General features: G+C 57.6%; 3 long non-coding RNA genes across 4 annotated transcripts in view; all 3 read left to right on the forward strand.

The window, feature by feature from the left end:
• Positions 1–3,735, forward strand: part of LOC135310933 (uncharacterized) — a 6,398-nt gene extending 2,663 nt beyond the window's left edge. The window contains exons 2-3 of one of the 2 annotated variants that reach the window (XR_010370878.1): positions 2,722–2,781; positions 3,606–3,735. This is a non-coding gene — a long non-coding RNA (uncharacterized LOC135310933). Of the gene's footprint in view, positions 1–2,721; positions 2,787–3,605 lie in introns of those variants that run through there. The other variant, XR_010370877.1, reaches the window with a different exon arrangement.
• Positions 3,736–17,838: 14,103 nt separating this feature from the next.
• On the forward strand, positions 17,839–20,232 carry LOC135310931 (uncharacterized). The gene is made up of 3 exons (XR_010370872.1): positions 17,839–17,959; positions 19,351–19,580; positions 19,781–20,232. It is a non-coding gene; the product is annotated as an uncharacterized LOC135310931 (long non-coding RNA).
• Positions 20,233–36,999: 16,767 nt separating this feature from the next.
• On the forward strand, positions 37,000–48,207 carry LOC135310930 (uncharacterized). The gene is made up of 3 exons (XR_010370871.1): positions 37,000–37,113; positions 47,654–47,845; positions 48,104–48,207. It is a non-coding gene; the product is annotated as an uncharacterized LOC135310930 (long non-coding RNA).
• Positions 48,208–68,152: the final 19,945 nt, after the last annotated feature.

Below are 68,152 nucleotides of genomic sequence, written 5' to 3' on the forward strand. Positions count from 1 at the left end.
GCCCGGAGCGTCCGGGGGGGCGGCGGATGGTCCGGTGGCCGGGTTCGGCTCCGTGCCGGGCCGTGGGGCAGCCGGAGCCGCGCCGGGGGGCAGGTGAGGAGCCGCGTGCGTGGCTGGGCGCGCTGTGGGTCGGCGGGTTTCGGCTGTGGGGTCTCCCGGTCCGCGGAGTCCCCGGGGGGGGGGGGTTGCGGGCAGCAGCGGCCCCGGGCCGAGCGCTGTCGTGGGTCGGTGGTTGGGTTTTGGGGCCGAGCCCGTGCCCGGCCGTGGGGAAGTAGGGGCAGCCCCACCCGGCTCTCGGCTGCTCCTCGTCGGGGTCGGGCGGCGGCGGCGACCCCGGCGGGGGCCCCTGCGGTGCCGGGCGGGTCCCCCCTTGGCCGCGAGGCAGGCAGGGACCCCGGCTGCTGCCGCCGCGGTTTGCTGGAGGCGGGCTGGGCCCGGCCCCCTGTGGGGTTGGGGTGCGGGCCCGGCGGTGCCGGGGAAACGAGGCCTGCGAGAGCAGGAGGAAAGCGCTGCCGGGCCGGCGCTGGGCTGCCCCGCCGGGGTGCGGGGCCGGGCCCGCGCAGTTCAGTTCCCGAGGCCTCCCCGACAGTGCCCGCGTGGGCCGTGGGGGTGCGGGGCTGCGGGGTGGCTGCGCTCTCCGCGGCCCTGAGCGTTGCCCGTGGGGACTGCGGAGGGGGCCGGGACGCAGCCAGGCTCAGCTGGTTTGGTCCCTGAGCGGGGAGAGCGCAGCTCTTCTGTTCCTGGGCCGTGAGAGCAGGCTCCTGTGGCTGACGCCGGGGCCCTGAAACAGATCGAGTCGTGCGTTTTGAGGGCCTGACCGAGGGGACTAAGTCGTGTGGTTTGGGGCTGAGGAGCAGAGGTCGAGTGCTGCATTTTTGGGACTTGAGAACAGGCTCAGCAGCTGGGCTTTTTGGCTCAGAAACGGTCCCAAAGTGAGCTGGTTTGGGGGCCAAAAGCAGAAGCCGGTTTGGCTGCTTGTGCAGGCTGGGGGGTTGGGGTGGGGTGGGGGCACTGGGGGCTGCAGGGGAAAGCAGGGGTTGGGCAGGGTACGCGGACCCTCCCCGGAGGTGGGGGTCCGGTCACATCGGACCCCGAAGTTCGGGAGGCCGGCATGCACCAGAGCGAACTCGCCACCTGAGGTGGGTCTCTGGAGGAAGGGTGCTTTTTGGATCCAGCACAGCACACCCTCTTTGGGTCCAGCTCTTCTTTCTGTGCTGCTTAGGATAGTTATTAACCAATTAATTAATCATACAAACTAAGTCACAGCAGCTCTATCGGCTCCATCGTGGTTCGGAGCTCTGAATCAGTTTCATTTGGTGTCTAACACGTTTTTTTCCCCAAGGAGAGGCTAAGTTTCAAAGTTAGTTCTCACAAGTGTGTCAGTCGACAAAATTGAGTTATGATTATTAAAACCACAAAGGTGACAGGAGTCTCACAGATCTGGTCTATTTCTGAAAATGTATTCATCCCATGCAGATGTCGTCGGGATACAGATCATCTGCATCGTCATGCTCTGACAAGACAAGATGCTGAGACAGGGATGAGCTCCAGAAGGACTGCGGAAAAGAAAAAAAAACCGCACTCCACAAAGTCATGGGGCTTTTTTTTTGCGTTTGGGGGGGTGGGGTGGCTTTAACAAAAGAGTGCAGTGTTGGCTGGCAGCAGCCTGCAGGGCATCTTTGCTGCCTGATCTCTCCTTTTCTTCTCTTCCACTCCTCTTTCAGGGCTGTGATTGTCATTTGGATAGTTTTAGAAGAGCAGTTAAGTTCCTCGCCTGTGTCAATGTGCTGGTAATACCAGGAAGGTGAATGGTTGAACCGGTCGGGCGGGTGGGAATAACTTGGCTGCAGGTAGAACTTCTGAGGGAAGACCAGCAAAACCAGGAAGCAAATAGCAAGTTCCCCAAAAATGTGCGGGTGTCAAGCACGTAAGCGTTTCATTGCCGAATGTTTTTGGGAATATGTTCCAAATGGCTATTTTTGGTAAACATAAATTTTCAGGAGATTCAGGGTTGTGTGTGGCAAAACATGTCCCTCTGTTTTTGTGTCCTGCCGCACAAACGGCGGGCGGCAGGGCTCTTGTTCCCCGCTCTCGATATTGCCCCAGCAGGGCTGCGATATTTAGACCTAAGTGGGGATGGGTTTAGGAGTGGAAGGAGAGAGAACGCCTGTGTTCTGTAAGGGCTGTGAATGCTGACCCTTTGTCTCCGTCTGCTGCTTTTCCTGTGCGGGTGATGAAGCTGTTTTACTTTTCTCTGTTGTTCCTGGTCTAAATAGCTGCAAGGCTGTCGCCGCTGTGGGTGTGCAATTTGTGTTGCTGTGTTTCTGTGGAGTCCTAGCCACGGCTCGCTTCTAGTGTGGCCAAGGGTCAAGGTAGGGCTTTCAGCTTAAAGCTTCAGAAGCGCTGCGCGCTGAGATGGGTGTAGGTGAAACTGCTGTTGCGCCTGCAGCTGTGCTCTCAGGGATGCTGGGCGGCTCCGCATCAGACCGGCGAGGTGCCCGTGGACCTCCGTCGGGCTGCGCCCTGGGTGCGCGAGCGTGCCGTGGGTTTGCTGTTCCGGCTTGTACGTGCGAGGGCTTAACGTTTGATTTAACGCATTTCCTTTAACGGCAGGCTGTAGTTGGGCTCTAGATGGTATTCCTACGGGGGCGCAAGAGCTGTGGAATGGTTAAGCTGTTGCTGTGCCTCCAGGTGACTTGTTCAGTAACACTGTTTTTCCAGGTGCAGATGGATGAGTCGTGCAGGGCAACGGAGGAGAGCCCAGGGGAGCGCTGTAAGAAGGTGAGTCTGTGTGTAGTACTGGAGGGAAGATGTGACTGATGGCTATAGGGCTCCATTATGGGTTTTACTCTTTTTTTTTTTTTTTTGTGATCCGAGGGCACTAAGTGATGAGCCGAGCGTGATCTGGGCCCTGGAGGTGAGTCAGGCAAGGTGACGGGTGCTTGGTGGGCTGGAGTAGGTGTTCTTTTTCAGGTTATTCAGGATTTTTTTTTCCCTTGTCTTCACTTTCCCATCCCAATTTGGGGCCGATTCCCTCAAACGGGGACTTCCCCCTGTGGGGCTGCTTATGCAGCCTGGGAGCTGCTGCCTGGGCACAAAAATACCTCAAACCCCCTGACTCTGGGTCTGCAATGGGGGGTGAAAATACAGGAAGAATTCTGGTGGAAAGAAAACAACTTGGGGCTTCTGGGAAAGCCAACTCCAGCTGGATTTGTGCAGCTGGAAAGGAAAAAAAGGGTGGTGGTGGGGAAGGAACAACCACCTAAAAGCACCCACCAACCATTCTCATGCACAAAACCGAAAGTGAAAATGACCATTTTTTGTAGGGTAAAAGCACAAAAAGTCCCCACAGAACTCAGTAGTTTGGAAAAGCAACCCCAATTAATACATTATGTAAAGAAGGCAGGGGAAAAAAAAGAAAACCAAAACAAAACCCTATCACAACCCTGATGCCACATGCCTACAAGCAGTTCCTGGGGCTTATTCTGCGGGGGTGGGGGACCCAACCTTGTTCCCCAGGTTTGCTGTGCTGCTTCTCCTCCCTCAGGCATGGGCGGGGGGGGCAGTGGCATGGACAGTAGCAAGCACCAGATTTTTTTAAGCAGTCGAGAGGAAAGGACTGAAATGCTCGAGACGCTTTGCTGTTTGGTGCAGAGGCAATGAACGGTGCTGCCGGGGCTGCGAGGGGGAAAGGTGCAGAGGAATAGAAGCTCTGTGGATGCAGCCAAGTTACGGTTTCTGGATGGTATTAATCGAGAAGAGTAATTCAGATAATGCTGCTGCCCAGCGACCAGAGTTGGGTACTGAGCCCGGGAGCCGCGCACGCGCGGTGGCGTCCCTGTGATCCCCATTGCTCTCTCCGCAGGTGACAGCCCTGCGATGCTGCGGTGCCTGCGAGGTGATGCCGCCGTGCTCGTTGCTGCTTCCTGGTAAGGAAAGGCCTCCTCCGCTCCTGCTGCAGCGTGGTGGTGTGTCGGACACGATTCCCTGTGTCGGGTGAGGCCTAGGGCTGCCGGCGAGGTGAGCGAGCCCCTTTGGTGGGTGCAGGGGTGTCTCCTTGTGTGCCTGCACTACTGGGGCTGGTGGGATGGGAAGCTTCAAACGACCTGCCGAGGCAGGCTTCTGGTATGCTAAAGGCGAGCGGGTGAGGGCAGCCCCAGGAGTTACCCAGGAGCTGATAGAAGGGAAGAGGGAAAGGAGGAGGAGGAGGATGACCTTTTCCCCCTGCCCAGGGTGCAGAAGATAGCCGACTCCCCAGCTCACCAGAGCTCCCCCTCAGCCTCCCCTGGCCCCCCTTGCCCCGTGCTCCTGCCCCCAGCTCCGTCACGAGCGAGCTAGGCTACGCTACGTGCCTAGGAAGCCTCATCTCGTAAGAGCGGTAAGACACCCGTGTATCCTCTTTAGGTGGAGGACGGCCTAGAGTCTGGAGCTGCAGAAGAGGCAGGGCGGAGAGGAGGGGAAAGAAGCATCTGAACGGCTAAATTGTGCCAGCAGCGCTGAGAGCGAGAGTCGCGGTGAGTCCTGGGCCACTGGGGCCCCGTTGCCTCTCTTGTGCGTCCTGGGCCCTCCCTGTCTCTCCCCCCGGCCCCCTCTCTTTCCTTACCTGCTGCAAAATTTTTTTTTTTTTTTTTTGGCGCCCCCCCGCCCCTTCTTTCTCCATCTCGCTCTGAGTGGCTCCCTGCCTCCCCGTCTTTTCAGGCCTCCCTCTCTCTGTCCTGTAGCCTGTGGCTACTTGTTCTTTCTCCGCCTCTCTCTGCCTGGCTCTGGCTCCGTTTTTATTTTTTTATTCCTCCTGCTCTGTTCTGTAGCCTGTCGGTATTTTGTCTTTCTCTGGCCCTCTTGGTCTGACTCCGTGTGTTACCGAAAAACGCGGTAAAATCGGAAACAACTCCTCAACGCCGATTTAGTATTAAAGAGCAGGCGTTCTTTATTCACGGCGCCAGATGCACGGGGGATCGCTTCTCCTGGCGTGCGTACCTCACACACCTTTCCCGTAGAATTTGTAGATCAAAATTTTACGTATTCGTACATATTCATTATCGTCCTGTCTACTGATCGGTACAAACTGGCTCGTTCCGTATGTAAATCACTGCGCAGGCTCGGTGGTGGTCCGTGAGTCGGTGGTCGCAATCTCCCCCTGCCAGAATTGCCTTTTACCTTCTTGGCTCTTAATCTTGGCAGTCTTGGCTAGTTTTCTCAGTGTGCTACACGAAACCGCGTTTTGTCATCCTTTTCTGACAGAAGCACGTTGTCTGTTGTTCTGCTGACATTAACGATCGCCTAGGGACTAAAATGCAGATCGACAGATGCGCTGATTCGTACGCTCCGTGTTCCCGTAATGGAACACCGTCTCTGGTTGGTTGATTTCATCGCTTTGGTTACATTTCCCCCCTTTGGAAGTTTTGAAATAATCATTTTCTCAATACTTCCATCCTAGATCAATAATATTCCACTATGTCAGTTCAGTGTTTGGTTCATCTTCTCAAAGTTTTCACTTGATTGTGGTCTCTAGGGCATATGCAGGTTCCATTTTATACCCAAAATTTTATTAATTTGTTGAACTACCTCTGCAAAAAAATGTGGTCCTCTCCCAGAGGACATTCCTGTTGGCACTCTAAATCTTGGTATTATTTCTTTCAGCAACATTTTAACTACTACTCTAGCTTTGTTGGTGCAGCACGAGAAAGCTTCTGGCCAACTAGAAAATTTGTCCATCATCACTAACAAATACTGCTATATCTATTTTGTCTGGGTAACTCAGAGAACTTAATTTGCTAATAATTTCCGGGAGAATTTTTTGTTTTGTTACTCCTAAAGGTGGTTTCCTTTGGTTCAGGGGATTATTTCTAGGACAGATTGGACACTTAGCTACCATGGGTTTAACTGTTCTTGTCATGCCTACACACGCTACAGATGCTTTTAAACTCAAAACCGTAGCATCTACACCCTAATGTGTTTGCTCATGCTTTTCTTTTGCAAGTTCTGTCATAACTTGTGGGGTTGTTATTATTATTACTTGTTTTTCTGGTGTTACCTACCATCTCTCTGTGTTTTGTGATGCTTCCAATTGTTCTGCTAATTGCTCATCCAATTTATTATAATAATCTCGGTTTCAACTTTGGAATTCCGATCTGTTTTACTGGTACTAGTGCAAGGATACCTTGCTCTGCAGTCCTCTTTGCAGCTTTATCTGTCAATCGTTTGCTTATGTTTACAGCCGTCTGGCCGAATCGATGAGCTTTGCAACGCTTTACCGCCACTTCTTTTGGTTTCTGCACGTCTTCCGGAAGTTGGAGAATGTCTTCTTTATGCTGTATCAATGATTCTTGGGCTGATGGCAGTCCTTTTTCCTTCCCAGTAGCTCCATGATCGTGGATCACACCAAATGCATGTTTGGAATCAGTCTAGATATTTATCCTTCGTCCTTCTGCCTTTCGCAGAGCTCGCTTCAACGCTACCAATACTGCTTTCTGTGCTGAGGTGTTCGCAGGCAGCGCCCCTGACTCCATTCCCTCGGCGGTGATAACGACAGCATATCCGGCCATTCTCTTCTCGCCCAGAGCTGCTTCCATCTGTAAACAACTCCAGATCAGGATTTTCCCAGAGGTTTGTGTCTCAGGCCTGGTCTGCTGGAATAGACTTGTTCAATAGTTAGCAAGCGATCGTGTTCGAAATTGTCCGTAAGGTTTTCTGTTGTTAAAAACATAGCAGGATTCAGTATAGCAGTAGTCTTCGATTCCACATGGTCTTGTTCTAACAGAACAACTTGATATTTCAACATTCTGCTAAGGGATAGCCAACGACCCCCCTTTTGTTCTAAAACAGTCACCGCTATGTGCGGGACACATACTGTCATCTTTTGTCCCATTGTTAACTTTGGGGCTTCCTGGATCGGCAGCGCTGCTGTTGCCACTGCCCGTAAACATCCAGGCCATCTTTTACTCACGTGGTCGAGTTGTTTGGAGAAGTAGCCCACGGGTCTCTTCCAGGTTCCCAGTCGCTGTGTCAGCACTCCAAGGGCTAAATGTTGTCTTTCGTGGACAAACAGCTCAAAAGGTTTAGCGAAATCGGGTAGGCCTAATGCAGGGGCCATCACTGAGGCTCTTTTCAGTTCTTTGAATGCCGTTTGGCATCCGGGCGTCCAGGTTAAATATTTATCCTTTGATTCTTTCAGTGCCTCATATAATGGTTTTACATACAGTCTGTAGTTCAGAATCCAGAGCTGACGCTATTTCACTATTTTCAGAAAAGCTCTCAGTTCCTTCGGGCCGCAAGGTTCGGGAATTTGACAAATAGTTTCTTTCTTTTCACTTTCTAATTGTCTTTGTCTTTGAGATATTTCGAATCCTAAATAAATGGCTGTTGCTTCTCCTATTTGGGTTTTGTTTCTGGAAACTCCGCATCTTCCTTGGCCCAGAAAATTTAAAAATTTCAAAACATTATTCTTTACTTTCTGCCACTATCAGAATGTCGTCTGCATTCTGTAACAATATGCCTCTCCCTGGGTTCTGTTTTTTCTAGACATTTCTATATTTCTAATTTTTTTTCTTGCCAGCTGAGTCCCAAATATCGTAGGACTAATTTTAAATCCTTGTGGAAGTACGGTCCATGTTAGCTGTGTCTTTCATTCTGTGGTGGGGCTTTCCCATTCCAAAGCAAATAGGCTTTGACTTTTTATGCCTGGAGGTATGCAAAAGAAGGCATCCTTCAAATCTAGTACAGTAAACCATTTATGCTCCTCCTTTAAAAGAGGTCAGTAAAGTGTATGGATTAGCTACTACCGGATGTAGATCTTGGACCACCTGAGATATAGCCCTTAAATCGTGAACCAGCTAATACTCTTTGCCTCTAGATTTCTTTACTGGCGGCACAGGAGTACTATATTCTGATTCACATTCTATTAAGAGCTCATATTCTGAAAAAAATTTATAATTAACTTCTCTAATCCTTTTCGAGCCTCTCGCTTAATACGGTATTGTTTTTGCCTTACCGGCTTGGCTCCAGGCTTTAAGGTTACTTTTACCGGCTCTGCCCGCTTAGGTTGCTCCGGAGCTCCGCTCGCTCAAACCAAAGGAATTACTACGTTTTCCACTTCTTCGGGAACCTGTTCCTCCCTGGAGGAATCCTGTAACATAAACGCTCTCGCCTCTGTGGCTTTTGATTCTGTTCTGGTATTAGTAATTTAATCTCTCCATCTTTAAAAGTTACTTGAGCATCTAATTTACTTAATAGATCTCATCATAACAGAGGCAGTGGACATTCAGGCATATACAGAAACTGGTGAGTTGCCCATTGCTTCTCCAATTTAAACTTTAATGGCTCTAAGAAAGGCTAATTTTTCTTTGCCCTGTCGCACTAACAACACCTACTGGTTTATGATCAACTTTCTCTTTACGTGTATTCAATACCAAAGAAGTGGCTCCCGTATCTACCAAAAATTCTATTTCTTCATTCCCTAGCTTCAGTGTAACCAGGTGTTCAGCTAGGGTTGATTCCTCTGGTCTCCTTCATGCCAAGCTACTTCAAGCATTTTACCCAGATCTCTGGATTCAGGTTCTTCTAGTTTCTGAAGGTTTTTTTACTCCCCCCCCCCCACCCCCCCCAATCTGGGGCTGATTGTCTTATGAATATAGAGACCAACTGAATTGCTTTTTCTGTTTTTTTCTGGGTTCAAATGAGTATATTTTCTGGTGGTCACCTTCAGTCTTTCCATAAAGGCTGAAGGGGGGGACTCCTTTAATTCTTGTCTCACTTAATAAATGGGTCAAAATTTATGGCTTTTGGCATTGCATGTCTTACTCCAAATAAAATCTGTCTCTGACATCTAGTCAACATTCCCCTGGGTCCTGGCTGATTAGGGTCCCACTCGGGATTTGTAGATGGAAAATTCTTATTCGTTGTTCTCTGTAAATTCCTGTTAGCATGTGCTCCCTGCACCTGCCTTCTGGCTGTATTCAATACTATTTTCTTGTCAGTTCCATCAAGTGAAGTATCCAGTATCACAAGTAGAGCAACACTTCAAGTTCTCACCACATTTTCCTCTTTTCAGAAACATTGCCGTAGAATCCTGTGGACATATCTCACGCTGTTTCTGCCACGCTGGATGATTCCACAGTGTAAAGAACAAATCAACATATGCCACTTCTTCCCATTTGCCTTCCCTTTTTACAAAACAACATTAATTGCAAGATGGTATGATATTGCAATGTCTCCTGTTCTGGCCATTCGTGCCCACCTTCCAATTGATACGTTGGGCACCAATGATTGCAATATTCAATTAATGGTTTCCGAGTTAGTGGGTCATCACCCCCGATGTCTTTCCAGTGCTTCAAAGTACATCCCAAAGGTGTTCTCTGTGGGATAGGTTTCTTACTCAGAAATGCTCCCATCTCCCAGTCGACTAGCAGTTGTGATAGTGCACTATCACAAATAGTAGTCAGAGGGACTCCAACCCCCGTTAGAGGTCTCACTGGGATCTGTAGCCCCCTGCTAGATATCCCTGGAGACTTCAACCCCCTGTTGAAGACCCCCCTACCCTCGGGTCCCGCTCCACAGGCTTTCGCCTAGCAGAGACTTACCAACCGAGGTACCTCTTGGCCCCAACCCTGCGTGGCTTTTGCCGCGCCTTACGGGCAGGCCTGTGGGACTCAAACCCACTATCCTATCCTATGTGGGAAGCTAACGCCACATATTATTCTACCTAAGTTTCTTCGTAAACGAATGCCTTGTTTACTTCAGTCCAGGGGATCTTTCTCAGAATTCTCTGGCCTGGGGATCGGAAGCTCTCCCCAAGAATTCCTTGGGGCTGGCTGCAGGTCCCACGGTCCTGCGGATCCGTCGAGATTCAAAAGCAGGTTCCCATCTGGGGTGCCAAAACTGTTACCAAAAAACACGGTAAAATCGGAAATATCTATTCAACACCAATCTAGTATTAAAGAGCAGGCGTTCTTTATTCACGGCGCCAGATGCACGGGGGATCGCTCCTCCTGGCGTGCGTACCTCACACACCTTTCCCGTAGAATTTGTAGATCAAAATTTTACGTATTCATACATATTCATTATCGTCCTGTCTACTGATCGGTACAAACTGGCTCGTTCCGTATGTAAATCACTGCGCAGGCTCGGTGGTGGTCCGTGAGTCGGTGGTCGCGATCTCCCCCTGCCAGAATTGCCTTTTACCTTCTTGGCTCTTAATCTTGGCAGTCTTGGCTAGTTTTCTCAGTGCGCTACACGAAACCGCGTTTTGTCATCCTTTTCTGACAGAAGCACGTTGTCTGTTGTTCTGCTGACATTAACGATCGCCTAGGGACTAAAATGCAGATCGACAGATGCGCTGATTCGTACGCTCCGTGTTCCCGTAATGGAACACCGTCTCTGGTTGGTTGATTTCATCGCTTTGGTTACACCTGTTCCTGTTGTTCAGTTTCTTCTTTTTTGGCTTTGTGTGATTCTCTCTGTGATTCTGTTTTTCTCTGCCTCGCTTTTCCCAGCTCCCCGTCCCTCACTTTGAATACCCGTTATCCTTCACCAGCTCACTCTCCCTTGGTTGCCATCCCCGTTTCTGAGTTCCTCCTGCTTTGCCACGTAGCCCGTGACTTTTTTCTTAATCTCTCTCTGTCTGCCTCAATGCTCCCGCCGCGCTTTTTAGTTCGTCTGCTCTGCTCTGTACCCTGCTACTGTTACTTGCCTGCCTGAGTTCTTCTCTGTCCAGCTCCCTTTCCCTATTCTTGAATTCCTGTTCTTCCTGCACCCGCCGCTGTTCCCTGTGATCTCCGTCTCCCTCTGTCCAGCTCCCTGTCCCTAGGTTTTAATTCCTGCCTCTGCCCGCCGTAGCCCGTCTAGATTTTTCTCTCGGCCTCTCTCTCTGTCCGGCTCCCCCTCTCTGTGTTCTAATTCCACGTTCTCTGTCACGTAGACCCGTGCTATTTGTTTGTCCTCATCTCTCTCTGTCCAGCTCCTTGCTGCTATGTTTTATTTCTTCCCTCTCTGTCTGTCTTTGTAGCCCATTGCCGTTGTGTGTTTTTTTTTTTTTTTTTTCCTACTTGTTTCTTCATGTGTCTCTGTCTGCCTCCCAGTGCCTGATCTTTAATTCCTCCTTCCCTGTAGGAGAGCGAGAGTCGCGGTGAGTCCTGGGCCACTGGGGCCCCGTTGCCTCTCTTGTGCGTCCTGGGCCCTCCCTGTCTCTCCCCCCTGGCCCCCTCTCTTTCCTTACCTGCTGCAAAATTATTTTTAGGTTTTTTTTTTTGCGTCCCCCCGCCCCTTCTTTCTCCATCTCGCTCTGAGTGGCTCCCTGCCTCCCCGTCTTTTTGGTCCTCCCTCTCTCTGTCCTGTAGCCTGTGGCTACTTGTTCTTTCTCCGCCTCTCTCTGCCTGGCTCTGGCTCAGTTTTTTATTTTATATTTATGGAGAGAGCATCGGGCGTCCTCCTGTCTTTGCAGGGCTGACCCTGAGGAAGTGTGGTCCGTCGGTCGATAGCATGAATATATATATATTTTGTGGGTGCACAAATCCTTTTCAGAGTGTCAGAGGGTAAGGGTTTTGTTCTGTTCAGCGTAAACATTGTTCTGTTTGGTGTATTTGTCGAAGATGAGAGTTTAGTGGGGGAGGTAGTCAGCTCTCTGGCTGGTTTGAGGTGGGCTATACGTGTTTGTCGGTCACCTCTCACCTGCCAGTTGTTTTGAACTAGTTTTATCTGGTTTTCCTTGGGAGTCACAAGGGGTTTGGGGCTCCCCGGTGGCGGGTGCTGTGGCCAAAAGAGAGAGCAGGGTCACAGAGTGCTTCATTTATGGGGCTGGCCTCGGCCATCTCCTGCACAAACTTCTGGTATGTAGCGATCGGGATTTGATTTCCTGAAGGAGAGGATGATGGAGCTCATCATAAGAGCATAATCATTTTCTCTTCCTTTGGCAGTACGGGCACCCGAGGGCCAGCCTGCTTTTGAGGAACAGCATGAGGATGTCGGTGTCGATGCTCAGCAGTGGAAGGAAGCTTCTTTTGGAGGCCAAGAAGATGAAGTGGAGTACTTATTTGTTGTGTTTGATTTTCATTGCGGGGATGGGGAGGGGTGGGACATGGAAAACGCGGTCCCAGGCAGGGGAGGTGTCTATGATGTGGGAGGCCATGAGAGAGATCATGGACGCTGCTGGACAGGCGTTAGAACCCGTTGCTCAGGTTGGACGGACCCGGCAGAACCACTGCACCATCTTAAGTAACGCCTGCTCACATACTGAGATTTTGGTAGTTGCCCCCACATCCCCGTTGGCTTTTCCTCGTCGAGCTTGTATTTTGGCAAGAAGCGTCTCTCGTTAAGCGTTTGGGTCTAAGGGGTGTCCACGAGGCTACGTGGTGCCCATCCCCATGAGATTTTGTGACCATCAAGTGATATTCAGCATCCGTCTTATGCCCGTCTCCTGTAACTACTCTGCAGTTTTCACTTAAGGCTTGATAGCGCAGCGTTAGCTGAGGGCGGCATTTCCCGCGCTGGCCCCGCCACGCCGACGGCGTTTCCCCTGCCGGCCGCTGTCCGTTCCCTGTAACTGTGACTCTTGTCCTGGCAGAACCTTTGCCAAAGCCACCTTTGTGCTCCACAGCAGTCTGTTTTCTGTCTCGAGTATGTTTCTTTTCGGTATCGGCTACCCCAAAGCTGTGTACCGTTGGCTCAGGTCTCTCCGTGAGCTTCTGTGAGTAGAGAGAGCCTTCCTCTGTTTTTATCGATGCGTCTCCTGGGGTGGTTTTTTGTTGTCCTTTACAATTTAGTTTTGTCCCAGCTACTGAGGTGTTAATTTAGCTGCTTCGTACCGTTCCCGATACGCTTGTATATTTCCACGTTTCTTTTCATGTTTTTTGTCCTTTGAGACTGATTCAGTTCTGTTAAGGGACTGAGCGAGAGAGAGCGTTGAGGTGACTCCGAATGGTTGATGGTTTTACAGTAAATGATTTACTTTATAACCAGAGATAATTTTTGAGAAGGGGCTCTTAAAAGATTTCATTCTGCTTTGCCATTCTGCTGGCGTAGATGAGCCCCAGCCTTTCTTCGGGAGGCTCATTCTGCTCCTGGGCTTCTCTGGTACTGTTCCTTGAGTTGGTTGCAGGTTTTGAGCTGTCTAAGCTCTTTGGGTAGGTGTGTTTTGACATTTAGAGAGGGGGAGGTTTCTGGCTGAGGTAAGAGAGCAGTCAAAGTTGAGCAGCAGATATATATTAGGAAGTATACTTGTACGAGCTTTTGTTTTTCCTCGGGTCAGTAAGTTTGTGTTGGATGTTCAGGGGTAGCAAGATGGTCTAATAGTGTGTTTTGGATTGTTTGGTTTTGTGGGGGTGTTATGGTTTTGTCTGGGGTTTTTTTGGTGTTTTGTTTTTGTGTGTGGTAGGTTTTTTGTTTGGTTGGTTTTGCAGGAATTTTATGACTTGGCCGAGGGTAGAGGCGTATATTTTTCCCACCAGTTTTGCCTGTGTGTTGTGCAAGTTGTTGACGTTATCTCTCAATAGGACTGATGCTGAGATGCTGCGGTAGGGGTTAGGGTGAGCGTGTTGTACGCGTCTGTATGTGGAGCTCTAGCCTTCCTTCAGAAAGCAGCAGGGACGTAACGCATAGTGTGTGTCGGGGTACGGAACTGCTCGTCGCCTTTCCCGATCGCCCGCAGAGTACCACGTTGTCCCGAGAACCTTTGCAGCTTGCGGCAGGTCCCTCGTAGATTATAAGCATCGGGGCTTCTGTTATTTTGTGGGCCTGTAGAGAGCACGGAGTCTGCGGGAAGCCGGAAGGTGGGAGGTGCTCGCAGAGCGCGGGGCAGAGGTGGGAAGGGCAGCTCCCGAGGAGCGGCTGACAGAGGGGCTTTAGGGGTGCAAATACAGGGCGGGAGCTGTCGGGAAGGAGTGAGGTTCCTTCCCTGACAGTTCAGGAGGAGAGGAGGGGTTTTTGAAGTCTTGGTACCGGGGGATGGTTGGGAAAGGGGTGTTCAAGTGTTAGCTAATGGTCGCGTTCTGTGTGCAAGCAGCCTCCGGTAGCCCAGTCTCCTTCCCCGTATGTGTCAGCGCGGCCGCTCGAGCGTGCTGTCTGCCGAGAGGTTCTCCACGCGGCTGTTCACGGAGTCGCTCAGGAGTGAGTTACCTACAAAGGGAGAGTGTGTCACTACACCAGCCACGCCCGTTTGCTTCCCGTACTGCTTTTGGTGTTTGCCCTATCGGTGTAATTTTTGTGTGTTGCGTGGTTTGACTTTTTCTTGCACTTTAAGTCATAGGTCTAGGGTTAAGCAGGACAGTCGAGCGAGGCGTGGCAGCAAAGGCGAGCAGATGGCGTCGTGTGCTGTGACGGGGCGGGCTGTGCGGTCACTCGTCTGGGATTTCTGCCTTTGGGGTCTCTGTGTTGCCAAACAAGTCAGTCAAAACGATTTGTTAGTTTGTTTTGCGTGGTGAGCTCTTGCTTTTGGAAAGCAGTGTCTAATATCTGTGTGCCTCTCCGTATTTCCCCAGAAGTGGGCCCGGCATTGAAGGTGACAGTTCCCAGCCATCGGGGACGGACCGAGTACGTGAGCAGGCGCCTGACGCGGCCACTGACCCGGGAGGCACGGATCGGGAGGTGAGGGAGCCGTGTTGGCATGGTAGGGGAAAGGATGAGTCTGGAATGTGGCTGTTGGTGGAGATGCACGGCAGGGAGCCGGACACGGGAGGGAGGGGGCGAACAGAGCATTGTGAGAAGGTAGGTCAGCACGTGACAACGGAGGGGTCGTGCAGTGCGAGCACCTATGTGACTAGTTAACGAAGGGACTCACAAAACTACATGCAAAGCGGGATGTCTGCCCCGAGCTCGTCGGGCAAGGTGAGCGATGAACAGGAAACTGTAGCAGCGGTTATTTTTGAGGTGTGGAATTGTTTGTGAGCGGGCGGCCGCTTCCAGGCGCAGCGGTCACCTTGTCTCTCTGGTTCTCTAGGCGCCGTAGGTGGCGGCGGCCACGACATCCAGCCTCATTAGAGCGTGGGCGAGCGGAAGTTCACGGCGCTTCCGAGGAGGCTGTCGTTGCGGAAGTGGCCGGCGTTGAGTGGTGCGACGCTGAGTGATGGCACCGCACGTTTGGAGATGAAGAGTGTCCGTGTGACCGCAGCCCCATCCTACGTAGCCTGTGTGGCCTTTTTAAAGGATGGCTTTTGAGCCCCCGGATTTGGAAGCGAAGCTGAGGGGCCGATGCGGTCTTTGTGCAGGTGGCCGGTCGGTTGCGGGAAGCGCAGGGGGGGCAGGCAGGGGTTGTCAAATCAGTGGAGGGGACCGTTCAGAGACCGGACACGTTTGGGCCGAGAGAGGTTGTGTTGTCCTTTCTGCAAAACAGAAGCATCTGCCAGGCAGGGGAGTTCCTGCCTGTGCTTGTGCTGTTGTGTGGATTTTGTAGTCTGTCTTTGTTCCTTACTGTACTCGGGTCTCGATGTGTCTGTTCTCCGTGCTGAGCAGGCACCTAGGTAGCAATATTGAGGGTTTTGCAAGCCCTGGCTCATCGGCATAATGGTAACCGAGAGCTTCCTTTCTCGCATTTTAAGTCTACTGCATAGATTTGTCTTGTGTCTTAAATATTAGACCTTTATAGAAGGTCATCTTTTTGCGGCGGTGATTAAGGCGGCCTCAGTACTGCTGCTGAAGAGCAGTCTGAATACGCAGGGCCCTTTTCTGGGACCTGTTCCCTGCACCTGAACGTTCTGAGGTCTTTAAGAGCGGCTCGTCGCTCGTGCGTCGTCCTAGTTGTGGGTATATGGTTTTTTCGCAGGTGATGATGGTACGTGACATCTCCGCGGATGCTATAGCTGCTTCCTCGCTGCCCTGCAGATCTTCTCGCCCGGTGGCATCTCTGGGCCGGAAGTCCGTGGTCTCGGTGAGAATTTTCTGAGGTGCCGCGATCACGTCGCTTGTAGTATTTGTGAGCAGTGTCGGTCCGTGCACGTCGATGCCTGTGTCAGAGCTGCTCCTCCGCCTGGGGGTGTAGCAATGGTAGAGCGGGGGAAAGAACAGCAATAAGAGTATATGGTTAACGTTAATGTGCGTAGACTGTTTTGGCAACGCCCGTACAACCCTCGTTGGAGCGAGTGGCCGTTGGCAGCGGGCGAGGACGGTAATTTCCGGGGCGTTTTGTGGGTGCCGAGGGGATGACCGTAGCCGTCTGGGAGAGGCAGCTAGAGTGCTAGCTGAGCAGAGGGCATCTCTCAGCTGTTCAAGCTTGTACGTGCGTGGGGCTTAACATTTGATTGAAGGTATTTCCTTTAATGGCATGCAGTAGTTGGGCTCTAGATGGTATTCCTACGTGGAAGCAAGACCTGTGGAATGGTTAAGCTGTTGCTGTGCGTCCAGGTGACTTGTTCTATCATGCTGTTCTTGCAGAGGATGAAGATGGAGCTGTGCAGGGTGATAGAGCAGAGCTGAGTAGAGCACACTAAGGCGGCGGGTCCGTGTGCAGGATTAAAGGGAAGATGCGACTGAAGGCTATTTGAGGAGCATTTCAGGTGAGCTGGGTCGCAGTGAGGAGGCTCATGGGGCTGGTGACTTTGTTCTCTTTGCTCTCAGGAGCACAGCGCTATCCCTAGGGGCTGGCAAGGTTCTAATTGTGGGGCCGGCGCCCATCGGGTGCCTCATTTTTTGCGTTACAGTTTAAAGTGTGGGTCACTCTGGTGTTTGAGGAGTTTCTGGGCAGTTGTCTGCGGCGTCGTTCCCAGATGCATGAACAGCTCTGCTCTGTTGCTGTCCATTTTCAGGGAGCGTGATTTCTTTCCTGCATCCTTACAGTCTTAGGTCTTGTAGCTGGGCTTCTTGTGCCTCCTCCCTCTCAGTTTTGAGAGGAACTTCTTGTCACGGGCCCTGACGCTCTTCTAATCTTTTTGGATCGCGTTAGGGCCTCCTTGCGTCACTGTCAGGGTTCCGCAGGTCTTGTTGCTGGACGAGCTCTTCCGTCCAGTTGTCTCTCTGTTTGCCGAGAGCGTTCTCTCGTCTCGGAGGCGCGCAGTTTGTAGCGTTTCTCATAGCGTTGGTGTGTGCGTTTGAGTTTGTCTCGGACCGCCTTGCTGGCCCTGTAGAGTCGGGTAGGTGGCACAGCGAGGAGAGGTTAGGGTTCATCTGTTGCTGTGCCAAGGCTGTTGGGGGAAAGGTTGTACCGTCATCTCGGATTGAGTGGCCCTCCTCAGCGGGCGAGGACCGTAATCACCGTGACATTTTGTGGGCTCGGAGGCCGTGACCGTAGCTGTCTGGGAGAGGCGGCTAGAGTTCAGCTGAGCAGATTACCTCTGCAGGGTGTTCAAGCTTGTACGTGCGTAGGGCTTCATGTTTGAAGTCATATGTTTGTTTTGATGGCAGGTTATAGTCGGTCTTCAGGAACCGTTAAGGTACTGCTGTGCAACCAGGCGACTTGTTTGGTATTGGTTTTGGAGATGCCGAGGGACGAGTCGTGCAGGGCGACGGAGGGGAACTGAGGGGACCGATGTAAGCGGGTGAGGTGGTGCGTGGTGTATATAGAGGGAAGATGTGACCGATGGCTCTATGACTCCGTTGCTCCTTGCGTTTGTCTTTTGGTTTGGGTTTGAAGTAGCGTAGCAATGAGCAAAGGAGGCAAGTCGAGCAAGGCGAGTGGTGATTGGTGGGCTGAAGTAGCAGCTCTTTTCTGAGGTGTTGTGTTGCTGGGGAAGTTATAAGCAATGCGTGTTGTTTGGGTGTTACGGACGGCGGGCGAGCTGGACACGGCACCTGGAAGTGGCGTAGGCTGGGAGGGAGGCTGTCGAGGGAAAGGGGTGCGAGACGGGGATCGGTGCGGGCAGGCTGTGGCATCGGGCAGCATCTCGGGAGGTGCCTTTTCGCTTGGCTTTTTGCAGGTGCCGCTGGCAGGCTCGGAGCGGTGCTGCCGCGTGCCTATGAGAGGTCTGAGAAGGTGGGGCAGCGGCCAGCATCTGAGACCAGAGAATGCTGTGGTCCGTCGTCGAGCTCTTCAGTTTTGTAGGTAACACGTGGGCCGTCTTTGGAACGGCGTATGAGCATTAGAAGCGAGCTGGGTAGTAATGAGGAAGTCACGGGGCGGTGATTTCTCACGAGCGTAACGGTAGTTTACTGTGTGTTGATACATTTGGTGCCACAAGCGATGACGGAAGCGGGGTGTGATGCTGGAACCTGTGCAGAGCAGGTGAGCCGATGGGCATGTTCCTTTTGATGAGGGGGGTGCTCTGGAAGAGAGCTGTGTTGACCCGTGTGATACTTATTGCTGGCTCTGGTGTTTTTTGGGGTGTTTTTTTTGTTGTTTTTTTTTTTCACGTGATGAAGAGGCACCTGGCCACTGCGAGAATATCCTGGTTAGCTGGTGTGTTTCTTGTTGTGAAAGGATTCATAATCTGGCCCATCTGAAAGCCCCACAGTGTGACTTTTGTTAGGAAGAGATCTTGAAAAATTGAGATATTTCTTATTCAGTGAGGTTGCATTCTATGAACTTGCCATCAGAGTACATCTTAGAGACAATGTCTTTGTCAGTAGAACTCATCAGCACAAGACTTGCGAAGTACTGCTTTTTTTTCTAAGATGAAAAAATCAATGGTCCTTGCGGAGATCCAAGCACAGCACATACTCCAAATGTTGATGGCATTGGTAGTGCTTGGGTTCTCAGTTGTAACAGTCGAGATCCCATAAAAATACGGTTCCCCTGCATGCTTCGGTACAGCCAAACGCATTAGCATATCTGCCGGTCCTTCTTGGTAGCCCCATGTATTGCAACACTGGGGATTTGATTTGCGTGGGTTTTTGTTGTGGTATTTTTTTTCCCCAAAAGAATTAAAACCGTATCGGGGATCTCTTAACTCACCGATTCTTCTGTCATAAATGAAAGTTTAAAAAAAGCTAACAGCGTCTGATTTACGACGTGACTTGCGCTGTTTCAGCTGTAACTGCCGAGCAGATGTAGCGTACGATTTGTTAGGTGTAATTAAGCAGGTAGGTATTTGTTGTAAATATTTAACGAGGGGCGACTGAATGTTGGGGTGGGGGCGGTTTTTTCCTGCCGGTATTTTGAGGGAGCGCTCTTAAGTATTTTATTTCAGTCTCGCTTTGGATGCGCGTTTCCCTGGCAGTTCAGCAGCATCTCTCGGGCGGGGCAGCTGGGCGGACGTCCCTCCCGACTCCATAACACGCCAAAACCCCCCAGTCACGTTGCTGCTGTGTATTTTGGAGATAGATAATCTTATGGCGGGTGTGAACGGCTGTGTGAGTTAAATGAACGCAGAAGGAAAATGGAAAGCTTTCAGAGCCTAGACGCTCATATTGGATGTGCGTAAACACGCGCCCGCCTTCTCAGCACAAAGTGCATTACTGAGATTTATTCTTAATTTTTTACGTTACTCTTTCAAGTTTGACGCTTCGCTTCAGGCTTCATGGAGCCAGGCAGCAAGACGTGCGGCGGCAGGGCGAGGGCTGTAGCTGCTGCGGCGGATCTGTAAGCGGAGGTTACGGTACAACTTTGCCCCGCAGCCTCACGGGGTTATCTCCCCGCAGCGGTGCCGTAAGGAAGGGATGAGACGTTTTCCAGCACCAGCCAGAGCGTTCAGTGTTACGCGAAGAATCTGTTCAAAATGGTATCGGTTAGTCTTAATACCGTTTTCAAGTGTTCCAGTCCCTCTAGCTTTTAAAGGAGGTGTTGTGTTTTGACATGACCCGTTTGCCCAGAATCTTGCTGCGGCTCAATTTCCTTCCTATCCCTTGTGCTGACTGAGTTCCTCCATTTTCTTCTGTGCTATTTTATTCACGTGCTGAAATATAGTTTGGGATTTCTGTTTTTCAGATGTCTTCTCAGTGTCTCGTGATGCTCAAGAGATGCCCCCCGGCCCGGGTTTGCCTGCCGGTCGTTAAGCGTGGTGAAGGTAAGGGGCCGTCCCTCTGCCTGGGGGCTCCCGGCTCTGTCTCCAGCGGGTGCCCCGCAGGTGCGGCCGCGAGGGCTGCCTGGTGGGGAGAGTCGGGGCCCCCAGGGGCCGGGGCTGTTTGTCGCCCCGGGGAGCCCGTCCCAGCGCGGGAGCATGGCCGAGCAGAGCCCGAGAGAGACGTGACACCGTCCTCTGGCACGCTCCCGCTCCGCCGTGGGGCGGCCGCTAGCCTGCGGACAGGGGCTGGGGGGGCTGCAGCTGTTTGGGGGGCTGCCCCACCTTTTAGATTTTAGCAGAGCTCCCCCTTTTCTGGGGGGTGGGGTGTGTGTGTGTGTGTGTACCTTTGTAAATGGCACTATTAAAGTAATGAGCTGCAGGTTGGAGTAGATTCCCTTGTTTAGTGCCCTTCTTGGGGGTGAATAAAATTGGGGGGGGGGGGGGGGGGGGGGCGGTGTGATGATGTCATGCGGGGCGCCCCGGTGTCACTGGGGGAGCTGATAATGCGTCAGAGGAACAGGTGAGTGGGGGCGTCATGTAGGGGTTCCCCCCCAAAAAGGGGGGTTGCAGCCCCAAAATGCCTGAAAATTGAGGGGGGCTATTACAAAAACCTCTTATTTTATATATATTGACATGTCATATTAATTGATAGATGTATAAAGGGATTTTAAAATAAGAACTTCTCTCTCCTATATTATATAACGGATTTCAGGATACAAAAATTCTACATTGAGATACAGGGTTTTAAACCACAAAAGTAACTCGACTGTCTAAATATCTAAATTAAAAAATAAAGGAGTTTAAAATGAAGAAAAAGGATAGATGAAGGAATTCAAAGCAGAAGAAAGTCTGACTAGAGCGAGCATCTACGCTTAGTGTGTGTTACATAGTCTAAGCAGATGTGTAATCTAAATAGAGGTTATATAGAGTGAAATAAGCCTAGGTATAACTGTAAGTAGATGTCTAAATAGAGAAGTCGAAAAAGATTGAAGTGTCAAAGGGTAAGTAAGCAGATAGCTAGCCTAAATAGGTGGTTTATATACGTGTTAATATGGAAGTCTGAACAGGTACGTGTAAATAGATATGCTGTGTAAGTGTAAATAGCCTAAGTAGGTGTAAGTGTAAATTTAATAGCTAAGTCTAAACAGGTGTTGTATGTAAATGTAAAATAGATAGTATATATAAAATATAGATGTACTCTGTAAGGATGTGTAAGTAGACACACAAGTGCAAATGTCTATGCTATATAAGGTTTTAAAATGCAAAGAAACCATGTTGACAGAGATGTTTATAGAGAGGATTTAAAAATTGGACACACACCCCACCCCCACCCCCCAATCAACTGAAGACACAAAAGCGCTTTCAAATGCTGCCCCTTTCCCGTTCTCCTTCTCCCATCCCGATTTGGGGCCGATTCCCCCAGATGGGGACTTCCCCCTCTGGGGCTGCGCAGGCCGCCTGGGAGCTGCTGCCAGGGCAGACAAACACCCCAAAGCCCCCAAGTCTGGGTCTGCAATGGGGGGTGAAAAACCCCAAACAGGCAAAACACCCAAACAGGTTTGGGGGAAAGAAAACAATTGGGGGCTCCTGGGAAAGCCCACTCCTGCTGGGTTTGTGCAGCTGGAAAGGAAGGGGGGGGGAAAAAAAGCGGTGGGGGGTTGGATGGGTTGGAACCCCACTAACCATTCTCATGCACAAAACCAGGAGCAAAAATCACCGATTTCTTTGTTGTGGAAAGGGCCAAAGAGACCCAGAAGTGAACCGTTTGGAAAAGCAATCCCAACTTTGTTCCTTTGGCTTTTTTTGCTTTTCCATAAGGTAAAACCCCCAAAACCCCCAACAACAAAAAAAGCCAAGCCATCCAAACAGAAATCACCACCACCAAACGACCGCCCCAAAAACCCCAAATTGGGGAAAATTTGGGGTGAAACAGCAGCAGTTTGAGGGGCATTGCTGGGGCTTATCCGGAATGGATTCTCCGGAGTGGGTCGGTTATCTGGAGCGGATCATCTGCTGCAGGTGAGCCCAGGTGAGTTGCCCATTGTGGATTATCCTGGGGGGACCCCCCTGGTGTCAGTCATCCCCATGCATGTTCCCCATGGCGTGTCTGCCCAGACATGCCCCTGTCCGGCAGTGTCCGCCTCCTCCCCCGCCCTCCCTCTGCGTGCGTCTGTGCCCTCCCAGACGCTGTCCCCTGAGATGGCCCCCCTGCATGACTTTTTTTCCCCGGTGACATCCCTCCCCCCCGCTTCCCCTGGCCTCCTGTTCTGTGCTCGCTGAAGCCTCGTGCTTACGCAGGATGAGCAGTGGCGAGGCGCTGCCAAGCCAACGAAGCCCAAGGCTCAGCAGCGCACAACTCCTTTGCAGGGCAGCCGCTGGCATCTGGTCTGCCTGGCTGCCCTGTGCCCCGACGCACAGCTGCCCCCCTCACCCCGGGCAGCCTGCCTTCAGAAGGGCAGCTGTGTTCCCCTGATGGATTTTCTTCTTTAACCCTCCAGGACCTGTTGACTTGCTGCTCTCCCTGTCCCAGCCCTGATGCCGCAGGCCTACAGCAACTGATGGGGCTTACTCCGGGGGGGGTGTGGGGGTGGGAAAGGGGACCTTTTTCCCCAGGTGGTTTGTGCTGCTTCTCCTCCCTCGGGCGTGGGGTGGGGGCGAGTGGGGCAGGCGGGAGGACAGTGCGCATGCGCAGTGGCGCCTTTGCTGCTCTCTGCCGCCACCGTGCGGCCAAACCGCGGTACTGCAGGCGGGCAGCCGCGCATGCGCAGTGGCCACCTGTTTTCTGCTCGCTGCTTTCACCGAGCGACCGAGCCCCGGGACTGCAGGCGGGAGCTCCGCTACCCTGGTAGAGATTTCCACCCGCCCCTTATCCGATCGCGGCAGTCACCGGTCGATCAAAACCGGGTACGGCAGACGGGAAGCCGCCCGTTCCCGAGGGGGAAGTTTTCCTCTGGCCGCTGCTGTTGCCGTGCAAGCAGATGCTGGTACTGCAGGCGGGCAGCCGCGCATGCGCAGTGGCGCCCTTTCCTGCTCTCTGCCGCCACCGTGCGGCCAAACCTCGGTACTGCAGGCGGGCAGCGGCGCATGCGCAGCGGCGCCTTTTTCTGCTCTCTGCCGCCACCGTGCGGCCAAACCTCGGTACTGCAGGCGGGCAGCGGCGCATGCGCAGTGGCGCCCTTTCCTGCTCTCTGCCGCCACCGTGCGACCAAACCGCGGTACTGCAGCCAGCAGCCGTGCACGGGCTGTAGCGACACTTCGCCGCGCTCACTTCTCCACGCCACTTAGTGACACCCCCCCCCCGCTACCTGGTGACGGCACCGTGGGGGCTGGAGCCGTGTACCACAGCCCTTAGCGACAGGTGTTGACCCCTTGCGATAGCCCGGTGAGGGTGGTGCTGATACTCCTCGCCACGCTCTTAGCAACGGGCCCCGCCCCCGGCGATGGGCGGGCAGGCGGTCTGATGGCTGACCCACCTGGCCCCACCCACCTTTGCGACAGGCCCCCTGGCAAGGGCCTGGTGGGGCGGGGCCGTGCTCCTGTGCTCCCCAGCACCCCCAGGTAGCAACAGGCCCCACCCCCTGGTGACAGCCTGGGGGTGTTGCTGGTGCTGCCTGGCCCCACCCTCCATAGCAAGAGGCCCTGCCCGTGGTGATGGTTCCAGGGGCATTGCCAGCGTCCCTTTGGACACACCCCCTTAGCGACAGGCCCAGCCCCCTGGCAACGGCCCGGGGGGCGGTGCCGGCTCTCTCCCCTTAGCGACAGGCCCAGCCCCCTGGCAACGGCCCGGGGGGCGGTGCCGGCTCTCTCCCCTCAGCGACAGGCCCCGCCCCCCGGCAACGGCCCGGGGGGCGGTGCCGGCTCTCTCCCCTTAGCGACAGGCCCCGCCCCCTGGCAACGGCCCGGGGGGCGGTGCCGGCTCTCTCCCCTTAGCGACAGGCCCCGCCCCCTGGCAACGGCCCGGGGGGCGGTGCCGGCTCTCTCCCCTTAGCGACAGGCCCCGCCCCCTGGCAACGGCCCGGGGGGCGGTGCCGGCTCTCTCCCCTTAGCGACAGGCCCCGCCCCCTGGCAACGGCCCGGGGGGCGGTGCCGGCTCTCTCCCCTTAGCGACAGGCCCCGCCCCCTGGCAACGGCCCGGGGGGCGGTGCCGGCTCTCCCCTTAGCGACAGGCCCCGCCCCCTGGCAACGGCAAGGGGGGCGGTGCCGGCTCTCTCCCCTTAGCGACAGGCCCCGCCCCCTGGCAACGGCCCGGGGGGCGGTGCCGGCTCTCTCCCCTTAGCGACAGGCCCAGCCCCCTGGCAACGGCCCGGGGGGCGGTGCCGGCTCTCTCCCCTTAGCGACAGGCCCAGCCCCCTGGCAACGGCCCGGGGGGCGGTGCCAGCTCTCTCCCCTTAGCGACAGGCCCCGCCCTCTGGCAACGGCCCGGGGGGCGGTGCCGGCTATCTCCCCTTAGCGACAGGCCCCGCCCCCTGGCAACGGCCCGGGGGGCGGTCCCGGCTCTCTCCCCTTAGCGACAGGCCCCGCCCCCTGGCAACGGCCCGGGGGGTGGTGCCGGCTCTCTCCCCTTAGCGACAGGCCCAGCCCCCTAGCAACGGCCCAGGGGGCGGTGCCGGCTCTCTCCCCTTAGCGACAGGCCCCGCCCCCTGGCAACGGCCCGGGGGGCGGTGCCGTCTCTCTCCCCTTAGCGACAGGCCCCGCCCCCTGGCAACGGCCCGGGGGGCGGTGCCGGCTCTCTCCCCTTAGCGACAGGCCCCGCCCCCCGGCAACGGCCCGAGCCTGTGTTTGCTCCGCTCGGGGGGGGCTCGGTTTGGGTGTTTTCTCTCCCCCCCCCTCCCGCGCCGGGAGCTCCAGGCGGCTCCCGTACGGCTCCCGGGGCCTTCCCCCCTCGGGGGGCTCGGCCCGCCCCTTTCGCGGGGCGCTGTGGGAAGGGCGGGGGCGGGGCCCGGGGGTCGAAGAGCCCCAGCCGGGGCTCGGGCAGCTCTCGCTGCCCCCGGGCTCCTCTGGCGCCGGGGCTCCCGTGTTCCCTCGGGCGGTCGCAGCTCTGGGGCTGTCTCAGCCCCCCGGGCAGGCGTGCTCTGGCGTTTAGAGAAGCGGAGGCGTTGCCTGAGGTAAGGCTTCCAGAGCTTGGCGCTCTTTGGCAGCAGCTGTACTAGAAAGGTCCCTTGTGGCCTGCTTTGCTTTTTTTCTCCCGGGATGCTGTTTTGGGCGCTGAGGGGGCGGTGAGGCGGTTTAGTGGTATGGTGTTCTGTCTGGGGTTTGGTTTTTGCTTTGCTGGTTTTCTTCCCCCTTGTGAGATCATTTTATTCGTTTATCATTTCACATTATCATTTACCCCGCGCCGTTTCCGTCCCCTCTGGGCAGCAGCGGATCCGCCGCTCGAGGGCGAGGAGCTGGGCCGACAACGGGCCGCTGCAGACTCTGGTCAGGGTACGAGGCTGCTCCCTGGGGAGCCGGCGCAGGGGGCGCGGAGGTACGCGCGGGCACTTGTCGGTGCCCCTGACCGGTGAAGGGGAGGTTAAATTGTAGGAGTGCAAATAAACACATATTATTTAGGGAGGAGTCGTGACTCAATTTAATCGCAGCTATTACTGAACAAACCAGGCAGTCATTATTCCTAATCTGTAATTAAAAAAAATAAAGGCAGTCCTTTTTTATGCCATAAATAGAGTTGCGAGTCATTAATAGCTCAATCTAAATGCAGCCGTTATTAAATCAACTGCAGGCATTAATGACTCCTGATCAGAAACAAAATAAGGAAATTTTAGAATCTAGAATGAAAATCGACCCGGAAAGCTAAATTGGGAGCGGGTAGTACTGAAATTGTAACAGGGCTGTTAGAAAGTTCAGAGGCAGCGACAGCTCCTGCTTCCAACCCAAGCAGTAAACGAAGCTTTGGGTTCTTAAATGAAGAGAAATAAAGGTGAGCTGTTAAACAGTGGCTGGGTTCAAGCGTAGCTATTAAGAAAATTTGCAGGTACGGGTGATTCCTGACCAGAACTAACAATTCCAGAAGATTTAGATTTAAAAATTACAAAGCTAATGGAGTGCCACAACCGCCCGGATGTAACCGCAGCCGCTTTGGGGGAATGCCCCAGCCCCCCCCGCCACCGCTATTAATTACTGCCAAGGAGAGCGAGAGTGAAAGTAGAAGCGGTGCATGTGAAACGCGAGCAGTACGCTTTTCCTAAGTCATCCCTTCGTGTCAGGAGAGGAAAGCAAATGGAAAGAAGATGTTTGCAGGGGGTCTGTGCTGGGTTACCTGCGCGTCTCTTCCGTGCATCCTTGAGGAGACATTTAGCTCCTGTTGGGCGCTCGCAGGTGGGGACAGGGCGAGCTGGAGGCAGGATCGGTGCCGGCACTGGTAGAGGGACGGGCGACGAGCTGAGAGAAGAGGGGGCAAGGGCTGAAAAAGGGTCTCCAGTTCTGCAGGGAAGGCAGCGGGATGTGACTCGGCAACCGCTCTGACGAGTGCAGGGTCATTCGCTGCGATGAAGTCGGGGTCTGTGGCTGGCCCGGAGAGGCAGCAGAAATCCCAAACTCTTTGCGGGGGTACCGGCCAGATTAGGGCAACACCTGAACAGTAAAACCATTTAGGGGAAGCAGAGCTGGGCTGCACCGCGTGGCCAACCTCCCTCTTCTCCGTGAGTCCCAAAGGGGCAGCTCCAAGAATGTGCTGAGAATTAATGTCTTGCGCTAAAAATGAGACGCAAGTAGCACCCACCCGTGAATTTTATTTTCTCTCTCGCTCTGCGGCTCCTGCCTGCTTGTCTCTCCTCAGTGCGCACCTGCACCTGTGCTCGGATGGGGCAGCTGAGGGAAGGTGCTGCCATCTCCCCGGCCCCGGCGGACCGCCCCTCAGCTGTGTCCTCTGTCAGGGAGCGTCGTCATCTCTCCTGCCCCCCAGAGCGTGTCCTGTAGTGCCAGACGCGCGGGCTTTTCCCTGCACGCGCATACGGGAAGGGAAGGGAAGGGACGCACAGTGAGAGCTGGGCTTGTCAAAGCGTAATGGGGGTGGTGGGAAGCGTAGCTAGAACCGGAGAGCTACAGCGCAAAAGCGAAGCGGACGGGACACAAAAGTAAAATGGTGCACAGGAATGCTGAGGAGAGAACTCCCGCAGCACGCAGGAAATCAGTGTCAGAATCTATTTTCTTCTGACTGCCGAATTAAAAATAATGGCACGCTTTGCAACGCCAAGCTCGCTCTAATCGTCTGAACTGTTTCTTTCCAGCCCCCCACCGCCCCCAGCACACTGTTCAGCCTCCTCAGCCTGAAATGCCTTGTTTTCCTGCTTTTTTTTTTTTTTTTTTTTTAATGACAGGGCAACTTCTGTTCCCGAGGTGGTGCCTACAGTACAGCTATCTCTTCGAAGGCAGTTTGGTTTAGGTCAGAGAATGTTTAGCCTGGACTGAATCAGCCTCTGTTTCTATTTCTGGAAATCGTCGGTCCTGTGCATCAAGCCCGGAAAAAAGGAAATATGAACCAAAGGACCTGGGGCCTGCAGGGCTAGGAAAATATTTGAGAAGAGGTTCAGTGGGGAAATGACTGTTTGTCTGTGGGGCGTCCAGGCAAGCAACCCAGCTGCTAGAAAGCGGCGCTGTCCCCAGGGTGGCCTCGGCGGTCCCGTCGGAGTCGGGGGAACAAGGACAAGGCAGGGGGAAGCATCTGGCCTGCCGTGTGGACCGTGACTGTACAAAGCACGTGTGATGCACTGCAAGTTTACCTGTTTAAACTGTGAGTTAAAGAAGGTGTGCAGTTGCTTTGTAAACAGCCGACGCTCTAAAGCTACACCCATCTAATTGCTAGCTGTATTAAATCTATCGTATTGCTGTTTCTGCATTAAAAAAGAAAAAAACCAACACACCTATGTAAGCACGTCTAAGTACAATGGAAAACCACTGTTTAACGCGTGGCATGTGCGGGTGGTTTTTTTGGGGCGGGGGGGGTGGGGTGTATGACAAAAACCTGCGAGAGACACACGCACACACGCACATGTCATGTTTAGCGCTCACCTAAACCCAAAAAAGAAAATCCACTCTTTATTTTGCAGCATTAGCATTAGCTTCCAGCGCACAGCCTGAGCGCGCACCTCTGCTCTCACCGTCTGCTCCCTCTTCAACCGTGCGTGGCTGTCATCAGCTTGCACAGGCTTTGCTCGTGCAAGTTTCCGCGACGGCTTACGAGAAGGCAGGCAAACAGACCCAGCAAGACGCGTAGTGCCTTCCTCTATGGGCTCCGTCCAGCCTTTGTTAAAATGAGCAGAAAAGACATCTGCTGCTGCCTTTGCCCTGACTGACTCTTACAGAGAGCATCTGACTTGACCCGCAGCAAAGCGATGCCCCAGGCAGCAGCACGTACTGGCGCGGACCGCGGTTTCACCCACCTGCTTTACTGCGCCGGTCCTTTCCCACGGCCGATGCCGCAGATGTGGCGCGGCCCACCCCCAGACCTCTTTACGAGGGTTCCCTGGGCTCTGCAAGTCGCCTGCTGGACGTGTTGCTGATTCAGGCACGGGCAAAGTCAGCTTCTTCGCTGGCCTCGGGCCAGGGCAGCCCCGTACCTGAGGGAAACTGAGAATATCTCCAGCGAGATCTCACCGGGAGGCTGGGACCTCGTCAGTAGGGGAGAAGGCCAAGCGACTGACACTGAAAGGGAGCTCTTTGCTAGGCTGTAGATCGTAAAGTTAAAAAAGAAAACAAACCTGCCTTTTTTAAAATGCCCCCCTTTGAGTCTGCCACGTTTGATACAGATTTTTTAAATTGCAGGGTCTATCTCCTACAGGCCTCATGCAAAGGGAAGCGAGTACCTCTGGCTCTCAGGACAAGGGGGTCCCTCAGGAGCCCAGGTGCTCACGCCAGCCGGCATCTGGCACAGCACAGGGCAGGAGCTTTGGCAGTAGTACGTGAGCTGAGAATGAGAGTCCGGCAGCGCCGCACGCTTCTCCTGTGAGCCGCCGAGGCTCGCGCGCTGTGCCTTCCGCAAATAAAAGGCCAGAAGAGTCAGCATTTCTGCTAGTTCCAGCCTCATCCGCACCCTCGTCGGTGTAGCTGTAAGCAAGCGTCCCGTAGCGACTGGGAGCGTGGCAGCTGGGCTTCCTGCGCTGCCTTAGGTTGTGCCCTTGGAGAGACCCTTCTCCGAGCCCCGTGAGCCCCGGGGTGGGTGGGCTGCGGTGCCGTTCAACGCTGAATAGGCACGAAGGCCTGTAAACAAAATGTATTTATATCGCACCCATACCCGGCAGCCAACCGCCGCTTTATTTACGTATCCTGCACCTCCTGCCGACGCTTTTAAACTTAGCCGATATTGCCGCAGTTTTCACTGATGGGGCAGGGGACTGCCACGCTGCAGGGGCAGTGTCTGGGTGTCTGCCACGGACACAGACGTCCTCAGCTGGGTAGGGACAGGGTGAGAGCTGGAACAACTCTGCTGACATGTACGGGCCGTCCCAGGGCAAGGCTCCTGGGTCTGGGGGCTGAAAGGCGAGCCGCGCTGGGTGGTTGGTGTGGGAGCTGTGGAGCAAGTAGGGGGGAAAAAAAGCAACAAGAAAAAACCATCCAAATGTTTCACAGCAGGTAGAAAGCTTGGCAGAAAGCAAACTGAATGCTGTAAAGACAAAAGCCGAAAGCCGGCTATGGACTGGACGAAAAGAGTCAGTGCCACGGAAGGAGGTTATTTCTTCCACTGACCGTAGGAGGCTTTTCTGTGAGAAAACACAACACCTCTTCTTTCGGCTACGGCGCGGTACCGCAGCAGTAACGGGCCAGAGCGTGCGAGCGCCTCTGGCAGTATCGGTAACGGCCGGGGCACGGCCGAACGGCCAGCCCACCTTCCGCACAAGGAGAACACCGTTCCCCTGGAACGCCACGCAGACCCAGGACGGGTACGGCGGAGGCCGAGCCCAGGCGCCCCCATTGCCAAGGACCACCTTGGCCTCGCAGCGTCTCACGCTGCGGGGTGTTTTGCAGGCCGTGGCTAAGCTCAGGCCCCCTGCTCGTGGCTGCCCCCGGTCCCCCGGCGCCGGTCGGGCCCCAGCCCCCAGCGCGGTGCGGCGCAGGGCAGCGGCCCAGCAGGGCGGCCCCACGGGCCCCAGCCCGCACCCCCCGCCGTGCCTGCGGGCAGGGCCCCGCGGCCGCCGGCCCCTTCCTCCTCTGCTCGCTCCCGTCGCGGACGGCTCGGTACGTGTCACGAGCGGCAGCCCCGTTCAGCCGCTCCCGGAGGGCGCGCGGCTCTGCCCGGCCGTGACCGGGGCCCGCAGGGGTCTCTCGCTCGCCCGCTCGCCCCGAAAGGAGCCGGCCCCGAGCCGGCGCGTCCCGCCCCGCCCGGCCCTCGGCGCCCTCGCGAGCTGAGCGCGGCCCGGCCAGCAGGGGGCGCTGGCGCTCACCGGCTGGGCGCGGGGGCGGTCCGGCGCGGGGGCGGGGCCGGTGGGGGCCGGTCCTTCCGGCCGCCCTCTAAGGGCCGCCCCGCGGGGCCCGGGCTTCCGGTGGCGCGTGCGCGGCGGAGCGGAGGTGGGAGAGGTGCGTGGGGCGGCCGGGTCGCGAGGGGTCTCTTTGCGGTGCCGGGGCCCCTCTGCGGCCCGGCGTGGGAAGCCCGTGGCCGGCGGAGACTGCTCGGAGCTGGGCGGGGAGCGCCGCGGCAGTCCGGCCGCAGGCAGCCATCCCCTGCGGTGGCCGGCATCCCCTCGGGACTCCTGGAGGCCTGGCGGCTCCCGATCCTCGTCTGCGGCAGCCGCCTGAGAGAGCAGCGCGGCCGTAGCCGGGGGCCGGAGAGCGCTGGTGGGTGAGTTCGGGCAGCGGTGGGGGCTCCTTGTGGGCCGGGGGTGGGGGGGGCTCCGTGCGGGCCCGACCCTGGGCCGGGCGGGGGGGGCTCCGTCGCGCCGGGCCTGGGCCGGGCTCGGTGCCGGGCGGGAGGAGCTCCGTCGCGCCGGGCCCGGGGCCGGGCGGGGCGGGGGACGCCTCCGTCGCGCCGGGCCCGGGGCCGGGCGGGTGAGGGGGGGGCTGGCTCCTCCGTGCCGGGCCCGGGGCCGGGCGGGGGAGGGGGGGGCTGGCTCCTCCGTGCCGGGCCCGGGGCCGGGCGGGTGAGGGGGGGGCTGGCTCCTCCGTGCCGGGCCCGGGGCCGGACGGGGGAGGCGGGGGCTGGCTCCTCCGTGCCGGGCCCGGGGCCAGGCGGGGGAGGGGGGGGCTGGCTCCTCCGTGCCGGGCCCGGGGCCGGGCGGGGGAGGGGGGGGCTGGCTCCTCCGTGCCGGGCCCGGGGCCGGGCGGGGGAGGGGGGGGCTGGCTCCTCCGTGCCGGCCCCGGGGCCGGGCTCGTGCCGGGGGGGGGCTGGCTCCTCCGTGCCGGCCCCGGGGCCGGGCTCGTGCCGGGGGGGGCTGGCTCCTCCGTGCCGGCCCCGGGGCCGGGCTCGTGCCGGGGGGGGGCTGGCTCCTCCGTGCCGGCCCCGGGGCCGGGCTCGTGCCGGGGGGGGGCTCCGTGCCGAGCCCGGGCCCCGCAGAGAAGCCCTGGTCGGGCATCGTTCTCTTTTGCACAATGTAGGGCTCTCCCCGTTTATTTTCTGTGTACTGTGTTTTGGGCCACCTGAAACCCTTTGGCCGGGGAGGTTTGGTGCGGGGAGATGGCAGGTCTGGAGCCTGAAAGATCTCGGGTGGGGGGCGGGGGAGGTATTTTTGCCTTAAAACTCTGGGCCCACCTCGTGTGTCATATCGTGAGTCTCGTGACTGTGGCAAATGGCTCAGTCAGGCGTTTTCTGATAAAAAACTTCTGAACGTGTGCGTGTGTAGGCACGGGGAGATTTGCGCAGGGTGACGGAGCCCCTTGCGCTTCTGTGCTAATGTCTACCTGTTCTAGATCTCCAATGTTGGAAAGCCTTTGTTTAGTGCCTGGTTGTGCCTGCGTAACAAATGTTTTAGCTGCTGATGTGTTATACCTCTGCTGTGAACTTTTTCCTGGGTGGCTTGATTGTTTCTGGTTGTCCGTGTAAATCTAGGCAGCTATTTTCTGCCCGGTGGTGAAGCCTATCGCTTTGGATAACAAAGGGCAGGAGAGCAATAAAGAAAAAGGTGATCTGTCTGCTGCAGCTCCTTGCAAACGATTCGTTCCTTATTTTCTGCCCTTGGGTAGGTGTTGTGCTTTCCAGATAACGCAGCCTCTCCTGTGCCTGTCCACGCCGTGCATTTTTGTCCTGCCCTTGCTTGAAAAGGCTCTCCTTGCCTTCCTCCTCTCTGCTGCAGTTGGCTTAATCTCTCGCTGCTGCTGCTGCTGGAAGAGGGATAAAGGGAGTGTTGTCGATGGGGTTGTTAAAAGCTTTTTCGCGGGCTGTAACGCGCGGGAAGGGGTGGGCGGGGGGGGCAACTCAGTACGGGGGAGGGGGGAGGATCAGGCTGCGGGGAAAATGGGAAACCAACATCACCTTCCCCTCCTACGGCGCAGCCCGGCCGCACGGCTCCCCGGGGATGCCCCTGCCCGCGGGTGTACCGTGTGTGCGCCCCCCGCGTGGGGCGGGGGACGACGACACACCCCCCCACACCGTCGGCGGCACTGGGGCAACCCCTGCCCCAGGGCTCCGCGCTCGTACCCGGCTCTCCCCGCTCCGGCACGGCACGGGGCTGGACGCACCGAGGAGACCCCGGGGCGGCTTCTCGCGGCTGGGTGAGAACAGGGCCCGGCCCCGAGCAGCAGAGCGGCCACCGCCGGTAGCTCGGAGGAGCGGGGCCGGCTCGGCTCGAGGCGTCGGAGCGAAAAGGGACGAGAACCGGCCCGGAGCGTCCGGGGGTTGCGGGGGGGCGGCGGATGGTCCGGTGGCCGGGTTCGGCTCCGTGCCGGGCCGTGGGGCAGCCGGAGCCGCGCCGGGGGGCAGGTGAGGAGCCGCGTGCGTGGCTGGGCGCGCTGTGGGTCGGCGGGTTTCGGCTGTGGGGTCTCCCGGTCCGCGGAGTCCCCGGGGGGGGGGGGTTGCGGGCAGCAGCGGCCCCGGGCCGAGCGCTGTCGTGGGTCGGTGGTTGGGTTTTGGGGCCGAGCCCGTGCCCGGCCGTGGGGAAGTAGGGGCAGCCCCACCCGGCTCTCGGCTGCTCCTCGTCGGGGTCGGGCGGCGGCGGCGACCCCGGCGGGGGCCCCTGCGGTGCCGGGCGGGTCCCCCCTTGCCCGCGGGGCAGGCAGGGACCCCGGCTGCTGCCGCCGCGGTTTGCTGGAGGCGGGCTGGGCCCGGCCCCCTGTGGGGTTGGGGTGCGGGCCCGGCGGTGCCGGGGAAACGAGGCCTGCGAGAGCAGGAGGAAAGCGCTGCCGGGCCGGCGCTGGGCTGCCCCGCCGGGGTGCGGGGCCGGGCCCGCGCAGTTCAGTTCCCGAGGCCTCCCCGACAGTGCCCGCGCGGGCCGTGGGGGTGCGGGGCTGCGGGGTGGCTGCGCTCTCCGCGGCCCTGAGCGTTGCCCGTGGGGACTGCGGAGGGGGCCGGGACGCAGCCAGGCTCAGCTGGTTTGGTCCCTGAGCGGGGAGAGCGCAGCTCTTCTGTTCCTGGGCCGTGAGAGCAGGCTCCTGTGGCTGACGCCGGGGCCCTGAAACAGATCGAGTCGTGCGTTTTGAGGGCCTGACCGAGGGGACTAAGTCGTGTGGTTTTGGGCTGAGGAGCAGAGGTCGAGTGCTGCATTTTTGGGACTTGAGAACAGGCTCAGCAGCTGGGCTTTTTAGCTCAGAAACGGTCCCAAAGTGAGCTGGTTTGGGGGCCAAAAGCAGAAGCCGGTTTGGCTGCTTGTGCAGGCTGGGGGGTTGGGGTGGGGTGGGGGCATTGGGGGCTGCAGGGGAAAGCAGGGGTTGGGCAGGGTACGCGGACCCTCCCCGGAGGTGGGGGTCCGGTCACATCGGACCCCGAAGTTCGGGAGGCCGGCATGCACCAGAGCGAACTCGCCACCTGAGGCGGGTCTCTGGAGGAAGGGTGCTTTTTGGATCCAGCGTAGCGCACCCTCTTTGGGTCCAGCTCTTCTTTCTGTGCTGCTTAGGATAGTTATTAACCAATTAATTAATCATACAAACTAAGTCACAGCAGCTCTATCGGCTCCATCGTGGTTCGGAGCTCTGAATCAGTTTCATTTGGTGTCTAACACGTTTTTTTCCCCAAGGAGAGGCTAAGTTTCAAAGTTAGTTCTCACAAGTGTGTCAGTCGACAAAATTGAGTTATGATTATTAAAACCACAAAGGTGACAGGAGTCTCACAGATCTGGTCTATTTCTGAAAATGTATTCATCCCATGCAGATGTCGTCGGGATACAGATCATCTGCATCGTCATGCTCTGACAAGACAAGATGCTGAGACAGGGATGAGCTCCAGAAGGACTGCGGAAAAGAAAAAAAAACCGCACTCCACAAAGTCATGGGGCTTTTTTTTTGCGTTTGGGGGGGTGGGGTGGCTTTAACAAAAGAGTGCAGTGTTGGCTGGCAGCAGCCTGCAGGGCATCTTTGCTGCCTGATCTCTCCTTTTCTTCTCTTCCACTCCTCTTTCAGGGCTGTGATTGTCATTTGGATAGTTTTAGAAGAGCAGTTAAGTTCCTCGCCTGTGTCAATGTGCTGGTAATACCAGGAAGGTGAATGGTTGAACCGGTCGGGCGGGTGGGAATAACTTGGCTGCAGGTAGAACTTCTGAGGGAAGACCAGCAAAACCAGGAAGCAAATAGCAAGTTCCCCAAAAATGTGCGGGTGTCAAGCACGTAAGCGTTTCATTGCCGAATGTTTTTGGGAATATGTTCCAAATGGCTATTTTTGGTAAACATACATTTTCAGGAGATTCAGGGTTGTGTGTGGCAAAACATGTCCCTCTGTTTTTGTGTCCTGCCGCACAAACGGCGGGCGGCAGGGCTCTTGTTCCCCGCTCTCGATATTGCCCCAGCAGGGCTGCGATATTTAGACCTAAGTGGGGATGGGTTTAGGAGTGGAAGGAGAGAGAACGCCTGTGTTCTGTAAGGGCTGTGAATGCTGACCCTTTGTCTCCGTCTGCTGCTTTTCCTGTGCGGGTGATGAAGCTGTTTTACTTTTCTCTGTTGTTCCTGGTCTAAATAGCTGCAAGGCTGTCGCCGCTGTGGGTGTGCAATTTGTGTTGCTGTGTTTCTGTGGAGTCCTAGCCACGGCTCGCTTCTAGTGTGGCCAAGGGTCAAGGTAGGGCTTTCAGCTTAAAGCTTCAGAAGCGCTGCGCGCTGAGATGGGTGTAGGTGAAACTGCTGTTGCGCCTGCAGCTGTGCTCGCAGGGATGCTGGGCGGCTCCGCATCAGACCGGCGAGGTGCGCGTGGACCTCCGTCGGGCTGCGCCCTGGGTGCGCGAGCGTGCCGTGGGTTTGCTGTTCCGGCTTGTACGTGCGAGGGCTTAACGTTTGATTTAACGCATTTCCTTTAACGGCAGGCTGTAGTTGGGCTCTAGATGGTATTCCTACGGGGGCGCAAGAGCTGTGGAATGGTTAAGCTGTTGCTGTGCCTCCAGGTGACTTGTTCAGTAACACTGTTTTTCCAGGTGCAGGTGGATGAGTCGTGCAGGGCAACGGAGGAGAGCCCAGGGGAGCGCTGGAAGAAGGTGAGTCTGTGTAGTACTGGAGGGAAGATGTGACTGATGGCTATAGGGCTCCATTATGGGTTTTACTCTTTTTTTTTGTGATCCGAGGGCGCTAAGCGATGAGCCGAGCGTGATCTGGGCCCTGGAGGTGAGTCAGGCAAGGTGACCGGTGCTTGGTGGGCTGGAGTAGGTGTTCTTTTTCAGGTTATTCAGGTTTTTTTTTCCCTTGTCTTCACTTTCCCATCCCAATTTGGGGCCGATTCCCTCAAACGGGGACTTCCCCCTGTGGGGCTGCTTATGCAGCCTGGGAGCTGCTGCCTGGGCACAAAAATACCTCAAACCCCCTGACTCTGGGTCTGCAATGGGGGGTGAAAAAAACAGAAAGAATTCTGGTGGAAAGAAAACAACTTGGGGCTTCTGGGAAAGCCAACTCCAGCTGGATTTGTGCAGCTGGAAAGGGAAAAAAAGGGTGGTGGTGGGGAAGGAACAACCACCTAAAAGCACCCACCAACCATTCTCATGCACAAAACCGAAAGTGAAAATGACCATTTTTTGTAGGGTAAAAGCACAAAAAGTCCCCACAGAACTCAGTAGTTTGGAAAAGCAACCCCAATTAATACATTATGTAAAGAAGGCAGGGGAAAAAAAAGAAAACCAAAACAAAACCCTATCACAACCCTGATGCCACATGCCTACAAGCAGTTCCTGGGGCTTATTCTGCGGGGGTGGGGGACCCAACCTTGTTCCCCAGGTTTGCTGTGCTGCTTCTCCTCCCTCAGGCATGGGCGGGGGGGGCAGTGGCATGGACAGTAGCAAGCACCAGATTTTTTTAAGCAGTCGAGAGGAAAGGACTGAAATGCTCGAGACGCTTTGCTGTTTGGTGCAGAGGCAATGAACGGTGCTGCCGGGGCTGCGAGGGGGAAAGGTGCAGAGGAATAGAAGCTCTGTGGATGCAGCCAAGTTACGGTTTCTGGATGGTATTAATCGAGAAGAGTAATTCAGATAATGCTGCTGCCCAGCGACCAGAGTTGGGTACTGAGCCCGGGAGCCGCGCACGCGCGGTGGCGTCCCTGTGATCCCCATTGCTCTCTCCGCAGGTGACAGCCCTGCGATGCTGCGGTGCCTGCGAGGTGATGCCGCCGTGCTCGTTGCTGCTTCCTGGTAAGGAAAGGCCTCCTCCGCTCCTGCTGCAGCGTGGTGGTGTGTCGGACACGATTCCCTGTGTCGGGTGAGGCCTAGGGCTGCCGGCGAGGTGAGCGAGCCCCTTTGGTGGGTGCAGGGGTGTCTCCTTGTGTGCCTGCACTACTGGGGCTGGTGGGATGGGAAGCTTCAAACGACCTGCCGAGGCAGGCTTCTGGTATGCTAAAGGCGAGCGGGTGAGGGCAGCCCCAGGAGTTACCCAGGAGCTGATAGAAGGGAAGAGGGAAAGGAGGAGGAGGAGGATGACCTTTTCCCCCTGCCCAGGGTGCAGAAGATAGCCGACTCCCCAGCTCACCAGAGCTCCCCCTCAGCCTCCCCTGGCCCCCCTTGCCCCGTGCTCCTGCCCCCAGCTCCGGCACGAGCGAGCTAGGCTACGCTACGTGCCTAGGAAGCCTCATCTCGTAAGAGCTGTGAGACACCCTTGTATTCTCTTCAGGTGGAGGACGGCCTAGAGTCTGGAGCTGCAGAAGAGGCAGGGCGGAGAGGAGGGGAAAGAAGCATCTGAACGGCTAAATTGTGCCAGCAGCGCTGAGAGCGAGAGTCGCGGTGAGTCCTGGGCCACTGGGGCCCCGTTGCCTCTCTTGTGCATCCTGGGCCCTCCCTGTCTCTCCCCCGGCCCCCTCTCTTTCCTTACCTGCTGCAAAATTTTTTTTAGTTTTTTTTTTTGCACCCCCCCCCCTCTTTCTCCATCTCGCTCTGAGTGGCTCCCTGCCTCCCCGTCTTTTCAGGCCTCCCTCTCTCTGTCCTGTAGCCTGTGGCTACTTGTTCTTTCTCCGCCTCTCTCTGCCTGGCTCTGGCTCCATTTTTATTTTTTCATTCCTCCTGCTCTGTCCTGTAGCCTGTCGGTATTTTGTCTTTCTCTGGCCCTCTTGGTCTGACTCCGTGTGTTACCGAAAAACGCGGTAAAATCGGAAATATCTATTCAACACCAATCTAGTATTAAAGAGCAGGCGTTCTTTATTCACAGCGCCAGATGCACGGGGGATCGCTCCTCCTGGCGTGCGTACCTCACACACCTTTCCCGTAGAATTTGTAGATCAAAATTTTACGTATTCATACATATTCATTATCGTCCTGTCTACTGATCGGTACAAACTTGCTCGTTCCGTATGTAAATCGCTGCGCAGGCTCGGTGGTGGTCCGTGAGTCGGTGGTCGCAATCTCCCCCTGCCAGAATTGCCTTTTACCTTCTTGGCTCTTAATCTTGGCAGTCTTGGCTAGTTTTCTCAGTGCGCTACACGAAACCGCGTTTTGTCATCCGTTTCTGACAGAAGCACGTTGTCTGTTGTTCTGCTGACATTAACGATCGCCTAGGGACTAAAATGCAGATCGACAGATGCGCTGATTCGTACGCTCCGTGTTCCCGTAATGGAACACCGTCTCTGGTTGGTTGATTTCATCGCTTTGGTTACATTTCCCCCCTTTGGAAGTTTTGAAATAATCATTTTCTCAATACTTCCATCTTAGATCAATAATATTCCACTATGTCAGTTCAGTGTTTGGTTCATCTTCTCAAAATTTTCACTTGATTGTGGTCTCTAGGGCATATGCAGGTTCCATTTTATACCCAAAATTTTATTAATTTGTTGAACTACCTCTGCAAAAAAATGTGGTCCTCTCTCAGAGGACATTCCTGTTGGCACTCTAAATCTTGGTATTATTTCTTTCAGCAACATCTTAACTACTACTCTAGCTTTGTTGGTGCAGCACGAGAAAGCTTCTGGCCAACTAGAAAACTTGTCCATCAGCACTAACAAATACTGCTATATCTATTTTGTCTGGGTAACTCAGAAAACTTAATTTGCTAATAATTTCCGGGAGAATTTTTTGTTTTGTTACTCCTAAAGGTGGTTTCCTTTGGTTCAGGGGATTATTTCTAGGACAGATTGGACACTTAGCTACCATGGGTTTAACTGTTCTTGTCATGCCTACACACGCTACAGATGCTTTTAAACTCAAAACCGTAGCATCTACACCCTAATGTGTTTGCTCATGCTTTTCTTTTGCAAGTTCTGTCATAACTTGTGGGGTTGTTATTATTATTACTTGTTTTTCTGGTGTTACCTACCATCTCTGTGTTTTGTGATGCTTCCAATTGTTCTGCTAATTGCTCATCCAATTTATTATAATAATCTCGGTTTCAACTTTGGAATTCCGATCTGTTTTACTGGTACTAGTGCAAGGATACCTTGCTCTGCAGTCCTCTTTGCAGCTTTATCTGTCAATCGTTTGCTTATGTTTACAGCCGTCTGGCCGAATTGATGAGCTTTGCAACGCTTTACCGCCACTTCTTTTGGTTTCTGCACGTCTTCCGGAAGTTGGAGAATGTCTTCTTTATGCTGTATCAATGATTCTTGGGCTGATGGCAGTCCTTTTTCCTTCCCAGTAGCTCCATGATCGTGGATCACACCAAATGCATGTTTGGAATCAGTCTAGATATTTATCCTTCGTCCTTCTGCCATTCGCAGAGCTCGCTTCAACGCTACCAATACTGCTTTCTGTGCTGAGGTGTTCGCAGGCAGCGCCCCTGACTCCATTCCCTCGGCGGTGATAACGACAGCATATCCGGCCATTCTCTTCTCGCCCAGAGCTGCTTCCATCTGTAAACAACTCCAGATCAGGATTTTCCCAGAGGTTTGTGTCTCAGGCCTGGTCTGCTGGAATAGACTTGTTCAATAGTTAGCAAGCGATCGTGTTCGAAATTGTCCGTAAGGTTTTCTGTTGTTAAAAACATAGCAGGATTCAGTATAGCAGTAGTCTTCGATTCCACATGGTCTTGTTCTAACAGAACAACTTGATATTTCAACATTCTGCTAAGGGATAGCCAACGACCCCCCTTTTGTTCTAAAACAGTCACCGCTATGTGCGGGACACATACTGTCATCTTTTGTCCCATTGTTAACTTTGGGGCTTCCTGGATCGGCAGCGCTGCTGTTGCCACTGCCCGTAAACATCCAGGCCATCTTTTACTCACGTGGTCGAGTTGTTTGGAGAAGTAGCCCACGGGTCTCTTCCAGGTTCCCAGTCGCTGTGTCAGCACTCCAAGGGCTAAATGTTGTCTTTCGTGGACAAACAGCTCAAAAGGTTTAGCGAAATCGGGTAGGCCTAATGCAGGGGCCATCACTGAGGCTCTTTTCAGTTCTTTGAATGCCGTTTGGCATCCGGGCGTCCAGGTTAAATATTTATCCTTTGATTCTTTCAGTGCCTCCTATAATGGTTTTACATACAGTCTGTAGTTCAGAATCCAGAGCTGACGCTATTTCACTATTTTCAGAAAAGCTCTCAGTTCCTTCGGGCCGCAAGGTTCGGGAATTTGACAAATAGTTTCTTTCTTTTCACTTTCTAATTGTCTTTGTCTTTGAGATATTTCGAATCCTAAATAAATGGCTGTTGCTTCTCCTATTTGGGTTTTGTTTCTGGAAACTCCGCATCTTCCTTGGCCCAGAAAATTTAAAAATTTCAAAACATTATTCTTTACTTTCTGCCACTATCAGAATGTCGTCTGCATTCTGTAACAATATGCCTCTCCCTGGGTTCTGTTTTTTCTAGACATTTCTATATTTCTAATTTTTTTTCTTGCCAGCTGAGTCCCAAATATCGTAGGACTAATTTTAAATCCTTGTGGAAGTACGGTCCATGTTAGCTGTGTCTTTCATTCTGTGGTGGGGCTTTCCCATTCCAAAGCAAATAGGCTTTGACTTTTTATGCCTGGAGGTATGCAAAAGAAGGCATCCTTCAAATCTAGTACAGTAAACCATTTATGCTCCTCCTTTAAAAGAGGTCAGTAAAGTGTATGGATTAGCTACTACCGGATGTAGATCTTGGACCACCTGAGATATAGCCCTTAAATCGTGAACCAGCTAATACTCTTTGCCTCTAGATTTCTTTACTGGCGGCACAGGAGTACTATATTCTGATTCACATTCTATTAAGAGCTCATATTCTGAAAAAAATTTATAATTAACTTCTCTAATCCTTTTCGAGCCTCTCGCTTAATACGGTATTGTTTTTGTCTTACCGGCTTGGCTCCAGGCTTTAAGGTTACTTTTACCGGCTCTGCCCGCTTAGGTCGCTCCGGAGCTCCGCTCGCTCAAACCAAAGGAATTACTACGTTTTCCACTTCTTCGGGAACCTGTTCCTCCCTGGAGGAATCCTGTAACATAAACGCTCTCGCCTCTGTGGCTTTTGATTCTGTTCTGGTATTAGTAATTTAATCTCTCCATCTTTAAAAGTTACTTGAGCATCTAATTTACTTAATAGATCTCATCATAACAGAGGCAGTGGACATTCAGGCATATACAGAAACTGGTGAGTTGCCCATTGCTTCTCCAATTTAAACTTTAATGGCTCTAAGAAAGGCTAATTTTTCTTTGCCCTGTCGCACTAACAACACCTACTGGTTTATGATCAACTTTCTCTTTACGTGTATTCAATACCAAAGAAGTGGCTCCCGTATCTACCAAAAATTCTATTTCTTCATTCCCTAGCTTCAGTGTAACCAGGTGTTCAGCTAGGGTTGATTCCTCTGGTCTCCTTCATGCCAAGCTACTTCAAGCATTTTACCCAGATCTCTGGATTCAGGTTCTTCTAGTTTCTGAAGGTTTTTTTACTCCCCCCCCCACCCCCCCCAATCTGGGGCTGATTGTCTTATGAATATAGAGACCAACTGAATTGCTTTTTCTGTTTTTTTCTGGGTTCAAATGAGTATATTTTCTGGTGGTCACCTTCAGCCTTTCCATAAAGGCTGAAGGGGGGGACTCCTTTAATTCTTGTCTCACTTAATAAATGGGTCAAAATTTATGGCTTTTGGCATTGCATGTCTTACTCCAAATAAAATCTGTCTCTGACATCTAGTCAACATTCCCCTGGGTCCTGGCTGATTAGGGTCCCACTCGGGATTTGTAGATGGAAAATTCTTATTCGTTGTTCTCTGTAAATTCCTGTTAGCATGTGCTCCCTGCACCTGCCTTCTGGCTGTATTCAATACTATTTTCTTGTCAGTTCCATCAAGTGAAGTATCCAGTATCACAAGTAGAGCAACACTTCAAGTTCTCACCACATTTTCCTCTTTTCAGAAACATTGCCGTAGAATCCTGTGGACATATCTCACGCTGTTTCTGCCACTCTGGATGATTCCACAGTGTAAAGAACAAATCAACATATGCCACTTCTTCCCATTTGCCTTCCCTTTTTACAAAACAACATTAATTGCAAGATGGTATGATATTGCAATGTCTCCTGTTCTGGCCATTCGTGCCCACCTTCCAATTGATACGTTGGGCACCAATGATTGCAATATTCAATTAATGGTTTCCGAGTTAGTGGGTCATCACCCCCGATGTCTTTCCAGTGCTTCAAAGTACATCCCAAAGGTGTTCTCTGTGGGATAGGTTTCTTACTCAGAAATGCTCCCATCTCCCAGTCGACTAGCAGTTGTGATAGTGCACTATCACAAATAGTAGTCAGAGGGACTCCAACCCCCGTTAGAGGTCTCACTGGGATCTGTAGCCCCCTGCTAGATATCCCTGGAGACTTCAACCCCCTGTTGAAGACCCCCCTACCCTCGGGTCCCGCTCCACAGGCTTTCGCCTAGCAGAGACTTACCAACCGAGGTACCTCTTGGCCCCAACCCTGCGTGGCTTTCGCCGCGCCTTACGGGCAGGCCTGTGGGACTCAAACCCACTATCCTGTCCTATGTGGGAAGCTAACGCCACATATTATTCTACCTAAGTTTCTTCTTAAACGAATGCCTTGTTTACTTCAGTCCAGGGGATCTTTCTCAGAATTCTCTGGCCTGGGGATCGGAAGCTCTCCCCAAGAATTCCTTGGGGCTGGCTGCAGGTCCCACGGTCCTGCGGATCCGTCGAGATTCAAAAGCAGGTTCCCATCTGGGGTGCCAAAACTGTTACCAAAAAACACGGTAAAATCGGAAATATCTATTCAACACCAATCTAGTATTAAAGAGCAGGCGTTCTTTATTCACGGCGCCAGATGCACGGGGGATCGCTCCTCCTGGCGTGCGTCCCTCACACACCTTTCCCGTAGAATTTGTAGATCAAAATTTTACGTATTCATACATATTCATTATCGTCCTGTCTACTGATCGGTACAAACTGGCTCGTTCCGTATGTAAATCGCTGCGCAGGCTCGGTGGTGGTCCGTGAGTCGGTGGTCGCGATCTCCCCCTGCCAGAATTGCCTTTTACCTTCTTGGCTCTTAATCTTGGCAGTCTTGGCTAGTTTTCTCAGTGCGCTACACGAAACCGCGTTTTGTCATCCTTTTCTGACAGAAGCACGTTGTCTGTTGTTCTGCTGACATTAACGATCGCCTAGGGACTAAAATGCAGGTCGACAGATGCGCTGATTCGTACGCTCCGTGTTCCCGTAATGGAACACCGTCTCTGGTTGGTTGATTTCATCGCTTTGGTTACACCTGTTCCTGTTGTTCAGTTTCTTCTTTTTTGGCTTTGTGTGATTCTCTCTGTGATTCTGTTTTTCTCTGCCTCGCTTTTCCCAGCTCCCCGTCCCTCACTTTGAATACCCGTTATCCTTCACCAGCTCACTCTCCCTTGGTTGCCATCCCCGTTTCTGAGTTCCTCCTGCTTTGCCACGTAGCCCGTGACTTTTTTCTTAATCTCTCTCTGTCTGCCTCAACGCTCCCGCCGCGCTTTTTAGTTCGTCTGCTCTGCTCTGTACCCTGCTACTGTTACTTGCCTGCCTGAGTTCTTCTCTGTCCAGCTCCCTTTCCCTATTCTTGAATTCCTGTTCTTCCTGCACCCGCCGCTGTTCCCTGTGATCTCCGTCTCCCTCTGTCCAGCTCCCTGTCCCTAGGTTTTAATTCCTGCCTCTGCCCGCCGTAGCCCGTCTAGATTTTTCTCTCGGCCTCTCTCTCTGTCCAGCTCCCCCTCTCTGTGTTCTAATTCCACGTTCTCTGTCACGTAGACCGTGCTGTTTGTTTGTCCTCATCTCTCTCTGTCCAGCTCCTTGCTGCTATGTTTTATTTCTTCCCTCTCTGTCTGTCTTTGTAGCCCATTGCCGTTGTGTGTTTTTTTTTTTTTCCTACTTGTTTCTTCATGTGTCTCTGTCTGCCTCCCAGTGCCTGATCTTTAATTCCTCCTTCCCTGTAGGCCGCTGTTCCTTTTTTCCATTCTACATTGTGTTCTCTTTGGTCTCCTGTTCTTATTCATCGATTCCCTCCTCGCCGCCCTGTGGCCTGTCCCCATTTTATTGTTGCGCCTCTCTCCCTCTCTCTGGCTTCTTGCCCCTGTTTTGAAAATTCCTCCCTCTCTTCTCTCTTCCCTGTTGGCCGTGTGATCTTCAGCCTTTCTCCATCTCTTTCTGCCCAGCTCTCTGTGTCTATTCATTAATTCTTCCCTCTCTGCCCTGTAGCCTGTAGCTTTTGTCCTTTCTCCATCTTGCTGTCTCTGGCTTCCCCATGACCCTGTTTTAGAATTGTTTCTCTCTCCTTTCTGTACGCATTGCGATTCCTTTTGCTCCCCATCTCCCTTTGTTTTGGGTGTTTTTTTTTGTTGTTGTTTCTCTGGCTCCCTGTCCCTAATTCTTAATTCTCTGCCTTCTCGTGCTCTGTACCACGTAGCCCCATGGTTTGTTTTGTGGTGTTCCCTCCCCGGCCCCTTCCCTCCGTTGTTGGCTGTCTCGGCTCCCTGTCCCCGTGGCTTCATTCTTCCCTTTCTGCCCTGTTCTTGTCGCTTGTCTTGTCTGTCTCCATCGCGCTCGGTCCAGCTTCCTGCCCCTATTCTTCTTTCCTCCCTCGCTGTCGTGCTGCCTGCCCCAGGTTCTTTGTGCGTCTCCAGCCTGCTCCTCTTCCTTCTTTGTTGGTCTGTGTCCTGCTCTTCCCCCCTCTTTCTGCTGCCTCTCTTCCCCTCTCTCTGCTGCTTGTATCTCCACCTCCGTCAGGCTCCCTGTCCTTCTCTGGCCGTCCTGTTCCCTGCCTCGTGCCTTCTCACTACACGCACACACGCCCCCCCGCCCCCGTCCAGCCAGCTGCCGCTCTTCTCTTCTCTTCTCTCTTCCTACTGTCCTGTGCCCTGCTCCTCACCTTTGGTGGCCTCCCCCTCTGCCCAGCAGCCTGTCGCTCCAGGAGCCAGGCGACGGACGGTCCCTTTCCTGCCAAACGCGGACAAGCGCGTGCCGTGGTTTAGCCCCAGCTGGCAACTCTGCACCAGGGAGCTGCTTGCTCGCTCCACCCTCAGTGGGCTGGGGGAGAGAGCTGGAAGGGTAAAAGTGAGAAAAATCATGGGCTGAGATCAAGACTGTTTAATAGGTAAAGCAAAAGCTGTGCGTGGAAGCAAAGCAAGGAATTAATTCACTCCTCCTTTTCGGCGGGCAGGTGTTGAGCCACCTCTGGGAAAGCAGGGCTCTGTCATGTGTCATGGTTACTTAGGGAGAGAAATGCCGTAGCCCCCCCCCCCAAGGACTCCCCCTTCTTCCCCCAGCTGCGTGTGCTGAGCATGATGTCAAATGGTATGGAATATCCCTTTGGTCAGTTAGCTGGGAAAGCTTTCCCAGCTGTCCCAGCCTACTTGCTGGTGGGGCACTGAGAGAACCAGAAGAGGCCCTGACTGTGGAAGCAGTGCTCAGCAAGAACCAAAACATCTCTACATTATTAACGGTGTTTTGAGCATAAATCCAAAACGTATCCCTTCCTAGCTACTGTGGAGAAAATGAGCACTATCCCAGCCACCACCAGCTCCGTGCGGCTGCGGCAACGGCGGCCGAGGTGGCCTTGGGGCAGGGGGAGCGTTGGGGACCCTGAGCCACGAATCGCTCCTGGGACTTGTTACGTGCGCGCCTGCACCAACAGCTGCCCTCTCCTTTGGCCTGAGGGCTGCGTTTGCGCTCCCTTGGCGTGGGGCAAGGGGCTGTGATGGAGCCCGGGGGAGGAGGTGGTGCACTGTGGGGGTGAGGGGAGGGGGCCCCCCGTTGCTGCTGCGCCTCAGCTGTGGGCGGGGTCTGGCTGGAGGAGCCCCAGGTGCGGGCAGTGGGGCTGGCGGTGCCGGCTCCTCCCTGGAAAAGGGGTGGTGCCCTGCTCCGGGGGGCCAGTGTGAGCCGAGGGCGGGGCGGAGCGGAGCTGTGGCCGAGCGTCAGCGGGCTGCGAGTGTAGCGAGGGAGGAGGTGAGCGGGGGCTGGGTGGGGGGCCGCTGCGTGCCGGGTCAAGCCCCGAGGAGGGCTGCGGCGGGGCAGCGGCGGGTCGGAGCGGGCGGTGGGGAGAGCGAGGCTGTGCTGAGGGCTCGGTGGGGCTTCCGGGTGCATCGGCGGGAGGGTCGGTGCCCCGCAGGGTGAGAGAGCGGGGAGGGCGGGCTCGCGGCGTGGCGGGAGCTGTGGTGGTGCGTGTGGCGGCTGGGCGGGCGGCCATGTTGTGGCGCAGAGCATGCCGGGAGCTGTAGTCCTTGTGGCGGGGGGCTGCCGGGCGGCCATGTTGTGGCGCAGAGCATGCCGGGAGCTGTAGTCCTTGTGGCGGGGGGCTGCCGGGCGGCCATGTTGTGGCGCAGAGCGTGCCGGGAGCTGTAGTCCTTGCGGCGGGGGGCTCCCGGGCGGCCGTGTTGTGGCGCAGAGCGTGCCGGGAGCTGTAGTCCTTGTGGCGGGGGGCTGCCGGGCGGCCATGTTGTGGCGCAGAGCGTGCCGGGAGCTGTAGTCCTTGCGGCGGGGGGCTGCCGGGCGGCCGTGTTGTGGCGCAGAGCATGGCGGGAGCTGTAGTCCTTGCGGCGGGGGGCTGCCGGGCGGCCGTGTTGTGGCGCAGAGCATGGCGGGAGCTGTAGTCCTTGCGGCGGGGGGCTGCCGGGCGGCCGTGTTGTGGCGCAGAGCATGCCGGGAGCTGTAGTCCTTGTGGCGGGGGGCTGCCGGGCGGCCGTGTTGTGGCGCAGAGCATGCCGGGAGCTGTAGTCCTTGTGGCGGGGGGCTGCCGGGCGGCCATGTTGTGGCGCAGAGCGTGCCGGGAGCTGTAGTCCTTGCGGCGGGGGGCTGCCGGGCGGCCATGTTGTGGCGCAGAGCGTGCCGGGAGCTGTAGTCCTTGCGGCGCGCGGCTGCCGGGCGGCCGTGTTGTGGCGCAGAGCATGGCGGGAGCTGTAGTCCTTGTGGCGGGGGGCTGCCGGGCGGCCATGTTGTGGCGCAGAGCATGGCGGGAGCTGTAGTCCTTGTGGCGGGGGGCTGCCGGGCGGCCATGTTGTGGCGCAGAGCATGGCGGGAGCTGTAGTCCTTGCGGCGCGCGGCTCCCGGGCGGCCATGTTGTGGCGCAGAGCATGGCGGGAGCTGTAGTCCTTGTGGCGGGGGGCTGCCGGGCGGCCATGTTGTGGCGCAGAGCATGGCGGGAGCTGTAGTCCTTGCGGCGCGCGGCTGCCGGGCGGCCATGTTGTGGCGCAGAGCGTGCCGGGAGCTGTAGTCCTTGTGGCGGGGGGCTGCCGGGCGGCCATGTTGTGGCGCAGAGCATGGCGGGAGCTGTAGTCCTTGTGGCGGGGGGCTGCCGGGCGGCCGTGTTGTGGCGCAGAGCGTGCCGGGAGCTGTAGTCCTGGCGCAGTGGCTGCCGGCCCTGTCACGTGGCTCGCCGGGGCGCGGCGGGAGGCGCGGTGTTCCGGCGCTCCGGTGCCGGGCGGCCGTGCCGCGTACGGTAGGCGCGGTGTATTTTTGGGGTTGGATTCGTGTTGATTTCTGGGGGCTTCCAGGTGCGGCCGCTCCCCGAGAAGCGGTGAGTTCCCCGGGAGCTGACAGAAGGGAAGAGGGAAAGGAGGAGGACCTTTTCCCCCTGCCCAGGGCGCAGACGATGGCCGCCGCCTCCCCGGCTCACCGGAGCTCCCGCTCAGCCTCCCCTGGCCCCCCCCTTGCCCCGTGCGCCTGCCCCCAGCCCCGGCACCTCCCCGGAAGCGTGCTGCGTAGCCCTTGGCCGCCCCCAGGCCCTGTCGTGAAGGCAGCGAGCCGGCCCTCGAGCGCACTGGATTCCCCCTCGGCGCAGGGGCCCTTAGCAGTAGCGCGGGGAAGGGGCGGTGTGTCCAGAAGCCCCTGCGCAAGGAGGGGCTTTGGCCAGGGTCGATCGACGGTAATGACGGTCGCTGTTTCTTCTTTCCCTCTCCCAGAGACCGTGCTGAGGACGTGGTTGTCTGTCCTTCCCCCGGGGATGCCGTTGACTGCGGCCGTCTCAGGCTTGCGTGGCTTCTCTCTGCCCGGCGTTGCCATCCTCGCAGCGCGGGGGCGAAAAGGGACACACAGAGCCCTTCCCGGCTGTGGACAGGAGCTGCCTCGGCTGAAGCTGGAGACGCCAACGAAAGGTAAAGCAGAAGAAATTGAAGGCGCTCTGGCTGCCAGCTGCCTTCCTGCCGCAGGCAAGAGAGAGCCTGTCCCTGCAGGTGAGGGAGGGAGGATCCCCCTTCGTAGCCCGCAGCGGGCCAGGCCACCAACGTGCACCGCAGGGTCTGTACGCGTAACCGGGAGTTGGGTACGGGCGTGTAGTGCACGAGCGAGCTAGGCTACGTGCCTAGGAAGCCTCATCTCGTAAGAGCGGTAAGACACCCGTGTATCCTCTTTAGGTGGAGGACGGCCTAGAGTCTGGAGCTGCAGAAGAGGCAGGGCGGAGAGGAGGGGAAAGAAGCATCTGAACGGCTAAATTGTGCCAGCAGCGCTGAGAGCGAGAGTCGCGGTGAGTCCTGGGCCACTGGGGCCCCGTTGCCTCTCTTGTGCGTCCTGGGCCCTCCCTGTCTCTCCCCCCTGGCCCCCTCTCTTTCCTTACCTGCTGCAAAATTATTTTTAGGTTTTTTTTTTTGGCGCCCCCCCGCCCCTTCTTTCTCCATCTCGCTCTGAGTGGCTCCCTGCCTCCCCGTCTTTTTGGTCCTCCCTCTCTCTGTCCTGTAGCCTGTGGCTACTTGTTCTTTCTCCGCCTCTCTCTGCCTGGCTCTGGCTCAGTTTTTTATTTTATATTTATGGAGAGAGCATCGGGCGTCCTCCTGTCTTTGCAGGGCTGACCCTGAGGAAGTGTGGTCCGTCGGTCGATAGCATGAATATATATATATTTTGTGGGTGCACAAATCCTTTTCAGAGTGTCAGAGGGTAAGGGTTTTGTTCTGTTCAGCGTAAACATTGTTCTGTTTGGTGTATTTGTCGAAGATGAGAGTTTAGTGGGGGAGGTAGTCAGCTCTCTGGCTGGTTTGAGGTGGGCTATACGTGTTTGTCGGTCACCTCTCACCTGCCAGTTGTTTTGAACTAGTTTTATCTGGTTTTCCTTGGGAGTCACAAGGGGTTTGGGGCTCCCCGGTGGCGGGTGCTGTGGCCAAAAGAGAGAGCAGGGTCACAGAGTGCCTCATATATGGGGCTGGCCTCGGCCATCTCCTGCACAAACTTCTGGTATGTAGCGATCGGGATTTGATTTCCTGAAGGAGAGGATGATGGAGCTCATCATAAGAGCATAATCATTTTCTCTTCCTTTGGCAGTACGGGCACCCGAGGGCCAGCCTGCTTTTGAGGAACAGCATGAGGATGTCGGTGTCGATGCTCAGCAGTGGAAGGAAGCTTCTTTTGGAGGCCAAGAAGATGAAGTGGAGTACTTATTTGTTGTGTTTGATTTTCATTGCGGGGATGGGGAGGGGTGGGACATGGAAAACGCGGTCCCAGGCAGGGGAGGTGTCTATGATGTGGGAGGCCGTGAGAGAGATCATGGACGCTGCCGGACAGGCGTTAGAACCCGTTGCTCAGGTTGGACGGACCCGGCAGAACCACTGCACCATCTTAAGTAACGCCTGCTCACATACTGAGATTTTGGTAGTTGCCCCCACATCCCCGTTGGCTTTTCCTCGTCGAGCTTGTATTTTGGCAAGAAGCGTCTCTCGTTAAGCGTTTGGGTCTAAGGGGTGTCCACGAGGCTACGTGGTGCCCATCCCCATGAGATTTTGTGACCATCAAGTGATATTCAGCATCCGTCTTATGCCCGTCTCCTGTAACTACTCTGCAGTTTTCACTTAAGGCTTGATAGCGCAGCGTTAGCTGAGGGCGGCATTTCCCGCGCTGGCCCCGCCACGCCGACGGCGTTTCCCCTGCCGGCCGCTGTCCGTTCCCTGTAACTGTGACTCTTGTCCTGGCAGAACCTTTGCCAAAGCCACCTTTGTGCTCCACAGCAGTCTGTTTTCTGTCTCGAGTATGTTTCTTTTCGGTATCGGCTACCCCAAAGCTGTGTACCGTTGGCTCAGGTCTCTCCGTGAGCTTCTGTGAGTAGAGAGAGCCTTCCTCTGTTTTTATCGATGCGTCTCCTGGAGTGGTTTTTTGTTGTCCTTTACAATTTAGTTTTGTCCCAGCTACTGAGGTGTTAATTTAGCTGCTTCGTACCGTTCCCGATACGCTTGTATATTTCCACGTTTCTTTTCATGTTTTTTGTCCTTTGAGACTGATTCAGTTCTGTTAAGGGACTGAGCGAGAGAGAGCGTTGAGGTGACTCCGAATGGTTGATGGTTTTACAGTAAATGATTTACTTTATAACCAGAGATAATTTTTGAGAAGGGGCTCTTAAAAGATTTCATTCTGCTTTGCCATTCTGCTGGCGTAGATGAGCCCCAGCCTTTCTTCGGGAGGCTCATTCTGCTCCTGGGCTTCTCTGGTACTGTTCCTTGAGTTGGTTGCAGGTTTTGAGCTGTCTAAGCTCTTTGGGTAGGTGTGTTTTGACATTTAGAGAGGGGGAGGTTTCTGGCTGAGGTAAGAGAGCAGTCAAAGTTGAGCAGCAGATATATATTAGGAAGTATACTTGTACGAGCTTTTGTTTTTCCTCGGGTCAGTAAGTTTGTGTTGGATGTTCAGGGGTAGCAAGATGGTCTAATAGTGTGTTTTGGATTGTTTGGTTTTGTGGGGGTGTTATGGTTTTGTCTGGGGTTTTTTTGGTGTTTTGTTTTTGTGTGTGGTAGGTTTTTTGTTTGGTTGGTTTTGCAGGAATTTTATGACTTGGCCGAGGGTAGAGGCGTATATTTTTCCCACCAGTTTTGCCTGTGTGTTGTGCAAGTTGTTGACGTTATCTCTCAATAGGACTGATGCTGAGATGCTGCGGTAGGGGTTAGGGTGAGCGTGTTGTACGCGTCTGTATGTGGAGCTCTAGCCTTCCTTCAGAAAGCAGCAGGGACGTAACGCATAGTGTGTCGGGGTACGGAACTGCTCGTCGCCTTTCCCGATCGCCCGCAGAGTACCACGTTGTCCCGAGAACCTTTGCAGCTTGCGGCAGGTCCCTCGTAGATTATAAGCATCGGGGCTTCCGTTATTTTGTGGGCCTGTAGAGAGCACGGAGTCTGCGGGAAGCCGGAAGGTGGGAGGTGCTCGCAGAGCGCGGGGCAGAGGTGGGAAGGGCAGCTCCCGAGGAGCGGCTGACAGAGGGGCTTTAGGGGTGCAAATACAGGGCGGGAGCTGTCGGGAAGGAGTGAGGTTCCTTCCCTGACAGTTCAGGAGGAGAGGAGGGGTTTTTGAAGTCTTGGTGCCGGGGGATGGTTGGGAAAGGGGTGTTCAAGTGTTAGCTAATGGTCGCGTTCTGTGTGCAAGCAGCCTCCGGTAGCCCAGTCTCCTTCCCCGTATGTGTCAGCGCGGCCGCTCGAGCGTGCTGTCTGCCGAGAGGTTCTCCACGCGGCTGTTCACGGAGTCGCTCAGGAGTGAGTTACCTACAAAGGGAGAGTGTGTCACTACACCAGCCACGCCCGTTTGCTTCCCGTACTGCTTTTGGTGTTTGCCCTATCGGTGTAATTTTTGTGTGTTGCGTGGTTTGACTTTTTCTTGCACTTTAAGTCATAGGTCTAGGGTTAAGCAGGACAGTCGAGCGAGGCGTGGCAGCAAAGGCGAGCAGATGGCGTCGTGTGCTGTGACGGGGCGGGCTGTGCGGTCACTCGTCTGGGATTTCTGCCTTTGGGGTCTCTGTGTTGCCAAACAAGTCAGTCAAAACGATTTGTTAGTTTGTTTTGCGTGGTGAGCTCTTGCTTTTGGAAAGCAGTGTCTAATATCTGTGTGCCTCTCCGTATTTCCCCAGAAGTGGGCCCGGCATTGAAGGTGACAGTTCCCAGCCATCGGGGACGGACCGAGTATGCGAGCAGGTGCCTGACGCGGCCACTGACCCGGGAGGCACGGATCGGGAGGTGAGGGAGCCGTGTTGGCATGGTAGGGGAAAGGATGAGTCTGGAATGTGGCTGTTGGTGGAGATGCACGGCAGGGAGCCGGACACGGGAGGGAGGGGGCGAACAGAGCATTGTGAGAAGGTAGGTCAGCACGTGACAACGGAGGGGTCGTGCAGTGCGAGCACCTATGTGACTAGTTAACGAAGGGACTCACAAAACTACATGCAAAGCGGGATGTCTGCCCTGAGCTCGTCGGGCAAGGTGAGCGATGAACAGGAAACTGTAGCAGCGGTTATTTTTGAGGTGTGGAATTGTTTGTGAGCGGGCGGCCGCTTCCAGGCGCAGCGGTCACCTTGTCTCTCTGGTTCTCTAGGCGCCGTAGGTGGCGGCGGCCACGACATCCAGCCTCATTAGAGCGTGGGCGAGCGGAAGTTCACGGCGCTTCCGAGGAGGCTGTCGTTGCGGAAGTGGCCGGCGTTGAGTGGTGCGACGCTGAGTGATGGCACCGCACGTTTGGAGATGAAGAGTGTCCGTGTGACCGCAGCCCCATCCTACGTAGCCTGTGTGGCCTTTTTAAAGGATGGCTTTTGAGCCCCCGGATTTGGAAGCGAAGCTGAGGGGCCGATGCGGTCTTTGTGCAGGTGGCCGGTCGGTTGCGGGAAGCGCAGGGGGGGCAGGCAGGGGTTGTCAAATCAGTGGAGGGGACCGTTCAGAGACCGGACACGTTTGGGCCGAGAGAGGTTGTGTTGTCCTTTCTGCAAAACAGAAGCATCTGCCAGGCAGGGGAGTTCCTGCCTGTGCTTGTGCTGTTGTGTGGATTTTGTAGTCTGTCTTTGTTCCTTCCTGTACTCGGGTCTCGATGTGTCTGTTCTCCGTGCTGAGCAGGCACCTAGGTAGCAATATTGAGGGTTTTGCAAGCCCTGGCTCATCGGCATAATGGTAACCGAGAGCTTCCTTTCTCGCATTTTAAGTCTACTGCATAGATTTGTCTTGTGTCTTAAATATTAGACCTTTATAGAAGGTCATCTTTTTGCGGCGGTGATTAAGGCGGCCTCAGTACTGCTGCTGAAGAGCAGTCTGAATACGCAGGGCCCTTTTCTGGGACCTGTTCCCTGCACCTGAACGTTCTGAGGTCTTTAAGAGCGGCTCGTCGCTCGTGCATCGTCCTAGTTGTGGGTATATGGTTTTTTCGCAGGTGATGATGGTACGTGACATCTCCGCGGATGCTATAGCTGCTTCCTCGCTGCCCTGCAGATCTTCTCGCCCGGTGGCATCTCTGGGCCGGAAGTCCGTGGTCTCGGTGAGAATTTTCTGAGGTGCCGCGATCACGTCGCTTGTAGTATTTGTGAGCAGTGTCGGTCCGTGCACGTCGATGCCTGTGTCAGAGCTGCTCCTCCGCCTGGGGGTGTAGCAATGGTAGAGCGGGGGAAAGAACAGCAATAAGAGTATATGGTTAACGTTAATGTGCGTAGACTGTTTTGGCAACGCCCGTACAACCCTCGTTGGAGCGAGTGGCCGTTGGCAGCGGGCGAGGACGGTAATTTCCGGGGCGTTTTGTGGGTGCCGAGGGGATGACCGTAGCCGTCTGGGAGAGGCAGCTAGAGTGCTAGCTGAGCAGAGGGCATCTCTCAGCTGTTCAAGCTTGTACGTGCGTGGGGCTTAACATTTGATTGAAGGTATTTCCTTTAATGGCATGCAGTAGTTGGGCTCTAGATGGTATTCCTACGTGGAAGCAAGACCTGTGGAATGGTTAAGCTGTTGCTGTGCGTCCAGGTGACTTGTTCTATCATGCTGTTCTTGCAGAGGATGAAGATGGAGCTGTGCAGGGTGATAGAGCAGAGGTGAGTAGAGCACACTAAGGCGGCGGGTCCGTGTGCAGGATTAAAGGGAAGATGCGACTGAAGGCTATTTGAGGAGCATTTCAGGTGAGCTGGGTCGCAGTGAGGAGGCTCATGGGGCTGGTGACTTTGTTCTCTTTGCTCTCAGGAGCACAGCGCTATCCCTAGGGGCTGGCAAGGTTCTAATTGTGGGGCCGGCGCCCATCGGGTGCCTCTTTTTTTGCGTTGCAGTTTAAAGTGTGGGTCACTCTGGTGTTTGAGGAGTTTCTGGGCAGTTGTCTGCGGCGTCATTCCCAGATGCATGAACAGCTCTGCTCTGTCGCTGTCCATTTTCAGGGAGCGTGATTTCTTTCCTGCATCCTTACAGTCTTAGGTCTTGTAGCTGGGCTTCTTGTGCCTCCTCCCTCTCAGTTTTGAGAGGAACTTCTTGTCACGGGCCCTGACGCTCTTCTAATCTTTTTGGATCGCGTTAGGGCCTCCTTGCGTCACTGTCAGGGTTCCGCAGGTCTTGTTGCTGGACGAGCTCTTCCGTCCAGTTGTCTCTCTGTTTGCCGAGAGCGTTCTCTCGTCTCGGAGGCGCGCAGTTTGTAGCGTTTCTCATAGCGTTGGTGTGTGCGTTTGAGTTTGTCTCGGACCGCCTTGCTGGCCCTGTAGAGTCGGGTAGGTGGCACAGTGATGAGAGGTTAGGGTTCATCTGTTGCTGTGCCAAGGCTGTTGGGGGAAAGGTTGTACCGTCATCTCGGATTGAGTGGCCCTCCTCAGCGGGCGAGGACCGTAATCACCGTGACATTTTGTGGGCTCGGAGGCCGTGACCGTAGCTGTCTGGGAGAGGCGGCTAGAGTTCAGCTGAGCAGATTACCTCTGCAGGGTGTTCAAGCTTGTACGTGCGTAGGGCTTCATGTTTGAAGTCATATGTTTGTTTTGATGGCAGGTTATAGTCGGTCTTCAGGAACCGTTAAGGTACTGCTGTGCAACCAGGCGACTTGTTTGGTATTGGTTTTGGAGATGCCGAGGGACGAGTCGTGCAGGGCGACGGAGGGGAACTGAGGGGACCGATGTAAGCGGGTGAGGTGGTGCGTGGTGTATATAGAGGGAAGATGTGACCGATGGCTCTATGACTCCGTTGCTCCTTGCGTTTGTCTTTTGGTTTGGGTTTGAAGTAGCGTAGCAATGAGCAAAGGAGGCAAGTCGAGCAAGGCGAGTGGTGATTGGTGGGCTGAAGTAGCAGCTCTTTTCTGAGGTGTTGTGTTGCTGGGGAAGTTATAAGCAACGCGCGTTGTTCGGGTGTTACGGACGGCGGGCGAGCTGGACACGGCACCTGGAAGTGACGTAGGCCGGGTGGGAGGCTGTCGAGGGAAAGGGGTGCGAGACGGGGATCGGTGCGGGCAGGCTGTGGCATCGGGCAGCATCTCGGGAGGTGCCTTTTCGCTTGGCTTTTTGCAGGTGCCGCTGGCAGGCTCGGAGCGGTGCTGCCGCGTGCCTATGAGAGGTCTGAGAAGGTGGGGCAGCGGCCAGCATCTGAGACCAGAGAATGCTGTGGTCCGTCGTCGAGCTCTTCAGTTTTGTAGGTAACACGTGGGCCGTCTTTGGAACGGCGTATGAGCATTAGAAGCGAGCTGGGTAGTAATGAGGAAGTCACGGGGCGGTGATTTCTCACGAGCGTAACGGTAGTTTACTGTGTGTTGATACATTTGGTGCCACAAGCGATGACGGAAGCGGGGTGTGATGCTGGAACCTGTGCAGAGCAGGTGAGCCGATGGGCATGTTCCTTTTGATGAGGGGGGTGCTCTGGAAGAGAGCTGTGTTGACCCGTGTGATACTTATTGCTGGCTCTGGTGTTTTTTGGGGTGTTTTTTTTTGTTGGTTTTTTTTTTCACGTGATGAAGAGGCACCTGGCCACTGCGAGAATATCCTGGTTAGCTGGTGTGTTTCTTGTTGTGAAAGGATTCATAATCTGGCCCATCTGAAAGCCCCACAGTGTGACTTTTGTTAGGAAGAGATCTTGAAAAATTGAGATATTTCTTATTCAGTGAGGTTGCATTCTATGAACTTGCCATCAGAGTGCATCTTAGAGACAATGTCTTTGTCAGTAGAACTCATCAGCACAAGACTTGCGAAGTACTGCTTTTTTTTCTAAGATGACAAAATCAATGGTCCTTGCGGAGATCCAAGCACAGCACATACTCCAAATGTTGATGGCATTGGTAGTGCTTGGGTTCTCAGTTGTAACAGTCGAGATCCCATAAAAATACGGTTCCCCTGCATGCTTCGGTACAGCCAAACGCATTAGCATATCTGCCGGTCCTTCTTGGTAGCCCCATGTATTGCAACACTGGGGATTTGATTTGCGTGGGTTTTTGTTGTGGTATTTTTTTTCCCCAAAAGAATTAAAACCGTATCGGGGATCTCTTAACTCACCGATTCTTCTGTCATAAATGAAAGTTTAAAAAAAGCTAACAGCGTCTGATTTACGACGTGACTTGCGCTGTTTCAGCTGTAACTGCCGAGCAGATGTAGCGTACGATTTGTTAGGTGTAATTAAGCAGGTAGGTATTTGTTGTAAATATTTAACGAGGGGCGACTGAATGTTGGGGTGGGGGCGGTTTTTTCCTGCCGGTATTTTGAGGGAGCGCTCTTAAGTATTTTATTTCAGTCTCGCTTTGGATGCGCGTTTCCCTGGCAGTTCAGCAGCATCTCTTGGGCGGGGCAGCTGGGCGGACGTCCCTCCCGACTCCATAACACGCCAAAACCCCCCAGTCACGTTGCTGCTGTGTATTTTGGAGATAGATAATCTTATGGCGGGTGTGAACGGCTGTGCGAGTTAAATGAACGCAGAAGGAAAATGGAAAGCTTTCAGAGCCTAGACGCTCATATTGGATGTGCGTAAACACGCGCCCGCCTTCTCAGCACAAAGTGCATTACTGAGATTTATTCTTAATTTTTTACGTTACTCTTTCAAGTTTGACGCTTCGCTTCAGGCTTCATGGAGCCAGGCAGCAAGACGTGCGGCGGCAGGGCGAGGGCTGTAGCTGCTGCGGCGGATCTGTAAGCGGAGGTTCCGGTTACGGTACAACTTTGCCCCGCAGCCTCACGGGGTTATCTCCCCGCAGCGGTGCCGTAAGGAAGGGATGAGACGTTTTCCAGCACCAGCCAGAGCGTTCAGTGTTACGCGAAGAATCTGTTCAAAATGGTATCGGTTAGTCTTAATACCGTTTTCAAGTGTTCCAGTCCCTCTAGCTTTTAAAGGAGGTGTTGTGTTTTGACGTGACCCGTTTGCCCAGAATCTTGCTGCGGCTCAATTTCCTTCCTATCCCTTGTGCTGACTGAGTTCCTCCATTTTCTTCTGTGCTATTTTATTCACGTGCTGAAATATAGTTTGGGATTTCTGTTTTTCAGATGTCTTCTCAGTGTCTCGTGATGCTCAAGAGATGCCCCCCGGCCCGGGTTTGCCTGCCGGTCGTTAAGCGTGGTGAAGGTAAGGGGCCATCCCTCTGCCTGGGGGCTCCCGGCTCTGTCTCCAGCGGGTGCCCCGCAGGTGCGGCCGCGAGGGCTGCCTGGTGGGGAGAGTCGGGGCCCCCAGGGGCCGGGGCTGTTTGTCGCCCCGGGGAGCCCGTCCCAGCGCGGGAGCGTGGCCGAGCAGAGCCCGAGAGAGACGTGACACCGTCCTCTGGCACGCTCCCGCTCCGCCGTGGGGCGGCCGCTAGCCTGCGGACAGGGGCTGGTGGGGCTGCAGCTGTTTGGGGGGCTGCCCCACCTTTTAGATTTTAGCAGAGCTCCCCCTTTTCTGGGGGGTGGGGTGTGTGTGTGTGTGTACCTTTGTAAATGGCACTATTAAAGTAATGAGCTGCAGGTTGGAGTAGATTCCCTTGTTTAGTGCCCTTCTTGGGGGTGAATAAAATTGGGGGGGGGGGGGGGGGGGCGGTGTGATGATGTCATGCGGGGCGCCCCGGTGTCACTGGGGGAGCTGATAATGCGTCAGAGGAACAGGTGAGTGGGGGCGTCATGTAGGGGTTCCCCCCCAAAAAGGGGGGTTGCAGCCCCAAAATGCCTGAAAATTGAGGGGGGCTATTACAAAAACCTCTTATTTTATATATATTGACATGTCATATTAATTGATAGATGTATAAAGGGATTTTAAAATAAGAACTTCTCTCTCCTATATTATATAACGGATTTCAGGATACAAAAATTCTACATTGAGATACAGGGTTTTAAACCACAAAAGTAACTCGACTGTCTAAATATCTAAATTAAAAAATAAAGGAGTTTAAAATGAAGAAAAAGGATAGATGAAGGAATTCAAAGCAGAAGAAAGTCTGGCTAGAGCGAGCATCTACGCTTAGTGTGTGTTACATAGTCTAAGCAGATGTGTAATCTAAATAGAGGTTATATAGAGTGAAATAAGCCTAGGTATAACTGTAAGTAGATGTCTAAATAGAGAAGTCGAAAAAGATTGAAGTGTCAAAGGGTAAGTAAGCAGATAGCTAGCCTAAATAGGTGGTTTATATACGTGTTAATATGGAAGTCTGAACAGGTATGTGTAAATAGATATGCTGTGTAAGTGTAAATAGCCTAAGTAGGTGTAAGTGTAAATTTAATAGCTAAGTCTAAACACGTGTTGTATGTAAATGTAAAATAGATAGTATATATAAAATATAGATGTACTCTGTAAGGATGTGTAAGTAGACACACAAGTGCAAATGTCTATGCTATATAAGGTTTTAAAATGCAAAGAAACCATGTTGACAGAGATGTTTATAGAGAGGATTTAAAAATTGGACACACACCCCACCCCCACCCCCCAATCAACTGAAGACACAAAAGCGCTTTCAAATGCTGCCCCTTTCCCGTTCTCCCTCTCCCATCCCGATTTGGGGCCGATTCCCCCAGATGGGGACTTCCCCCTCTGGGGCTGCGCAGGCAGCCTGGGAGCTGCTGCCAGGGCAGACAAACACCCCAAAGCCCCCAAGTCTGGGTCTGCAATGGGGGGTGAAAAACCCCAAACAGGCAAAACACCCAAACAGGTTTGGGGGAAAGAAAACAATTGGGGGCTCCTGGGAAAGCCCACTCCTGCTGGGTTTGTGCAGCTGGAAAGGGGGGGGGGGGGAAAAAAAGCGGTGGGGGGGTGGATGGGTTGGAACCCCACTAACCATTCTCATGCACAAAACCAGGAGCAAAAATCACCGATTTCTTTGTTGTGGAAAGGGCCAAAGAGACCCAGAAGTGAACCGTTTGGAAAAGCAATCCCAACTTTGTTCCTTTGGCTTTTTTTGCTTTTCCATAAGGTAAAACCCCCAAAACCCCCAACAACAAAAAAAGCCAAGCCATCCAAACAGAAATCAGCACCACCAAACGACCGCCCCAAAAACCCCAAATTGGGGAAAATTTGGGGTGAAACAGCAGCAGTTTGAGGGGCATTGCTGGGGCTTATCCGGAATGGATTCTCCGGAGTGGGTCGGTTATCTGGAGCGGATCATCTGCTGCAGGTGAGCCCAGGTGAGTTGCCCGTTGGGGATTATCCTGGGGGGACCCCCCTGGTGTCAGTCATCCCCATGCATGTTCCCCATGGCGTGTCTGCCCAGACATGCCCCTGTCCGGCAGTGTCCGCCTCCTCCCCCGCCCTCCCTCTGCGTGTGTCTGTGCCCTCCCAGACGCTGTCCCCTGAGATGGCCCCCCTGCATGACTTTTTTTCCCCGGTGACATTCCTCCCCCCCGCTTCCCCTGGCCTCCTGTTCTGTGCTCGCTGAAGCCTCGTGCTTACGCAGGATGAGCAGTGGCGAGGCGAGGCGCTGCCAAGCCAACGAAGCCCAAGGCTCAGCAGCGCACAACTCCTTTGCAGGGCAGCCGCTGGCATCTGGTCTGCCTGGCTGCCCTGTGCCCCGACGCACAGCTGCCCCCCTCACCCCGGGCAGCCTGCCTTCAGAAGGGCAGCTGTGTTCCCCTGATGGATTTTCTTCTTTAACCCTCCAGGACCTGTTGACTTGCTGCTCTCCCTGTCCCAGCCCTGATGCCGCAGGCCTACAGCAACTGATGGGGCTTACTCCGGGGGGGGTGTGGGGGTGGGAAAGGGGACCTTTTTCCCCAGGTGGTTTGTGCTGCTTCTCCTCCCTCGGGCGTGGGGTGGGGGCGAGTGGGGCAGGCGGGAGGACAGTGCGCATGCGCAGTGGCGCCTTTGCTGCTCTCTGCCGCCACCGTGCGGCCAAACCGCGGTACTGCAGGCGGGCGGCCGCGCATGCGCAGTGGCGCCCTTTTCTGCTCTCTACCGCCACCGTGCGACCAAACAGCGGTACTGCAGGCGGGCAGCCGCGCATGCGCAGTGGCGCCCTTTTCTGCTCTCTACCGCCACCGTGCGACCAAACAGCGGTACTGCAGGCGGGCGGCCGCGCATGCGCAGTGGCGCCTTTTTCTGCTATCTGCCGCCACCGTGCGGCCAAACCGCGGTACTGCAGGCGGGCAGCCGCGCATGCGCACTGGCCACCTGTTGTTTTCTGCGCGCTGCTTTCACCGAGCGACCGAACCCCGGGACTGCAGGCGGGAGCTCCGCTACCCTGGTAGAGATTTCCACCCGCCCCTTATCCGTTCGCGGCAGTCACCGGTCGATCAAAACCGGGTACGGCAGACGGGAAGCCGCCCGTTCCCGAGGGGGAAGTTTTCCTCTGGCCGCTGCTGTTGCCGTGCAAGCAGATGCTGGTACTGCAGGCGGGCGGCCGCGCATGCGCAGTGGCGCCCTTTTCTGCTCTCTGCCGCCACCGTGCGGCCAAGCCGCGGTACTGCAGCCGGGCAGCCGCGCATGCGCAGTGGCGCCATTTTAGCTCTCTGCCGCCACCGTGCGACCAAGGCGCGGTACTGCTGGCGGGGAGCCGCGCATGCGCAGTGGCGCCATTTTAGCTCTCTACCGCCACCGTGCGACCAAGGCTCGGTACTGCAGGCGGGCAGCCGCGCATGCGCAGTGGCGCCCTTTCCTGCTCTCTGCCGCCACCGTGCGGCCAAACCGCGGTACTGCAGCCAGCAGCCGTGCACGGGCTGTAGCGACACTTCGCCGCGCTCACTTCTCCACGCCACTTAGTGACACCCCCCCCCCGCTACCTGGTGACGGCACCGTGGGGGCTGGAGCCGTGTACCACAGCCCTTAGCGACAGGTGTTGACCCCTTGCGATAGCCCGGTGAGGGTGGTGCTGATACTCCTCGCCACGCTCTTAGCAACGGGCCCCGCCCCCGGCGATGGGCGGGCAGGCGGTCTGATGGCTGACCCACCTGGCCCCACCCACCTTAGCGACAGGCCCCGCCCCCTGGCAACGGCCCGGGGGGCGGTGCCGGCTCTCTCCCCTTAGCGACAGGCCCCACCCCCTGGCAACGGCCCGGGGGGCGGTGCCGGCTCTGTCCCCTTAGCGACAGCCCCCACCCCCTGGCAACGGCCCGGGGGGCGGTGCCGGCTCTCTCCCCTTAGCGACAGGCCCAGCCCCCTGGCAACGGCCCGGGGGGCGGTGCCGGCTCTCTCCCCTTAGCGACAGGCCCCGCCCCCTGGCAACAGCCCGGGGGGCGGTGCCGGCTCTCTCCCCTTAGCGACAGGCCCCGCCCCCGGCAACGGCCCGGGGGGCGGTGCCGGCTCTCTCCCCTTAGCGACAGGCCCCGCCCCCTGGCAACGGCCCGGGGGGCGGTGCCGGCTCTGTCCCCTTAGCGACAGGCCCCGCCCCCTGGCAACGGCCCGGGGGGCGGTGCCGGCTCTGTCCCCTTAGCGACAGGCCCCGCCCCCTGGCAACGGCCCGGGGGGCGGTGCCGGCTCTCTCCCCTTAGCGACAGGCCCCGCCCCCTGGCAACGGCCCGGGGGGCGGTGCCGGCTCTGTCCCCTTAGCGACAGGCCCCGCCCCCTGGCAACGGCCCGGGGGGCGGTGCCGGCTCTGTCCCCTTAGCGACAGCCCCCACCCCCTGGCAACGGCCCGGGGGGCGGTGCCGGCTCTATCCCCTTAGCGACAGGCCCAGCCCCCTGGCAACGGCCCGGGGGGCGGTGCCGGCTCTCTCCCCTTAGCGACAGGCCCAGCCCCCTGGCAACGGCCCGGGGGGCGGTGCCGGCTCTCTCCCCTTAGCGACAGGCCCCGCCCCCTGGCAACAGCCCGGGGGGCGGTGCCGGCTCTCTCCCCTTAGCGACAGGCCCCGCCCCCGGCAACGGCCCGGGGGGCGGTGCCGGCTCTCTCCCCTTAGCGACAGGCCCCGCCCCCTGGCAACGGCCCGGGGGGCGGTGCCGGCTCTGTCCCCTTAGCGACAGCCCCCACCCCCTGGCAACGGCCCGGGGGGCGGTGCCGGCTCTATCCCCTTAGCGACAGGCCCAGCCCCCTGGCAACGGCCCGGGGGGCGGTGCCGGCTCTCTCCCCTTAGCGACAGGCCCAGCCCCCTGGCAACGGCCCGGGGGGCGGTGCCGGCTCTCTCCCCTTAGCGACAGGCCCCGCCCCCTGGCAACAGCCCGGGGGGCGGTGCCGGCTCTCTCCCCTTAGCGACAGGCCCCGCCCCCGGCAACGGCCCGGGGGGCGGTGCCGGCTCTCTCCCCTTAGCGACAGGCCCCGCCCCCTGGCAACGGCCCGGGGGGCGGTGCCGGCTCTGTCCCCTTAGCGACAGGCCCAGCCCCCTGGCAACGGCCCGGGGGGCGGTGCCGGCTCTCTCCCCTTAGCGACAGGCCCCGCCCCCTGGCAACGGCCCGGGGGGCGGTGCCGGCTCTCTCCCCTTAGCGACAGGCCCCGCCCCCTGGCAACGGCCCGGGGGGCGGTGCCGGCTCTCTCCCCTTAGCGACAGGCCCCACCCCCTGGCAACGGCCCGGGGGGCGGTGCCGGCTCTCTCCCATTTAGCGACAGGCCCAGCCCCCTGGCAACGGCCCGGGGGGCGGTGCCGGCTCTCTCCCCTTAGCGACAGGCCCCGCCCCCTGGCAACGGCCCGGGGGGCGGTGCCGGCTCTCTCCCCTTAGCGACAGGCCCCACCCCCTGGCAACGGCCCGGGGGGCGGTGCCGGCTCTGTCCCCTTAGCGACAGGCCCCGCCCCCTGGCAACGGCCCGGGGGGCGGTGCCGGCTCTCTCCCCTTAGCGACAGGCCCCGCCCCCTGGCAACGGCCCGGGGGGCGGTGCCGGCTCTGTCCCCTTAGCGACAGGCCCCGCCCCCTGGCAACGGCCCGGGGGGCGGTGCCGGCTCTCCCCTTAGCGACAGGCCCCGCCCCCTGGCAACGGCCCGGGGGGCGGTGCCGGCTCTCTCCCCTTAGCGACAGGCCCCGCCCCCTGGCAACGGCCCCGGGGGGCGGTGCCGGCTCTCTCCCCTTAGCGACAGGCCCCGCCCCCTGGCAACGGCCCGGGGGGCGGTGCCGGCTCTCTCCCCTTAGCGACAGGCCCCGCCCCCTGGCAACGGCCCGGGGGGCGGTGCCGGCTCTATCCCCTTAGCGACAGGCCCCGCCCCCTGGCAACAGCCCGGGGGGCGGTGCCGGCTCTCTCCCCTTAGCGACAGGCCCCGCCCCCGGCAACGGCCCGGGGGGCGGTGCCGGCTCTCTCCCCTTAGCGACAGGCCCCGCCCCCTGGCAACGGCCCGGGGGGCGGTGCCGGCTCTGTCCCCTTAGCGACAGGCCCCGCCCCCTGGCAACGGCCCGGGGGGCGGTGCCGGCTCTGTCCCCTTAGCGACAGGCCCTGCCCCCTGGCAACGGCCCGGGGGGCGGTGCCGGCTCTCTCCCCTTAGCGACAGGCCCCGCCCCCTGGCAACGGCCCGGGGGGCGGTGCCGGCTCTGTCCCCTTAGCGACAGGCCCCGCCCCCTGGCAACGGCCCGGGGGGCGGTGCCGGCTCTCTCCCCTTAGCGACAGGCCCCGCCCCCTGGCAACGGCCCGGGGGGCGGTGCCGGCTCTCTCCCCTTAGCGACAGCCCCCACCCCCTGGCAACGGCCCGGGGGGCGGTGCCGGCTCTATCCCCTTAGCGACAGGCCCAGCCCCCTGGCAACGGCCCGGGGGTCGGTGCCGGCTCTCTCCCCTTAGCGACAGGCCCAGCCCCCTGGCAACGGCCCGGGGGGCGGTGCCGGCTCTCTCCCCTTAGCGACAGGCCCCGCCCCCTGGCAACAGCCCGGGGGGCGGTGCCGGCTCTCTCCCCTTAGCGACAGGCCCCGCCCCCGGCAACGGCCCGGGGGGCGGTGCCGGCTCTCTCCCCTTAGCGACAGGCCCCGCCCCCTGGCAACGGCCCGGGGGGCGGTGCCGGCTCTGTCCCCTTAGCGACAGGCCCAGCCCCCTGGCAACGGCCCGGGGGGCGGTGCCGGCTCTCTCCCCTTAGCGACAGGCCCCGCCCCCTGGCAACGGCCCGGGGGGCGGTGCCGGCTCTCTCCCCTTAGCGACAGGCCCCGCCCCCTGGCAACGGCCCGGGGGGCGGTGCCGGCTCTCTCCCCTTAGCGACAGGCCCCACCCCCTGGCAACGGCCCGGGGGGCGGTGCCGGCTCTCTCCCATTTAGCGACAGGCCCAGCCCCCTGGCAACGGCCCGGGGGGCGGTGCCGGCTCTCTCCCCTTAGCGACAGGCCCCGCCCCCTGGCAACGGCCCGGGGGGCGGTGCCGGCTCTCTCCCCTTAGCGACAGGCCCCACCCCCTGGCAACGGCCCGGGGGGCGGTGCCGGCTCTGTCCCCTTAGCGACAGGCCCCGCCCCCTGGCAACGGCCCGGGGGGCGGTGCCGGCTCTGTCCCCTTAGCGACAGGCCCCGCCCCCTGGCAACGGCCCGGGGGGCGGTGCCGGCTCTCTCCCCTTAGCGACAGGCCCCGCCCCCTGGCAACGGCCCGGGGGGCGGTGCCGGCTCTCTCCCCTTAGCGACAGGCCCCGCCCCCTGGCAACGGCCCGGGGGGCAGTGCCGGCTCTCTCCCCTTAGCGACAGGCCCCGCCCCCTGGCAACGGCCCGGGGGCGGTGCCGGCTCTCTCCCCTTAGCGACAGGCCCCGCCCCCTGGCAACGGCCCGGGGGGCGGTGCCGGCTCTCTCCCCTTAGCGACAGGCCCCGCCCCCTGGCAACGGCCCGGGGGGCGGTGCCGGCTCTCTCCCCTTAGCGACAGGCCCAGCCCCCTGGCAACGGCCCGGGGGGCGGTGCCGGCTCTCTCCCCTTAGCGACAGGCCCCGCCCCCTGGCAACGGCCCGGGGGGCGGTGCCGGCTCTCTCCCCTTAGCGACAGGCCCCGCCCCCTGGCAACGGCCCGGGGGGCGGTGCCGGCTCTCTCCCCTTAGCGACAGGCCCCGCCCCCTGGCAACGGCCCGGGGGGCGGTGCCGGCTCTCTCCCCTTAGCGACAGGCCCCACCTCCTGGCAACGGCCCGGGGGGCGGTGCCGGCTCTATCCCCTTAGCGACAGGCCCCGCCCCCTGGCAACGGCCCGGGGGGCGGTGCCGGCTCTCTCCCCTTAGCGACAGGCCCCACCCCCTGGCAACGGCCCGGGGGGCGGTGCCGGCTCTCTCCCCTCAGCGACAGGCCCCGCCCCCTGGCAACGGCCCGGGGGGCGGTGCCGGCTCTCTCCCCTCAGCGACAGGCCCCGCCCCCTGGCAACGGCCCGGGGGGCGGTGCCGGCTCTCTCCCCTCAGCGACAGGCCCCGCCCCCTGGCAACGGCCCGGGGGGCGGTGCCGGCTCTCTCCCCTCAGCGACAGGCCCAGCCCCCTGGCAACGGCCCGGGGGGCGGTGCCGGCTCTCTCCCCTTAGCGACAGGCCCCGCCCCCTGGCAACGGCCCGGGGGGCGGTGCCGGCTCTCTCCCCTTAGCGACAGGCCCCGCCCCCTGGCAACGGCCCGGGGGGCGGTGCCGGCTCTGTCCCCTTAGCGACAGGCCCCGCCCCCTGGCAACGGCCCGGGGGGCGGTGCCGGCTCTGTCCCCTTAGCGACAGGCCCCGCCCCCTGGCAACGGCCCGGGGGGCGGTGCCGGCTCTGTCCCCTTAGCGACAGGCCCCGCCCCCTGGCAACGGCCCGGGGGGCGGTGCCGGCTCTCCCCTTAGCGACAGGCCCCGCCCCCTGGCAACGGCCCGGGGGGCGGTGCCGGCTCTCTCCCCTTAGCGACAGGCCCCGCCCCCTGGCAACGGCCCCGGGGGGCGGTGCCGGCTCTATCCCCTTAGCGACAGGCCCAGCCCCCTGGCAACGGCCCGGGGGGCGGTGCCGGCTCTCTCCCCTTAGCGACAGGCCCCGCCCCCTGGCAACGGCCCGGGGGGCGGTGCCGGCTCTCTCCCCTTAGCGACAGGCCCCGCCCCCTGGCAACGGCCCGGGGGGCGGTGCCGGCTCTGTCCCCTTAGCGACAGGCCCTGCCCCCTGGCAACGGCCCGGGGGGCGGTGCCGGCTCTCTCCCCTTAGCGACAGGCCCCGCCCCCTGGCAACGGCCCGGGGGGCGGTGCCGGCTCTGTCCCCTTAGCAACAGGCCCCGCCCCCTGGCAACGGCCCGGGGGGCGGTGCCGGCTCTCCCCTTAGCGACAGGCCCCGCCCCCTGGCAACGGCCCGGGGGGCGGTGCCGGCTCTCTCCCCTTAGCGACAGGCCCCGCCCCCTGGCAACGGCCCCGGGGGGCGGTGCCGGCTCTCTCCCCTTAGCGACAGGCCCCGCCCCCTGGCAACGGCCCGGGGGGCGGTGCCGGCTCTCTCCCCTTAGCGACAGGCCCCGCCCCCTGGCAACGGCCCGGGGGGCGGTGCCGGCTCTCTCCCCTTAGCGACAGGCCCCGCCCCCTGGCAACGGCCCGGGGGGCGGTGCCGGCTCTCTCCCCTTAGCGACAGGCCCCGCCCCCTGGCAACGGCCCGGGGGGCGGTGCCGGCTCTATCCCCTTAGCGACAGGCCCAGCCCCCTGGCAACGGCCCGGGGGGCGGTGCCGGCTCTCTCCCCTTAGCGACAGGCCCCGCCCCCTGGCAACGGCCCGGGGGGCGGTGCCGGCTCTCTCCCCTTAGCGACAGGCCCCGCCCCCTGGCAACGGCCCGGGGGGCGGTGCCGGCTCTATCCCCTTAGCGACAGGCCCCGCCTCCTGGCAACGGCCCGGGGGGCGGTGCCGGCTCTCTCCCCTTAGCGACAGGCCCCGCCCCCTGGCAACGGCCCGGGGGGCGGTGCCGGTTCTCTCCCCTTAGCGACAGGCCCCACCCCCTGGCAACGGCCCGGGGGGCGGTGCCGGCTCTCTCCCCTTAGCGACAGGCCCCGCCCCCTGGCAACGGCCCGGGGGGCGGTGCCGGCTCTCTCCCCTTAGCGACAGGCCCCGCCCCCTGGAAACGGCCCGGGGGGCGGTGCCGGCTCTCTCCCCTTAGCGACAGGCCCCGCCCCCTGGAAACGGCCCGGGGGGCGGTGCCGGCTCTATCCCCTTAGCGACAGGTCCCGCCCCCTGGCAACGGCCCGGGGGGCGGTGCCGGCTCTCTCCCCTTAGCGACAGGCCCCGCCCCCTGGAAACGGCCCGGGGGGCGGTGCCGGCTCTCTCCCCTTAGCGACAGGCCCCGCCCCCTGGCAACGGCCCGGGGGGCGGTGCCGGCTCTCTCCCCTTAGCGACAGGCCCCGCCCCCTGGCAACGGCCCGGGGGGCGGTGCCGGCTCTCTCCCCTTAGCGACAGGCCCCGCCCCCCGGCAACGGCCCGGGGGGCGGTGCCGGCTCTCTCCCCTTAGCGACAGGCCCCGCCCCCTGGCAACGGCCCGGGGGGCGGTGCCGGCTCTCTCCCCTTAGCGACAGGCCCCACCCCCTGGCAACGGCCCGGGGGGCGGTGCCGGCTCTCTCCCCTTAGCGACAGGCCCCGCCCCCTGGCAACGGCCCGGGGGGCGGTGCCGGCTCTCTCCCCTTAGCGACAGGCCCCGCCCCCTGGCAATGGCCCGGGGGGCGGTGCCGGCTCTCTCCCCTTAGCGACAGGCCCCGCCCCCTGGCAACGGCCCGGGGGGCGGTGCCGGCTCTCTCCCCTTAGCGACAGGCCCCGCCCCCTGGCAACGGCCCGGGGGGCGGTGCCGGCTCTCTCCCCTTAGCGACAGGCCCCGCCCCCTGGCAACGGCCCGGGGGGCGGTGCCGGCTCTCTCCCCTTAGCGACAGGCCCCGCCCCCTGGCAACGGCCCGGGGGGCGGTGCCGGCTCTCTCCCCTTAGCGACAGGCCCCGCCCCCTGGCAACGGCCCGGGGGGCGGTGCCGGCTCTCTCCCCTTAGCGACAGGCCCCGCCCCCTGGCAACGGCCCGGGGGGCGGTGCCGGCTCTATCCCCTTAGCGACAGGCCCCGCCTCCTGGCAACGGCCCGGGGGGCGGTGCCGGCTCTCTCCCCTTAGCGACAGGCCCCGCCCCCTGGCAACGGCCCGGGGGGCGGTGCCGGTTCTCTCCCCTTAGCGACAGGCCCCACCCCCTGGCAACGGCCCGGGGGGCGGTGCCGGCTCTCTCCCCTTAGCGACAGGCCCCGCCCCCTGGCAACGGCCCGGGGGGCGGTGCCGGCTCTCTCCCCTTAGCGACAGGCCCCGCCCCCTGGAAACGGCCCGGGGGGCGGTGCCGGCTCTCTCCCCTTAGCGACAGGCCCCGCCCCCTGGCAACGGCCCGGGGGGCGGTGCCGGCTCTCTCCCCTTAGCGACAGGCCCCGCCCCCTGGCAACGGCCCGGGGGGCGGTGCCGGCTCTCTCCCCTTAGCGACAGGCCCAGCCCCCTGGCAACGGCCCGGGGGGCGGTGCCGGCTCTCTCCCCTTAGCGACAGGCCCCGCCCCCTGGCAACGGCCCGGGGGGCGGT

This window comes from Phalacrocorax carbo, unplaced genomic scaffold (genome assembly GCF_963921805.1).
Source record: "Phalacrocorax carbo unplaced genomic scaffold, bPhaCar2.1 SCAFFOLD_91, whole genome shotgun sequence".
Classification (NCBI taxonomy): domain Eukaryota; kingdom Metazoa; phylum Chordata; class Aves; order Suliformes; family Phalacrocoracidae; genus Phalacrocorax; species Phalacrocorax carbo.